At 42.5% G+C, this 72,089-nt stretch overlaps 4 protein-coding genes and 2 long non-coding RNA genes across 19 annotated transcripts in view; 2 read left to right on the plus strand and 4 right to left on the minus strand.

Annotated features, from left to right (window-relative positions):
• Positions 1-8,699: 8,699 nt before the first annotated feature.
• On the minus strand, positions 8,700-12,401 carry LOC149975543 (uncharacterized). Its single transcript, XM_090208689.1, has one exon. The coding sequence runs from the start codon at positions 10,148-10,150 to the stop codon at positions 8,969-8,971; it is 1,182 nt and encodes a 393-aa protein (XP_090064815.1). The 5' UTR covers positions 10,151-12,401; the 3' UTR covers positions 8,700-8,968.
• A 5,869-nt stretch (positions 12,402-18,270) lies between these two features.
• On the minus strand, positions 18,271-25,446 carry LOC110496274 (uncharacterized). Its single transcript, XR_005037483.2, has 3 exons — positions 24,708-25,446; positions 24,526-24,606; positions 18,271-20,378 (listed from the first exon to the last, which is right to left on the minus strand). It is a non-coding gene; the product is annotated as an uncharacterized LOC110496274 (long non-coding RNA).
• A 6,693-nt stretch (positions 25,447-32,139) lies between these two features.
• On the minus strand, positions 32,140-43,713 carry LOC110496275 (GA-binding protein subunit beta-1). Of its 14 annotated transcripts, none has more exons than XM_021572077.3 (8): positions 43,505-43,713; positions 41,214-41,321; positions 40,853-41,020; positions 40,397-40,591; positions 40,085-40,229; positions 35,961-36,131; positions 35,038-35,156; positions 32,140-34,747 (listed from the first exon to the last, which is right to left on the minus strand). In XM_021572077.3, exons 2-8 carry the CDS (start codon positions 41,319-41,321, stop codon positions 34,451-34,453), a joined length of 1,203 nt encoding a protein of 400 aa, XP_021427752.3. In that variant the 5' UTR covers positions 43,505-43,713; the 3' UTR covers positions 32,140-34,450. The 14 variants fall into 14 exon arrangements, with proteins under 14 accessions (XP_021427752.3, XP_021427749.3, XP_036808740.2 ...); XM_021572074.3 differs by having other exon boundaries at positions 35,961-36,134; positions 43,505-43,694; XM_036952845.2 differs by having other exon boundaries at positions 40,073-40,229; positions 43,505-43,694.
• A 959-nt stretch (positions 43,714-44,672) lies between these two features.
• Positions 44,673-48,552, plus strand: LOC149975544 (uncharacterized). The gene is made up of 2 exons (XR_016488514.1): positions 44,673-45,092; positions 45,372-48,552. It is a non-coding gene; the product is annotated as an uncharacterized LOC149975544 (long non-coding RNA).
• Positions 48,553-49,161: 609 nt separating this feature from the next.
• Positions 49,162-52,323, minus strand: LOC110496277 (protein AF1q). Its single transcript, XM_021572078.3, has 2 exons — positions 52,257-52,323; positions 49,162-50,535 (listed from the first exon to the last, which is right to left on the minus strand). Exon 2 carries the CDS (start codon positions 50,527-50,529, stop codon positions 50,269-50,271), a length of 261 nt encoding a protein of 86 aa, XP_021427753.2. The 5' UTR covers positions 50,530-50,535; positions 52,257-52,323; the 3' UTR covers positions 49,162-50,268.
• A 7,087-nt stretch (positions 52,324-59,410) lies between these two features.
• Positions 59,411-72,089, plus strand: part of LOC110496278 (CDC42 small effector protein 1) — an 18,761-nt gene continuing 6,082 nt past the window's right edge. The window contains exons 1-2 of the mRNA XM_021572079.3: positions 59,411-59,644; positions 69,065-69,375. Of these exons, the coding sequence (XP_021427754.2) occupies positions 69,193-69,375 (183 nt within the window). The 5' untranslated portion in view covers positions 59,411-59,644; positions 69,065-69,192. The remainder of the gene's footprint in view (positions 59,645-69,064; positions 69,376-72,089) is intronic.

Below are 72,089 nucleotides of genomic sequence, written 5' to 3' on the forward strand. Positions count from 1 at the left end.
ATGAAAAAAAACATATTGTTAATCTACTCATCGATTTCAAAAATGCTTTACAGCGAAAGCACATCATATGATTATGTTAGTTCATAGCCAAGTCACAGCCATTTTTCCAGCCAAAGATAGGAGTCAGGTCATATGTTATGTCATAGCACAGCCACTTTTCCAGCCAAAGATAGGAGTCACAAAAAGCAGAAATATAGATAAAATGAATCACTAACCTTTGATGATCTTCATTAGATGACACTCATAGGACATCATGTTACACAATACATGTATGTTTTGTTCGATAATGTGCACATTTATATCCAAAGATCTCAGTTTACATTGACACGTTACGTGCAGTAATGTTGTGATTCCAAAACATTGGGTGATTTTGCAGAAATACTCATAATAAACATTGATAAAAGATACAACTGTTATTCACAGAATTAAAGATAGACAGATTTCAAAAAACTTTATGGAAAAAGCATAATCTGAGAACGGCGCTCAGAGCCCAAAACAGCCAGAGAAATATCCGCCATTTTGGAGTCAACAGAAGCTAGAAATAACACCATAAATATTCACTAACCTTTGATAATCTTCATCAGAAGGCACTCCCAGGAATCCCAGTTCGACAATAAATGTATGATTTGTTCCATAAAGTGCCATAAAGTCCATAATTTATGTCCAAATAGCCACTTGTTGTTAGCGTGTTCAGCCCAGTAAATCCATCTTCATGAGGCGCAGGCTCTTCGTCCAGACAAAAACTTGAAAAGTTCCGTTACAGTCCTTTAGAAACATGTCAAACGATGTATTGAATCAATCTTTAGGATGTTTTTAACATAAAACATCAATAATGTTCCGACCGGAGAATTCCTATGTCTGAAGAAAAGCACTGGAACGAGAGGTAACTCTGTCGGGAACGCGCGTCATGAGACCAAAGCACTCTGCCAGACCACTGACTCAAACAGGTCTCATGAGCCCCTCCTTTATAGTAGAATCCTCATTCAGGTTTCTAAAGACGGTTGACATCTAGTGAAAGCCGTAGGAAGTGCAACTTGACTCCATAGACACTGTGTATTCGGTAGGCCAAGATTTGAAAAACTACAAAACTCAGATGTCCCACTGCCTGGTTGGATTTTTCTCAGGTTTTCGCCTGCCATATGAGTTCTGTTATACTCACAGACATCATTCAAACAGTTTTAGAAACTTTAGAGTGTTTTCTATCCAATACTACTAATAATATGCATATATTAGCATCTGGGACAGAGTAGGAGGCAGGTCACTCTGGGCACGCTATTCATCCAAAAGTGAAAATGCTGCCCCCTATCCCAAAAGAGTTTTAACAACATTTCTAAAACTCCAAACATGGTTATGCCTGATCATAGGCTTTTTGTTTTGTTTTGTATGTGCCAGTAATAGCCTATGTTAATTTTATCACCAGCACTTTTGGAACCATGGCACCACCGTAGCTATATAATCCAATCACCTTGATTCCTCAACCTGCTTTGATAATTTTTGGTCAGAGTAATGACTGTCAATGACTGTTTTAAGATTTCTAACTTTCACAGACTGACCAACCTTGTTAGAGTAAGATTGTTGGTCATGAAGATGTCCCTTTCCTAAAATTAGCGAGGACCACTACAATTCACGTCCCCATGCTTCGACCACTTTGACCAACAATATGCATCCTAAAGTTTTTTAGAGCGACAATAGATTTGTGGGAGTACTTCCTTATTAAAACCCTAACCAGCCATAAAATATGCATTTGATTTAAATTGGCTGCCATTTTCTGTATTTTAGCCTCTAAATAGTTTTCTCTAATTAGGATTTGTGTTGGTCTACTGGTTTTCCTGAACAACCACCCTCCTTGGATTTCTTATTGTTGCCGACTATACAGCCAGAGCTTGTGTGCTCGCCTAGGGCTTCTATTTTAGGATTAGTGTTTGATTATGAAACATGGGTTACTAGGCCTACATTATAAATATGACACAATCAGCATTTCACATTGGATATGAATCATCCAAATTATCAATCAACTGTAAAACAGGTTCAGATACTGTATAACCAGCGGAGCAGAATTAACAAGAGATGAGAAGAGTAGGTTATCTCAGCTGATTTATGTGTGTGTGTGTTGGGGTGTTGAACGCTATGACACCTTGAATGTGAAAGTGAGAGTGGTTCAGTGAGTGGGCTCGGCCTAGAACAGGGAGATGATAAACGCAGGAAAGAATGTTCCTTTTGCACTGTGCCGCAGCCCCGTTTTCTACTCCTAGTTAGAGCCATATGCATTTCCTAAACTGCTCTACTCCCACTGCTCTCTAAACCATGGTTCAAAGTTCACAATTTTATAAACTTATCCCCAAAATGCAATTTCATTGATGACAATGTGGAGTGTTTTTGAATCAGTTTGGTAAACGTGTTCATCCCATTGTGACATTGCCAACCACGGTGTATGGAATTATTTTACGTATGAATGGTTCCTTATAAAACTCCAAGAAAGTGTCAGATGGTCTTGAACTCTGTCAAAACACTGCAGTACGAAGGGCGATAATGAGTAGACCTACATTCAGTAGTATTTTGAAAGCGACCACGCTGAGATTGCTCCGCGAGCGGCCGCTTCTGTGTGCAGCTGGCCTGGTGAGAGAGAATGATTTATTCCATCTTTAATTTATTTCATCACATTTCCAGCGGGACAGACGTTTACATACAATCAATTCGTTTTTTGGTAGCATTGCCTTTAAATTGTTTCACTTGGGTCAAACGTTTAAGGTAGCCTTCCACAAGCTTCCCACAATAAGTTGGGTGAATTTTGGCCCATTCCTCCTGACAGAGCTGGTGTAACTGAGTCAGGTTTGTAAGGCCTCCTTGCTCGCACACGCTTTTTCAGTTCTGCCCACAAATTTTCTGTAGGATTGAGGTCAGGGCTTTGTGATGGCCACTCCAATAGCTTGACTTTGTTGTCCTTAAGCCATTTTGTCACAACTTTGGAAGTATGCTTGGGGTCATTGTCGATTTGAAAGACCATTTGCGACCAAGCTTTAACTTCCTGACTGATGTCTTGAGATGTTGCTTCAATATACCCACATAATTTTCCATCCTTTTGATGTCATCTATTTTGTGAAGTGCACCAGTCCCTCCTGCAGCAAAGTACCCCCCAACATGATGCTGCCACCCTGTGCTTCACGGTTGGGAGAGTGTTCTTTGGCTTGCAAGCCTCCCCTTTTTCCTCCAAACATAAAGATGGTCATTATGGCCAAACAGTTCTATTTTTGTTTCATCAGATCAGAGGACATTTCTCCAAAAGTGCAATCTTTGTCTCCATGTGCAGTTGCAAATCGTAGTCTGGCTTCTTCTTGCGGTTTTGGAGCAGTGGCTTCTTCCTTGCTGAGCGGCTTTTCAGCTTATGTCAACATAGGCGTCCTTTTACTGTGGATATAGATACCTTTCTACCTGTTTCCTCCAGCATCTTCACAAGGTCCTTTGCTGTTGTTCTGGGATTGATTTGCACTTTTCGCACCAATGTACGTTCAACTCAAGGAGACAGAACACGTCTCCTTCCTGAGCGGTATGACGGCTGCATGGTCCCATGGTGTTTATACTTGCGTACTCTTGTTTGCACAGATAAACGTGGTACCTTCAGGCGTTTGGGAATTGGCTGATTTCTCTTGAGTTTTCCATAATGTCAAGCAAAGAGGCACTGAGGTTGAAGGTAGGCCTTGAAATACATCCACAGGTACACCTCCAATTGACTCAAATGATGTCAATTATGCGAACAGAAGCTTCTAAAGCCATGAAATAATTTTCTGGAATTTTCCAAGCTGTTTCAAGGCACAGTCACTTAGTGTGTGTAAACTTTTGACCCACTGGAATTGTGATACAGTGAATTACAAGTGAAATAATCTGTGTAAACAATTGTTGGAAAAATGACTTGTGTCATGCACAAAGTAGATGTCCTAACCAACTTGCCAAAACTATAGTTTGTTAACAAGAAATTTGTGGAGTGGTTGAAAAGCGAGTTTTAATGACTCTAACCGAAGTGTATTTAAACTTCCGAATTCAACTGTACATACGTATACATACACACAAACACATGTATATATATATATACTGTATATATACACTGCTCAAAAAAATAAAGGGAACACTTAAACAACACAATGTAACTCCAAGTCAATCACACTTCTGTGAAATCAAACTGTCCACTTAGGAAGCAACACTGATTGACAATACATTTCACATGCTGTTGTGCAAATGGAATAGACAACAGGTGGAAATTATAGGCAATTAGCAAGACACCCCCAATAAAGGAGTGGTTCTGCAGGTGGTGACCACAGACCACTTCTCAGTTCCTATGCTTCCTGGCTGATGTTTTGGTCACTTTTGAATGCTGGCGGTGCTTTCACTCTAGTGGTAGCATGAGACGGAGTCTACAACCCACACAAATGGCTCAGGTAGTGCAGCTCATCCAGGATGGCACATCAATGCGAGCTGTGGCAAGAAGGTTTGCTGTGTCTGTCAGCGTAGTGTCCAGAGCATGGAGGCGCTACCAGGAGACAGGCCAGTACACCAGGAGACGTGCAGGAGGCCGTAGGAGGGCAACAACCCAGCAGCAGGACCGCTACCTCCGCCTTTGTGCAAGGAGGAGCACTGCCAGAGCCCTGCAAAATGACCTCCAGCAGGCCACAAATGTGCATGTGTCTGCTCAAACGGTCAGAAACAGACGCCATGAGGGTGGTATGAGGGCCCGACGTCCACAGGTGGGGGTTGTGCTTACAGCCCAACACCGTGCAGGAAGTTTGGCATTTGCCAGAGAACACCAAGATTGGCATATTCGCCACTGGCGCCCTGTGCTCTTCACAGATGAAAGCAGGTTCACACTGAGCACATGTGACAGACGTAACAGAGTCTGGAGACGCCGTGGAGAACATTCTGCTGCCTGCAACATCCTCCAGCATGACCGGTTTGGCGTTGGGTCAGTCATGGTGTGGAGTGGCATTTCTTTGGGGGGCCGCACAGCTCCATGTGCTCGCCAGAGGTAGCTTGACTGCCATTAGTTACCGAGATGAGATCCTCAGACCCTTTGTGAGACCATATGCTGGTGCGGTTGGCCTTGGGTTCCTCCTAATGCAAGACAATGCTAGACCTCATGTGGCTGGAGTGTGTCAGCAGTTCCTGCAAGAGGAAGGCATTGATGCTATGGACTGGCCCGCCCGTTCCCCAGACCTGAATCCAATTGAGCACATCTGGGACATCATGTCTCGCTCCATCCACCAACATGGACCACAGACTGTCCTGGAGTTGGCGGATGCTTTAGTCCAGGTCGGAGATGAGATCCCTCAGGAGACCATCCGCCATCTCATCAGGAGCATGCCCAGGCATTGTAGGGAGGTCATACTGGCACGTGGAGGCCACACACACTACTGAGCCTAATTTTCACTTGTTTTAAGGACATTACATCAAAGTTGGATCAGCCTGTAGTGTGGTTTTCCACTTTAATTTTGAGTGTGACTCCAAATCCAAACCTCCATGGGATAATAAATTTGATTTCTATTGATAATTTTTGTGTGATTTTGTTGTCAGCACATTCAACTATGTAAAGAAAAAAGTATTTAATAAGAATATTTCATTAATTCACATCTAGGATGTGTTATTTTAGTGTTCCCTTTATTTTTTTGAGCAGTGTATTTCATATATATTTTCCTTTATTAATTTCTAACCCTACCACCCATCCCTAATTGGAGTAAACTAGCGAACAATAACGCTTAGGCCTCTACTTCCAGGTTATACATACTATATACTACTTTACAATAGTTATATTTTGTTTGATTTTAGTCCTGTCCTTCCTTTACCCTCAACCTCTCTCATCTATGTCTGATGTCCATCCAGTTTGATTTCTATTTGCCATATATTTTTAACTGTGCTGTTTCACAGATGAACCAATTTAGGAGATAAGGTCAGAACCAGAAAAAGCTTTGCTATTGACTACAAAGATTCTATTTGCTATTTTATGAGTGTGTTAAGATCGCACGATGGGGTTGGGGGGATATCAGTGTACGAGTATGTGTAAACAACATCTTAGAATCAAGTTCGTAGTATTTCAGCAGTAGTACTTAGTGGATGTTGTGTAGTGGGAGAAGAATGAGGCAATAATTGACCATGAACCATATCACTTTCCACAGGAGAAACAGAATCACAAAGCAAGTAAACTCTAATGGTGTTCCCTACCCCTTTGTAAGCTATATGTCTCCTATAACTGTCTTAGATGTACACCATTTGAAAGTGAATATCTAAAATTAAAGGACTTACTGGCCAAAATATAGTCTATATCTATCAGTCTTGATGACTTATTATGAGTCATTATTATGAGGAGGCGAGCATGCATCACCTGCTTGCATTGTGAGACTAGACATTGTTCTTGACATTGATGAACTTGTCAATCCAGTTACAGTATATGCCATTATTGTAATAACTGTGAAAAATAAATCAATGCTGTCCTCTAATGGGCTAGAGGGCTTATTGCACCTGCAGTTGTTGTCTTGTTTGAATCAGAGCAGAGGCATATATCTAAACTCAGATGACCAATGATGATTTGAACCCCATATTTTTTTCAAAATCTGCATAAGGGTAATTTGAGCCAAAGGGGTAAGTTGAGCCACCTGTATTTTGAGGAAACCATACACAAAATTAATAATTTGACAAATATTTAGGAAGCAGTCATCCTTTCATGGAGTCTATGAAGAAAGAAACCACATGTAAAAAGAGATAAGCAAATAAGGTCCAAAAACAGATTTTCACCAAGTCAAATGAATTTAATGTGTTAGAGGTTTCATTATGCTTGTCTCTAAACCAAAGAAGATCACTTTAAGATTGTTCTATACATCGGTTGCAGTCTCTAGAAACTTTAATATGAGGTCCTAAACCTGTCATGAAAGTGCATCATTGTAGCTGTGTCAGCTAATAAAGTCTAAATGTTTTCCTTTGGGTAAGTTGAACCAATGGCTATGAGACAAGTTGAGCCAATGACTGAGCCAATTGAAAGTTGAGCAAACTGAAGAATTTTCTTCCCAGGCGTAATACAAGGCATTATTGCTTGGGTATGAGGTAACAGCAAGGACTGACCTATGTAAAAAGTGTTTAAAAAAAGTACAAAGTGGCCTCCCGAGAGGTGTAGCGGTCTAAGGTTCTGATCACTGCTAGAGGCGTCACTTCAGATCTGGGCTGTGTCGCAGACGGCCTTGACCGGAAGATCCATGAGGTGGCTCACAATTGGCCCAGCGTCGTCTTGGTTAGTCGAGAGTTTGGCCGGCTGGGATGTCCTTGTCCCATCGCGCTCTAGCGACTCCTTGTGGTGGCCTGGCGCATGCACGCTGGCTTCAGTCGCCAGCTGTACGGTGTTTCCTCCAACATATTGGTGCTGCTGGCTTCCGGTGAAGCGAGCAGTGTGTCAAGAAGCTAGGCGGATTCGTGTTTGAGAGGATGCATGGCTCTCGACCTTCACCTCTCCCGAGTCCGTAGGGGAGTAGCAGCAATGGGACAAGACTGGATATTGGATATCATGAAATTGGGGAGTAAAAGGGGTCACTTCATCTGACCTGACCTCTACCCCATAGTGCTTACTCCTCCCCAACTCAAGGGTGTCATGGTGATTGATACCAGACTGTGTCTTCTCCTCCCAGAGGATCCCTCCCATAAGATCCCTGATGGCTAACAATAACATATCCTGACATAATGTAAACATTATACATTACCCTCTCTCTGTCAGTGACATTGTTAGGTTCTAAGATCTCCACCCGTCTCCCCTACACATTCCAAAGCCATCTGGCTCCTACAGATAACCATTAACTTCTGATTATAACAATGTTCCAAGTTTAACCCAGAATCTAACAGGTTGAATGTTTGGGTTGAGTTGTTTGGGAAATAAATGTTTACATGGTTTTAAAAAAGTAGTGGTAATACAGTATTTCATTCAGTACAGAAATGTGTAGGAGGTTTAACCCCATGTCAGGTGTAAGTGCCAAGATACCTACTTTTTGGCTTTACATGAATTCCGAATTCTGAATTACTACTCGCCAATGTCCAGTCTCTTGACAACGAGGTAGACAAAATTTGAGCAAGGGATGCCTTCCCGGGAGACATCAGAGATGGTAACATTCTCTGTTTCACAGAAACATGGCTCACTCGGGGTAGTAATCATAGTCGGTACAGTCACCCGGTTTCTTCAAACATTGTGCCGACAGAAACAAACATCTCTCTGCTAAGAAGAAGGGAGGAGGTGTATGCCTTATGATTAACGAGTTGTGGTGTGTTCATAACAACATACAGGAACTCAAGTCCTTTTGTTCAGCTGACCTATAATTCCTTACAATCAAATGCCGATCGCATTATCAACTAAGAGAATTCTCTTCGATAATAATCACAGCAGACACCTCAATGACCCTGAAAGAACTTCATTGGAATCTATGTACCCTGGAAACCACATATCCTGAGGCTGTATTTATTGCAGCTGGGGATTTTAACAAAGCTAATCTGAAAACAATGCTCCATAAATGTTATCATCATATCGAATGCGTGACCCGTGCTGGCCGCATTCTGGATCATTTCTACTCTAAATTCTGCGACGCATACAAAGCCCTCCCTCGCCCTCCCTCACTCTGTAACGTTCTCCTCGTCATCTGAGGAAGAGTAGTCATGATGGGACAAATGCGCAGCGTGGTATTTGTCCATGTTAATATTTAATAAATCAACTGAACACTGAATAACAAAACAACAAAGTGAAAGTACGAAACGACAACGAAACAGTCCTGTCTAGTGAAGACACAAAACAGAAAACAATCACCCACAAAACATAGGTGGGAAAAGGCTACCTAAGTATGATTATCAATCAGAGACAACGAACGACACCTGCCTCTGATTGAGGACCATACTAGACTACCCACCCCAACTCACGCCCTGGCCAACCAAAAACAAAGACATAACAAAGGAACTAAGGTCAGAACGTGACAGTACAGTGTACAGTGAAGGGAGACTCTGGCAGCGGCGTAGTTAAGGGAGACTCCGGCAGCGCCAGAGTGAAGGGCGATTCCGGCAGCTCCTGACCGACGGGCGGCTCTGGCAGCTCCTGACTAACGGGCGGCTCTGACAGCTCCGGACTGACGGGCGGCTCTGGCAGCTTCTGACTGACTGGCGGCTCTGGCAGCTCCTGACTGACGGGCGGCTCTGGCAGCTCAAGACAGACGGGCGGACCTGGAGGGAGGAGACGGAGAGACAGCCAAGTGTGTGGGGCTGCCACAGGACCCACCAGGCTGGGGAGACCTACAGGAGGCCTGGTGCTTGGAGGAGGCACCGGATGGACTAGGCTGTGGGGGAGCACTGGAGCCCTGGTGCGCAGCCTTGGCACCACTCCTCCCGGCTGGATCACCATTTTAGCCCAGACCATCCAGAGTGCAGACACAGGTTGGACCAGGCTGTGGGTGAGCACTGGAGATCTGGTGCATACCACTCGCACCTCTCCCTTAGGCTCAATACCCACATTCGCCCGGCATGGGCGGAGCGTAGGCATAGGACGCACTGCACCCTCCCAGCGCCTCGGAGACACAGCAAGCAGAGCCGGCGCAGGATACCCTGGGCCGAAACGGCGTACTGGAGACCAAACACACTGGGCTGGCACAACACGACCTGGCTGGATGCCCACTCTCGCTTGGCACTTGCGGGGGGCTGGCATATAGCCCACCGGGCTATGAGCGCATACTGGTGACAACGTGCGCTTGACTGCATAACACGGTGCCTGACCAGTACTGCGCTTCTTACGGTAAGCACGAGGAGTGGGCTCAGGTCTCCAACCTGACTCTGCCACACTCCCCGTGTGCCACCCCGTGTGCCATTTTTGGGGCTGCCTCACGTGCTTGTCGCGCTGCCGTGCTAACTCCTCATATCGTCGCCACTCAGCTTTCGCTGCCTCCAGCTCTGCCTTGGGGTGGCGATATTCCCCAGCCTGTTTCCAGGGTCCTTTTGCGTCCAAAATCTCTTCCCATGTAAATGAGTCCGGAGATCGCTGCTGCCTGATACCACACTGCTTGGTCCTTGGTTGGTGGGTGATTCTGTAACGATTCTCCTCATCATCTGAGGAAGAGTAGTTAAGATCGGACCAGTGCGCAGCGTGGTATGTGTCCATGTTAACATTTAAAAATCAACTGAACACTGAATGACAAAACAACAAAGTGAAAGTACGAAACGACAACGAAACAGTCCTGTCTCGTGAAGATACAAAACAGAAAACAATCACCCACAAAACACAGGTGGGAAAAGGCTACCTAAGTATGATTCTCAATCAGAGACAGCGAACGACACCTGCCTCTGATTGAGAACCATACTAGGCCAAACACATAGAAAAAAGAACATAGACTACCAACCCCAACTCACGCCCTGACTAACCTAAAACAAAGACATAACAAAGGAACTAAGGTCAGAACGTGACACGCCCTCCTTTCGGCAAATCTGTCCACGACTCCATTTTGTTGCTCCCAGCCTATAGACAGAAACTAAAACAGGAAACGCCTGTGCTCAGGTCTGTTCAACGCTGGTCCGACCAATCTGATTCCACGCTTCAAGATTGCTTCAGTCACGTGGACTGGGATATGTTCCGGATAGACTCAGTCAACAGCGTTGATGTATACGCTGATTCGGTGAGCGAGTTTAATAGCAAGTGCATCTGTGATGTTGTACCCACGGTGACTATTTAAACCTTCCCCAACCAGAAACCATGGATTGATGGCAGCATTCACGCAAAACTGAATGCGTGAACCATTGCATTTAATCATGGCAAGGTGACCAGAAACATAAATGAATAGTGTAGCTATTCCCTCCGTAAGGAAATTAAACAAGCTAAGCTTCAGTATAGAGACAATGTAGAGTTGCAATTCAACGGCTCAGACACAAGTTGTATGTGGCAGGGTCTACAGTCAATCACGGATTACAAAAAGAAAACCATCCCCGTGGAGGACACAGATGTATTGCTTGCTCCCAGACAAACTAAAAAACTTCTTTCCTCACTTTGAGGACAATACAATGCCAAAACATGTGTGCTCTGCTTCACCGCAGCCAACATGAGTAAAACATTTAAATGTGTTAACCCTCGTAAGGCTGCCAGCCCAGACGGCATCCCTAGCCGCATCTTCAGAGCATGCGCAGACCAGCTGGCTTGTGTGTTTACGGACATATTCAATCAATCCCAGTCTGCTGTTCCCACATGCTTCAAGAGGGCCACCATTTTTCCTCTTCCCAAGAAAGCTAAGGTAACTGAGCTAATCGACTATCCCCCCGTAGCACTCACTTCCGTCATCGTGCTTCGAGAAACTAGTCAAGGATCATATCACCTCCACCCTACCTGACACCCTCGACCCACTCCAATTTGATTACCGCCCCAATAGGTCCACAGACGACGCAATCGCAATCACACCCATCTGGACAAGAGGAATACCTATGTAAGAACGTTGTTCATCAATGACAGCTCAGCATTTAACACCATAGTACCCCCTAAACTCGTAATTAAGCTCGAGACCCCGCCCTGTGCAACTGGGTCCTGGACTTTCTGACGGGCCACCCCCAGGTGGTGACAGTAGGAAACAACATCTCCACCCCGCTGATCCTCAACACTGGGGCCCCAAAAGGGTGCGTTCTCAGACCTCTCCTGTACTCCCTGTTCACCCATGAGTGCGTGGTCATGCACACCTCCAACTCAATCATCAAGTTTGCATATGACACTACAGTGGAAGGCTTGATTACCAACGAGATGGCCTACAGGGAGGAAGGAGGTGAGGGCCCTCGAAGAGTGGTGTCAGGACAATAACCTCACACTCAACTTCAACAAAACAAAGGAGATGATCGTGGACTTCAGAAAAAAGCAGAGGGAGCATCCCCCTATCCACATCAACGGGACAGTAGTGGAGAAGGTGGAAAGTTTTATGTTCCTTGGGGTACACATCACTGACAAACTGAAATGATCCACCCACATAGACAGCGTGGTGAAGAAGGCACAACAGCGCCTCTTCAACCTCAGGAGGTTGAAAACACTCAAAAACCTTTACAGATGCACAATCGAGAGCATCCTGTCGGGCTGTTTCACTGCCTGGTACGGTAACTGCTCCGCATACAACCGTCTGCATAACGCATCACCGGGGGCAAACTACCTGCCCTCCAGGACACCTACACCACCCGATGTCACAGGAAGGTCAAAAAGATCATCAAGGACAACAACCACCCGAGCCACTGCCTGTTCACCTTGCTGTCATCCAGAAGGCAAGGTCAGTACAGGTGTATCAATGCTGGGACCGAGAGTCTGAAAAACAGCTTCTGTCTCAAGGCCATCGGACTGTTAAGTAGGTCAGAGACTGTATGTGGGAAATCACTCTGGAAACATGCATTCGTATTCCTTCAAGTTTACACATCTAATGGTTACGCTTCTGGTTTTGCAAATAATGTCAATTTTCCACACCCATCAGTAACTGCCTGTTTTGCATGGCAAAGGTTAAAGACACCGCTTCGATTTATTTGCTCCTCTTCTGATTTGAATAGACCCTGATAAAATAAGTAGCGTGGATCTCAGGTGTGAGGCTTTGTCTAGTTCAGACACATTCCCAAAGCCAACACCTAATTTGGCCGCATTTCTTTCCAGTTCTCTGCTGCCAGTGACTGGAACGAATTGCAAAAATTGCTGAAGCTGGAGACTTTTATTTCCCTCACCAACTTTAAACATTAGCTATCTGAGCAGCTAACCGAACGCTGCAGCTGTACATAGTGTATCTGTAAATAGCACACCCAATCTACCTACCTCATCCCCATACTGTTTTTATTTACTTTTCTGCTCTTTTGCACACCAGTATCTCTACTTGCACAGAGTCTTACTTCCTGTGTGGAACAGCCATATGAAGGAGACATTATTCAAATGAAATAGAAGAAGTTGGCTACCAGTGCTCTGTATGCTGTAACTGTCTTCCCATGGCTCCAAATGGCTTGGCCTCAAACATTCAGATGACACACTCCTTCAAACAGTGAAGGTCACATTTCCTGGTGGGTCAATGTAAGCTAAAGCTGACAGAGCTAATAGTTAGCTGTCCGAGAAGCTCAAACACGAAGGCTGACCATTTCAATTTGCAACATGACCTTATGTGTTGGCATCCTTCTGGAGAAAAATGTTTCAAAGTGTTCGAAGTAGAAATCAAATCTTACACTAAATATATTTGACAATTAAATGTGAAGTAGTGCCAAAAACAACAAGCAGTCAATTATTCTTGGACTGTGCTAGACATGGACATGGGAGATGTTTGGCTGCCTTGATTGGCTGATGCCTAATAGTTTTCAACAAGTGACTGGATGAGGCATAGGTTTAACCAATAGCACATGGGTAGACCATACTTCAGGTCTCAAGAAGGAAACTTATTATGCTATACAAACTGTATCTATTACAGTATCTATTACAATTTGAATTATGTTTTAGTCCCACGCGTGGAAGTTGAATGCTTTGACACATTGAATGTGAAAGTGAGAGTGGTTCAGTGAGTGGGCTCGACCTTGAACAGGGAGATGATGAATGCAGGAAAGAGCGTTCCTTTTCAGAACCATGGAGAGCGCATTATGTATTGTGGCGCAGACCCTTTTTCTACTCCGTGTTAGAGCAATATGTATTTGCTAAACTGCTCTAATCCCACTGCTCTCTAAACCATGGTTCACAATTTTATAAACTCCCAAATCATCCCCAAAATGCAATTTAATTGATGTCACTGTTGAGTGTTTTTTAATCAGTTTGGTAAACATGTTCCTCCCATTGTGACATTGCCAACCATTCCGAATGGAATAATTTGACGTATTAATGGTTCCCTATAAAACCCTTTAATTCTAAGAAAGTGTCATATGGTCTTGAACTCGGTCAAATCACAGCAGTATGAAGGGCGATAATGAGTAGGCCTACGTTCAGTAGTTTTTTGAAAGCGACCACGCTGAGATGGCTCCGCGAGCGGCCGCTTCTGTGTGCAGCTGGCCTGGTGATCGGGACGGGTTCGGCAGTCTACTTTTATAACAGATATTACGGCGTCGGTGAGGATGAACCCGCCACCGTGGAGATCGTGGACCGTGTTGTCACGGTTGAGGAGGGTACATTTACATATTTTACAATTGTTAAATAGCAATAATGACTGTATATACGTGTAGAAAAAAAGGAGGAAGGGAAGCGCTGCTAAGGTACACAATAGTAGCTTTTGGTAGACAGAAGGTGCTCTTTGGTAAAAGGGGTAAATTGGCCGTCAAAAAGAAAGGAGGACCAAGGCACTCTACATAAAATGTATTAAAATGCCTTTATTTGTATGGAATGTTCAATGGAAAGTTTTTAAACATTGTTTCCATTGAACATGACATACAAATGAAGGCATTTTAATGAATGATATGAAGAGTTCCGTGGTGCTCCTTACTTTTTGACATGCTGTATATAGTCCGGACTGAAACTATATTCAGGCGTCGTCTAAAATGGCACCCTATACCCTATTCCCTATTTATTTATTTTACCTGGACCCATAGTTATATGGTCAAAAGGCTCTGGTTAATAGTAGTGCTATAAATAGGGAATAGGGTGCCATTTAGGACTGATTTGATGACATGATGATGGCTAGTAATTCCACTATTAACAACAACCAACGAACATGCTCCTCTGAAACCAAATCTTTTCTTTAGGTTTAATTGAAGATATTGGTACATTATGCAGACACATAAATACAATGTGATATCATACAATATAAACACAATTCAATTATAAGATCAGCCTAACTACATGGACAGATGTTTGGTGTCTTGTAGTATTTCTTCAACTTAGAGAAAATAATCCTTTATTGTTTATTCATTAAGATCATGATCCCACCCTGGACCAGGAGGACCCAGTCCTTGTTCAGGTAAGAATACTGTAGGCCTATCAATAGTCTGGGTACCGGTCGGTTTCTGCTCTCTTGCCAAATACATTGTGTAAAAATGATATTTGCATGACAATCCCATAAGGAGTTGTCAGAGAGCTGAAACCGCCTGGCACCCAGGCTATAACAATACTGCTTCATTATCAGGACTGGTTCAATAACAATCTGACACTCAAACTGTATTTTTACTGACTTGAAAATGGATCCTGATTTATTCCTTAGTTTGTGGATGAGGAGGTTGGGCAGCATCCCTGCCTGGCTTTAGTCCCTTGGTCTGGACCTCTGTGGGTTCCCAGCTCTGTAAGTCCAACAGTACTGATACTCTCTTGTCTTCACTCTGGTCTATAGACAAGTTTATGTAACTTAAACACAGACATGACGTTTTCTGAAGAACAATATGGGAATACATGTCTGTAAACATATTCCATATTTTTTACAACTACAGCTGACTTATTACCTTACCCTTGCTGGGAGGATGATAGTGAGAGAGCTGGCAGTGTTAAACACACAGGTAACCATGCAGATTATTGGACAAAGATCATCTTATCTAATAGGCATGATTACCTTCAGTATCCACTATGGTGGTAAAATACTTAGTTGTCCGTTCCCTCATTTTCTCACAGATTTTCATGATGGAGCAGCCTATTTCCATCTGTTTCACTCCTGTAGGGAGGTTGGTGTGGGAGGAACTGACTTCTCAAACTGAACAGGTAGCCATTCATATGCAGATACTTCAGAAGTTTCCTTAACATTTGAACACAGACCTGTGTAGTTCAACTGCCAAATCTTTTAGAATCTATAATCAGTGGCCACCACTTGCGATCCTCCCTATATGTCTGTCACTCCTTCAGGCTACCAGTCTATCATTCAAACGGACTCTTAAATTGATCCTGTCTTGTTCCTTAGTATGTGGATGAGGAGGTTCAGCAGCAGCCCGATCTGACTTTAATCTCTTGGTCTGGACCTCAGTGGGTTTCAAGTGCCGTGAGTCCATCCATGCTGATACTCTCTGGTCTTTAGGGGGGCTTAAACATAAACATAACGTTCTCTGAAGAAGAAAACAACGTATGGAAATGCATTTCTGTCAACATATTCCCTTTTGTTATAGCCTGTCAAACAGCAGCCAACGTATTACCTTACCCATGCTGGGAACACGCTGGTGAGAGAGCTGTCAGTATTAAATAGACAGGTAACCATGCTGAAAATTAACCAATGCTCATGTGATCTAATAGGGATAATTACCTTCAGTATCCACTATAGTAGATTCATACTTTGACGTCTTTAAAGCTGTTTCTTATTTTCTCACAGATTTTCATGATGGAGCAGCCTATTTCCATCTGTTTCACTCCTGTAGGGAGGTTGGTGTGGGAGGAACTGACTTCTCAAACTGAACAGGTAGCCATTCATATGCAGATACTTCAGATGTTTCCTTAACATTTGAACACAGACCTGTGTAGTTCAACTGCCAACCCTTTTAGAATCTATATTGCATTGGCCTCCTTTTGAGATCCTCCATATACCAGTCTGTCACTCCTATAGGCTACCAGTCTATCATTCAAACTGACTCTTAAATTGATCCTGTCTTGTTCCTTATTATGTGGATGAGGAGGTTGGGCAGCAGCCCTGTCTGGATTTAATCCCTTGGTCTGTTTATTAATAATCACAGAGAAAGCTATACAATTAGGGGATGTCTTTGTTTTGCAGCCAAATAGTGAAGACTCTGGTTTTCCCTTTGAGAAGATGCAGCTGGTTGGGAACTGGAGTTCGTTTCATTTCCATACCTGGATAATCCGTTATGGACGAGTGCAGGTACTTCAGACATATTCTTAACATTTATGAACACACCTGTGTGTTGTACTAACATCATGTGGGCTCTATATTACTGCCAGTGATGATCACCTGCCAAATGATATAGAAATCTACAGCTAAAATATACAGAGAGGTGTGCAGACTGAAGCCGTTTTTCCTTATAGCAAAACGAAGAGGACATGCATCACCTGTGCATTGTGAGGGGAGTGGAGAAACAGCTGTGGTGGAGCAGAGTCATTCAGGAAAAAATCCTGGACCCATGGGTGAGAGATTCTCAACTGATCTTTCATCTCAAATGCACCTGATTTGTGTCAAATGATGCACCAAATATAGGGCTACTAATATTTCCTGAATGAAATGTAATTTTTCCATGTGTCTCTTTGAAAGGGTAATGTCCAGGTGGTCCTCACCAACAAGGAGATGACTGGTATTAAGGTACAGTCAAACACTCATGGAAGAAAATGGAAAGTGGCAAATGTCCATTTACCTATTTAAATAAATGTTGACAAAATGAAATGATACATTTACATTTCTATCCTCATTTTTAGTACCTTGGTAGAAGGATCTATGGACTCGGGTCTTGCCTCGTCAAGATGAGGTCAGAGTTCACCTATTATGAGGACGCCCAGGTATGCATTGTTGTTTCTCTGTGGTAGGATTTATTTCAGTTTTTGGTTGAGGGGTTTTCAACATTGTGGTTGGGCTGACGGTGTTGTTTGTTAAACAGCAGGAAGATATCTCCACCACAGTGGAGGGGTTCCAGGAGAGGGGGGATGACATGATGACGTATCAGTTCTCTACCTCTGACATTATCACCACCCCTCATGAGCCGTCCTCTGGCTCCTCTCAGCAGTTCCCCCAGGATTCTCCACCTCCCCCTCCGCCTCCCACGTTCCCTTCCCCTCCACCTTACCACTTCACCCAGGACCAGACCCCTGACAGCACTCCTCAGGTAAAACTCGTTCTACAGTCAATAACCCTTTTTATTTGTTTTCCTGACATTTGTACTTGTGTGTACAGGTGTGTGTCTCAGTGTCATTGTGTTCCAAGCACAGTGTTTTGGTTTCAACAGGTTTGTCAAGTTTTTAGGTCAGGATGAAAGTATTGTTATGATGTCACTGAATGTTTTGTGCTCTTCAGTTGCAGGTGAAATGCAGTTTAGTATTTATTTTATTTACTTATCTCGGTAAGTTAGTTAAGAACATATTCTTAACTGACTTACCTTGGGAGCCCAGAGTTGATGTTCATGTGATGTCTGTTTTAGGAGTTTGTGGAGGAGCAACATAATGTTGCAGATGTGCCCCAGCTGTGGTGAGTTTGCTTTCATGTGTTCATCTATAGTAAAAACATTTGCTTTGAAATAATCTGCCCCTATATTGTAGTTATACAGATGTAGGACCTTAATAACCTTTTACTACAGTGGGCTAAATCAGGGTCACACACAGTGTTTCTTTGTAGTCTTAAATAAATCTACTTTGAAACAAAAGTATACACCTCACACACATGGATATGGTCTTAAAAAAGAAGACACTTTTAGCATTTCAGATACAGAGTTGATACACTTTATATACACTACCGGTCAAAAGTTTTTCAAACACCTACTCATTCAAGGGTTTTTCTATATATTTACTCTTTTCTACGTTGTAGAATAATAGTGAAGACATCAAAACTATGAAAGAACACATGGAATCATGTAGTAACCAAAGAAGTGTGAAACAAATCAAAATAAATGTATTGTTTAAGATTCTTCATATAGCCACTGTTTGCCTTGATAACAGCTTTGCACACTTTTGGGACACTCTTGGGAAGTATTAGTTACTATGTGGATTATAATTTACATTTTTGTAGGGGTTGATAGATTTTTCGTTAGGGCAAATCAAGTCTGACATTTCCAAGTGGAAATTACAAACTTTAAAAGCCTTTTTAAAACTAAAATACACTACAAGTGTCTCAGCAACAAACGAGTGATCAAATTAAGATCCTACATTGGTATGGTTTTTCTGAATCCTGCAGTTGTAACATAGACTAACATAAAATGATATCTTAATCTCATGGCATTAATGTATGCTTTAGCTTCATATGTTGCACATTTGTTACTAAACATTTCTATTTACAGGAGTTACTTTGGAAACCAAGGGACAAGCAACTTCTCTCTGAGGCTGGCCGGTATCCGACGTGCTATGGAGGTGAGAAAGTGTGAATTTACCACCTTTTGTATTTCATTTGATGTACATTTGTGTACTATTTCTAAATGTACTGTCTTGTTCTCACAGGCTCTGACATCCTCAGACAGTACCTCCCTTAATTACCTCACCCACGCTGGGAGGATGGTGTTGAGTGGACTGTCTGAGCTCAACCAGCAGGTAACTGTTCACATAATTGTACAGCATTCATCAGACCAGATATATAGTTCCCACTGGGCACAGACGTCATTTCAGCGTGTCGTGTTTAGTTACATTTGGTTGAGTTGTCAACAAATTTGAATTCAATGTGAAATCAATACAACAAATCTAACATGTCATTGGACTTAGGTTAAAAGTTTGGTGAAAAAAATATGTTGATGACTTTTTTCAATTCCAATCAGTTTTCCATGTTTGTTCACCATCATCACATTACATTTTTGTTGTTGAAATGACAAGGAAACAACGTTGATTCAACCAGTCTTTACCCAGTGGCTTACATTTAGGCAATAGTGATTCATAAGGTTTAGTTGAAAAGATCCAATCTCTTACAAGCCAAACAATCAGAGGCCCTCTGAATTACAGACCTGAATCTTTGAGTTTATGATCCAAGTTCTAAGGAATTTTATGATTGTTTTGTTTTGAGGATGTGAGGAAGTTTCAGCAGGCCTACGACATCCTGGTGAACTTCATTAATGAGCCAGCAAACAGGGAGCAACTAGAGCTGGAGATGGCTCTTGTAGGAGTAGGTTTACATGCAAGCTTGAGCGTTAGCTGCAGGCACCGTCTGCTCATCCAACATCTACTCAATGAGACTTTCTAAAGTGCTTGTCAATGAAAAATATGTAATTATCTTATTTGTTTGACTTCAGATCAACCACATCAATTTCACAGATGTATTTTATGAATTCGTTCTACTGAGCCTTCTTGAAGGAAAAAAATCTATTCCAACATCTGTAAGTGGCCCTAATAATGTAAACATCCTGTTGTTTATCTACCCTATCCACACTGTAGCCATACCAGGTCTGTAGACACTCACTCATGTCCCCTGTTCCTACTCCAGAGGCCTGGTACTTTCTTTTATCTGCTCATGGAAGTGATGATGAGGATTCACCCTCCTGGAGGAGCCTGGACAGAGTCTGCTGGGAACTTCTACCTCCTCATTAAGGTGCATATTTATTTATTTATTCTCCCTCCCTCTCTCTCTCTCTCTCTCTCTCTCTCTCTCGAACTGTGTGTGATGGTTTGTCATCCTTATCTTTGTAGCTGGTCATTAACTATTTGTTGATGATGTGTCTGTTGTCGTCAGGATCAGATGAAGGCGTGGTTGGACTCCATCTTCAACCTCGATGAGTCCATCTATGAAAGCCCACAGAGGCTCTCGTGGCAGGTGATGGAGAATCTAGAAATGCCGGTTGACTTCCTCCTGTCCAGCCTGGATTAAGGGTCCCAAACTGAGCTGAGAATCCCAAACACAAAATAAAGTATTTTGCATTTAAACAATATCTGTCAATCTCAAACTAATTTTACATCATGTCAAATCAAATCAAAGCACATTTTATTGGTCACAAAAGCATGGTTAGCAGATGTTAATGCGAGTGTAGCAAAATGCTTGTGCTTCTAGTTCCGACCGTGCAGTAATTTTTTAAAAGTAATCTAACAATTTCAAAACAACTACCTTATACACACACAAGTGTAAAGGAATAAATAAGAATATGTACATGTAAATATATGGATGAGCGATGGCCGTGCGGCATTGGCAAGATGCAGTAGATGGTATAGTCAGTATATACATATGAGATGAGTAATGTAGGGTATGTAAACATTATATAAAGTGGCATTGTTTAAAGTGACCAGTGATACATTTATTACATCCAATTTTTTATTATTAAAGTGGCTAGAGATTTGAGTCAATATGTTGGTAGCGGCCACTCAATGTTAGTGATGGCTGCTTAACAGTCTGATGGCCTTGAGATTGAAAAACAGCTTCTGTCTCTCAGTCCCAGCTTTGATGCACCTGTACTGACCTCACCTTCTGGATGATCTTTTTGGCCTTCCTGTGACATCGGGTGGTGTAGGTGTCCTGGAGGGCAGGTATTTTGCCCCCCGGTGATGCATTGAGCAGACCTCACTACCCTCAGGTGAGCATTACGGTTGTGTGCGGAGCAGTTGCCGTACCAGGCGGTGATGCAGCCCAACAGGATGCTCTTGATTGTGCATCTGTAAAAGTTTGTGAGTGTTTTTGGTGACATGCCAAATTTCTTCAGCCTCCTGAGGTTGAAGAGGCGCTGTTGCGCCTTCTTCACCACACTGTCTGTGTGGACCCTTTCAGTTTGTCCATGATGTATACGCCAAAGAACATAGAATTTTCCATCTCCACTAGTGTCCCGTCGATGTGGATAGGGGGGTGCTCCCTCTGCTGTTTCCTGAAGTCCACGATCATCTCCTTTGTTTGTTTGATGTTGAGTGTGAGGATATTTTCCTGACACCACTTTCCGAAGGCCCTCACCTCCTCCCTGTAGGCCGTCTCGACGTTGTTGGTAATCAAGCCTACCACTGTAGTGTCGTCTGCAAACTTGATGATTGAGTTGGAGGCGTGCATGGCCACCCAGTCATGGGTGAACAGGGAGTACAGGAGAGGGCTGAGAACGCACCCTTGTGGCAGTGGTGAGGATTAGCAGGGTGGATATGTTGCTTCCTACTCTCACCACCAGGACCCAGTTGCACAGGGCGGGGTCGAGACCCAGGGTCTCGAGCTTGTTTTTCCATATGAAGTTGTACAAAAGCCTATCTAAGGTACAGCAAGTGGATTTGGGAATGTCAATAGATGAAAAAAGATAGGATGCATAAGATAGCTTTGGATAAAAGCACCCTTCGTTGAAGACTTAAATCCAACCCTAACCATGAGGATCACTTTTATTGACAGATTCAGTTACAGGGTTCAAATTAAGATCATTCACAGCCTTAAGATTTTTGGTGATCTTTACACCGAGGTAGGTTACACTATCTTTTTCAGAGATGTTACAATCTGCTGGATTGACAGCTCCTTTCAAAACAAACATCTCACATTTGGAAAGATTTAATGCCGAACCTGAGATTTTGGAGAACTGCTTCATGATATCCAATGCTAATCTAGCTTGTGAAACATTTTTCAAAAAAGGTGAGGTGTCATCCGCCAGTTGGGATATCTTGATCTCTCTGGCCTGGAATGTAATGCCTTCAAATGGACTTTTATGAACTAATGAGCATAAAATTTGAGATACTAACATTTAAAAAAAAAGGTGAAATTGGACAACCTTGTCGTATTCCTTTGTAAATGTTAAACCTTGAGGATGTTCCATGACAGAGTTTGATACAGCAATTGCCACCATTATACAGAGTTCTAATAGCATCAACAAAAAAACAACCAAATTTCAAATGCTTAAGACAATCAAAGATTAAATTGTGACTTACTGTATCAAATGTTTTCTGAAATTTCCAAAAATAGGATAACAGGGAAGTCATCCAACAGATCACAACACTCAACCAAGTCTAACACCAGCCTCAGATTATTAGATACATGGCGCCCTTTCATAAACCCTGATTGATGAATGTCAATGAGATCATTCAAGCAAGACTTGAACCTTTTTGCAAAGATTAAGTCTATAATTTTGTAGTCGTTATTTAGGAGTGTGATTGGACGCCAATTATCCATATTTAAGAGATCCTTGCGTGGTTTAGGTATAAGAGTAATAACCCCTTGCTTCAGAGAGGCAGGTAGTTCTCCCTTCTTTATACCCTCATTATAGGTTTCAATTTAAAATGGTGCTATTTCTTCAGAGAAGGTTTTGTAAAATTCCGAGGTTAATCCATCACAACCTGGAGATTTGTTATTTTTTAACTGAGCAACCCCATAATGGATGTCCATAATGGATAAATCTTAACAAGACCGATTGAATTCTTCACAAACCGAATTAACATTCTCTATAGAATCAAGGTGTTCCTTAGAGTCACTCAAATTATCTAAGGAGTAACGATTCTCATAAAACTTAGTGGTAAAGTCTGATAACAATTCTCTATCCTCAGTGGTAACCCCATTACTCTTACATTTTACAGTGTGTTGAGTTCCCCTCTCCTATTTTCCAAATAAAAAAAAGTATCTACTGTTCTTTTCGCATTTTCAGGCCATTGTTTTCTGGATCTTATGAAAGCTCCTCTAGCCTTTTCCTCACGCAATGAATCTAGTTGATTCTGTAAATCATTCAATTTAGCTTTCTCATTAAGATCAAGATCCTCAATCTCTGTGATATCCGCAATTGTCTTAAGAGATTTCAGCTACCTCACATCTCCTTAAAGCAAGCCGTTTTCCATAATTAATACAGGCTGAGCGGATTTTAAATTTCAGCACTTCCCAATATTTCCCATATTCTGCATTAGATGTAGCTACCATCATTACTGCACAATCTTACAGTCAACCATATGACTTTGATCTGTCAGGACTGCAGGCAGTATTTATACCTCTACAGTGTTGGGCTCAAGAATAGAGGTTATCACCCACAAATCAATTCTTCATTGTAAAGAATGATCTCTTTTACTCCATGTGTATTGTTTCTCTCCAAGGTTTTTAACTCTCCATTTGTCAATTGAGTCCAGGCTTTGGCAGAAATTCACCAACTTGTTCACACCAATTTTAGGCCTATGGGGGAATATATCAGTCTTATTAGAATAAACCATATTAAAATCTCCACAAACTATAATCTGACTGGATGGATATTTTCTCACAAGACTTTCAAGAATTTCTTCAATTTTCTCTAGAAGTAAGTTATTTGGAGGACTAAGAACAGTATCCATATACATTACACAACACAAATAATTTGTCCATGTGGTTGATGACCGCTACTAGCCAATGTCCATTGGAGTCCATTTGAGAAAACAAAAATGTCCCTTTGAAATTGTGTGCTAAAATTGCAACCCCAGCTGAATGATTAGTCCCGTGGGCCAAAAAAATGACCTTGCCCCACTGATTTTTCCAATAATTATAGTCCTCTTTGCATGAATGTGTTCCTTGAACGAATACAAGATCTGCGTTGCAGTCCTCACAAAAAAAAAAAGCTTTTCTCTTCAACAGGTTTCGTATCCCCCTGGCATTGGCATCCTTTTATTGATGGATTATAATGTAGCCAGGGGAAGTCGCCAAACCATCTCTCTTGAATTGTCAACACTCTGTTGGCAAGAGTTTGCGGTTCTATAAATTGTGGGTGTGGCTGATATGGTTTTGTGCCATCACTGAGGTAACTGGACAATGCTGTGCCACTGTACCCTATACTGTTGCTGCTGGCAACTGTGACACTGTCCTCTGAAGTATCTCTCCCTGGCTCTTTCACCACCCTCACAGTCTGTCTCCTAGAAAATAAATAAGGTGTTTCCCATACTCCTAACTACCGGTACCCAGAACTACACAATTAATCACAACAGCAACACCATTGCCTTAAACAAATCTTAGTTCAGTCACCAGTTTCAGTTGAGAGTGGGGGTATCCATGGCATTTTCCAATTATGTCCCTATTTTACAAGTCTAAAAAAAGAGAGAACCTTTCATAATGTTGCCAAACAAAGACTCAATCTTACCTGAGATTCCCTGTCTCTGCCAGTCTGTCCCTGCCCATCTGTCCCCAGCTCCGTCTGTGTGCCATATGTGGCCTGCTCTGCCTAATGACAGCATTGTGAAACATTTCCATTAGCATTTCACTTCTTTCTTATTAACATTTTATCAACTAGTCTTTGAGATATTAGGCTACCAGGGTTCTTACTTTGCATTTTGGTGTACTGAAAAAAATACTCTGATGTCTGTCTTTTTTCTGCCTGACTGGCTACACACACACACACACACACACACACACACACACACACAGTGTGCAGGTTATTTACAGTAGCTGGGCTTCTATCATTCTAGATGGACTTTGATCTAAAAGGTAGCTAGCTAGTCGGCTAGCAAATGTGAAACGGGTTACAGTGACAGAAGGGTTGACAGCTGTATGACTTCACCATTTACACAACGTAAGTTGCAACCTTTTGTAATTTGAATATTGTTTGTTTTTTTATTGGCTGGCTTCCAACAATAGCTGAATTTGCATATAATCTTTGCTATCGTCAGTTTACTCCAAGATCGGCACACAGGTGCATCAAAGTCCCCTATCGACAATTTAGCTTTTGCAACGAGACCATTAAAGATATAAGACAATGGTAGAAGAGAGTGTAGTTCTGTTCAGTTTGTCACTAACCTTATCACAGGGACTTCGAAGCACTACAGCTGCATGCTGATCTTGGAATAAACTGACAATAGCAAAGATTCCATCTCTGACGACGCCACATAAATGGAATAGGTACAATCTAGCTTGATAGTTAATGTTAGCTTTGGTTTGCTCGCTAGCTCTGCAAATTCAGCTATTGTGTGTGTGTGAACTGTAATAACATATTAACACATGTAATAACGCATTCACTGACTGTTGTCTGCCTGTGGCCTAACCATGCAATTTTGGCTTGCACTCTGTGTTATACCTTCCCCCTCTCTCTGTTTTCTGTATATACTAACTGCACTGGAATCCCCCCGCACTGGTGGCTGACTAAGATAACGTACACACTGAAACCCATAAATACACGCACACACTCAAAACCCTTCGGGAGGGGCTCCAAAGACAAACAACTCTGTCGAGAACCAATGGGATACTGACACCAGGCTGGAGAGGACTGTCTATCACCTACAAGAAACCTACCAGAAGCCAGGACTACCAGAATCTACCTACGTCATTTCAATGCATAAAATGAACTGCACAATATGTTTTTAGCTCTCTTCTTCCGAAAGCTCCCTAAGAGCTGGACGAATGGGGGCCGTGCAGCACGCTTTACCAAATATCATTACGCTTGAATAAATGGCCTTTACTATACCGTATCCGCCTTGTCAAGAGTCTCAACTTGGTCTCGTTTCTCATGTAACTATTCATCAACAGAACCCTGCCAACATAAAACAATATCGCTATGGTGCGATTGACTGGATTACGTGCATTGAGTGCCTTTCAGACGGTAGAAACGAACACTCTGTCACCTTGCCAGCTAAGGAACACTACATTGCATTGCTAGCTTCTCTCATTGACTTAAATTCAAATAGCTGCAAACACTGGTTGACGTTACTGTAGACAGCTAGCAAACATCAGTTAACCGCTAGCTAACATAGTGTCATTTAATGCAGCAAAAAAATGAAGACTGGTGACGGTTATAAATGTGTTTTCTTGTATTGAGTGGTAGAAGTAAAGAAATGTCTAACATATCCTTTGTTTGAACAACTTACTTATTTTTCCCAGGATGGGGGGGATCGTGTGTGTCCCCGTCCCCCCTGGGAATCCCGCCTTGTATGTTCCCTAATTAGTGCACTGGGCTAAAGTAGTGTAGTAGGAAATATGGTGTCCTTTGGGCCGAATCATCAACATAGTATTAGTATTAATGTCAATATTCCCTGTCCATTGCTGTTCTGGTTAGTGATTATTGTCTTATTTCACTGTAGAGCCTCTAGCCTTGCTCAATATACCTTATCCAACCCTTTAGTTCCACCTCCCACACATGCGATGACATCACCTGGTTTAAATGATGTTTCTAGAGACAATATCTCTCATCATCACTCAATGCCTAGGTTTGCCTCCACTGTATCCACATCCTACCATACCTTTGTCTGTACATTATGCCTTGAATCTATTCTATCGCACCCAGAAACCTGCTCCTTTTACTCTCTGTTCCGGACGTACTCAACGACCAGTTCTTATAGCTTTTAGCCGTACCCTTATCCTCCTCCTCCTCTGTTCCTCTGGTGATGTAGAGGTTAATCCAGGCCCTGCAGTGCCCAGCTCCACTCCTATTCCCCAGGTGCTCTCATTTGTTGACTTCTGTAACCGTAAAAGCCTTGGTTTCATGCATGTTAACATTAGAAGCCTCCTCCCTAAGTTTGTTTTATTCACTGCTTTAGCACACTCTGCCAACCCGGATGTCCTAGCCGTGTATGAATCCTGGCTTAGGAATCCAGGTCTGTACCCAAACAATTCGAGCTTCTACTTTTAAAAATCCACCTTTCCAGAAACAAGTCTCTCACCGTTGCCACTTGCTATAGACCCCCCTCAGTCCCCAGCTGTGCTCTGGACACCATATGTGAACTGATTGCCCCCCATCTATCTTCAGAGCTCATGCTGCTAGGTGACCTAAACTGGGACATGCTTAACACCCCAGCCATCCTACAATCTAAGCTTGATGCCCTCAATCTCACACAAATGATCAATGAACCTACCAGGTACAACCCCAAAGCTGTAAACACGGGCACCCTCATAGATATCATCCTAACCAACTTGTCCTCCAAATACACCTCTGCTGTTTTCAACCAAGATCTCAACGATCACTGCCTCATTGCCTGCATCCGTAATGGGTCTGCGGTCAAACAACCACCCCTCATCAATGTCAAACGGATCCCTAAAACACTTGAGCGAGCAGGCCTTTCTAATCGACCTGGCCCGGTTATCCTGGAAGGACACTGACCTCATCCCGTCAGTAGAGGATGTCTAGTTATTCTTTAAAAGTGCCTTCCTCACAATGTTAAATAAGCATGCCCCATTCAAAAAAATTGAATCTTACAATCTAAAAATTGGTTCTCTCCAGACCTGACTGCCCTTGACCATTAGCATCAAATAGCCCCTGTGATATGCAACTTTTCAGGAAAGTTAGGAACCATTATGCACAGGCAGTTAGGAAAACTAAGGCTAGATTTTTCAAGCAGAAATTTGCATCCTGTAGCACAAACTCAAAGTTATGGGACACTGTAAAGTCCATGGTGAATAAGAGCACCTCCTCCCAGCTGTCCACTGCACTGAGGCTACGAAATGCTGTTACCACCAATAAATCCACAATAATTGAGAATTTCAATAAGCATTTTTCTACGACTGGACATGCTTTCCACCTGGCTACCCCTACCTCGGTCAACAGCCCTGCACCCCCCACAGCAACTTGCCCAAGCCTCCCCCATTTCTCCTTCACCCAAATCCAGATAGTTGATGTCCTGAAGGAGCTGCAAAATCGGGACCCCTGCAAATCAGCCGGGCTAGACAATCTGGACCCTCTCTTTCTAAAAATGATCTGCCGAAATTGATGCAACCCCTATTACTAGCCTGTTCAACCTCTCTTTCGTATCGTCTGAGATTCCCAACGATTGGAAAGCAGCCGAGGTCATCCCCCTCTTCAAAGGGGGAGACACTCTAGACCCTAACTGCTACAGACCTATATCTATCATACCCTGCCTTTCTAAGGTCTTCGAAAGCCAAGTTAACAGATTACCGACCATTTAGAATCCCACAGTACCTTCTCCGCTATGCAATCTGGTTTCAGAGCTGGTCATGGGTGCACGTCAGCCACGCTCAAGGTCCTAAACGATATCATAACCTCCATCGATAAGAGACAATACTGTGCAGCCGTGCTCATCGACCTGGCCAAGGCTTTCGACTCTGGCAATCACCACATTCTTATCGGCAGACTCAATAGCCTTGGTTTCTCAAATGATTGCCTCGCCTGGTTCACCAACTACTTCTCTGATAGAGTTCAATATGTCAAATCGGAGGGGCTGTTGTCCGGACCTCTGCCAGTCTCTATGGGGGTGCGACAGGGTTAAATTCTAGGGCTGACTCTCTTCTCTGTATACATCAATGATGTCGCTCTTGCTGCTGGTGATTCTCTGATCTACCTCTACGCAGACGACACCATTCTGTATACTTCTGGCCCTTCTTTGGACACTGTGTTAACTAACCTCCAGACGAGCTTCAATGCCATACAACTCTCCTTCCGTGGCCAACTGCTCTTAAATGCAAGTATAACTAAATGCATGCTCTTCAACCGATCGCTGCCCACACCTGCCCGCCCGTCCAGCATCACTACTCTGGACGGCTCTGACTTAGAATATGTGGACAACTACAAATACCTACTGTAGGTGTCTGGTTAGACTGTAAACTCTCCTTCCAGACCCACATTAAGCATCTCCAATCCAAAATTAAATTTAGAATTGGCTTCATATTTCACAACAAAGCATCCTTCACTCATGCTGCCAAACATACCCTCGTAAAACTGACCATACTACTGATCCTCGACTAAGGCGATGTCATTCATAAAATAGCCTCCAACACTCTACTCAACAAATTGGATGCAGTCTATCACAGTGCCATCCATTTTGTCACCAAAGCCCCATATACTACCCACTACTGCGACCTGTACGCTCTCGTTGGCTGGCCCTCGAAAAAAAAAAATTTTGCACGCCCAATTTTTCAGTTTTTGATTTGTTAAAAAAGTTTGAAATATCCAATAAATGTCGTTCCACTTCATGATTGTGTCCCACTTGTTGTTGATTCTTCACAAAAAATACAGTTTTATATCTTTATGTTTGAAGCCTGAAATGTGGCAAAAGGTTGCAAAGTTCAAGGGGGGCGAATACTTTCGCAAGGCACTGTACATTTGATGTTTTGGTGCCTTTTGACTTCAGAAAGCTGATTGAGGACCTTATTACTGACTAATGTGTCTGTTTATGACTGCAACATTGAGTCACATTAAATCTCTCATGTAGTCTCCTTGTGTACGATACGAAGATGTTCAAATCAATTTACACTTCATGTGCAGACAAAAGGGGAATGGGCAATGCACAAGAGGAACACAATTATTTTCTCTTCCTCGTTATCAAATGATGCTATTTTCTGTGCTGAAGCCCCTTTGGGAGAACATTTACATGCAGCCTAAGAGCCATGGAGGGAATTAAGCATTTAACTCCTTCACAGGGGATTAGTTTAATTAAGATTTTGAAATGAGGGTGAAATAGGGAAAACAATAATGTGGAGTTCTGTAGAGTTATGGAAGAGCTCTGCAAACCAACATTCAATGGAGGTCCTGAAGAAAGCATCCTTTCTTGCTAATGTGGTCCGTGACATGGTCACATTAGCCATCACTTGTTATGTAACTATTTAATCCTAGTAAAAATTCCCTGTCTTAGGTTAGGATCACCACTTGATTTTAAGAATGTGAAATGGCAGAATAATAGTAGAGAGAATGATTTACTTCAGCTTGTATTTCTTTCATCACATTCCCAGTGGGTCAGAAGTTTACATACACTCAATTAGTATTTGGTAGCATTGCCTTTAAATGGTTTAACTTGGGTCAAATGTTTTGGGTAGCCTTCCACAAGCTTCCCACAATTTTGGCCCGTTCCTCCTGACAGAGCTGGTGTAACTGAGTCAGGTTGTCACGTTCGTTATAATGATTGGACCAAGGCGCAGCGTGCGTAGAGTTCCACATAATTTTAATAAATCGAAACTCACCAAACAAAAACAATAACGCACAACCGAACCGTGAAGGTACTGGTGTGGGATTGAGGTCAGGGTTTTGTGATGGCCACTCCAATAGCTTGACTTTGTTGTCCTTAAGCCATTTTGCCACACCTTTGGAAGTATGCTTGGGGTCATTGTTCATTTGGAAGACCCATTTGCGACCAAGCTTTAACTTCCTGACTGAGGTCTTGAGATGTCATGATGCCATCTATTTTGTGAAGTGCACCAGTCCCTCCTGCAGCAAAGCACACGCACAACATGATGCTGTCACCCCTTTGCTTCACGGCTGTAATGGTGTTATTCTGCTTGTAAGCCTCCCACTTTTACCTCAAAACATAAAGATGGTCATTATGGCCAAAAAGTTCTATTTCTGTTTCATCAGACCAGAGGACATTTCTCCAAAACGTACGATCTGTGTCCCCCTTTTCAGTTGCAAACCGTAGTCTGGCTTTTGTTATGGCGGTTTTGGAGCAGCGGCTTCTTCCTTGCCGAGCGGCCTTTCAGGTTATGTCGACATAGGACTTGTTTTACTGTGGATATAGATACTTTTGTATCCGTTTCCGTCAGCATCTTCACAAGGTCCTTTGCTGTTGTTCTGGGATTGATTTGCACTTTTCGCACCAAAGTACATTCATCTCTAGGAGACAGAACGCATCTCCTTCCTGAGTGGTATGACGGCCGCGTGGTCCCATGGTGTTTATGCTTGCATACTATTGTTTGTACAGATGAACGTGGTACCTACAGGCGTTTGGAAATTGCTCCCAAGGATGAACCAGACTTGTGGTCTATAATAGTTTTTCTGAGGTCTTGGCTGATTTCTTTTGATTTTCCCATGATGTCAAGCAAAGAGGCACTGAGTTTGAAGGTAGGCCTTGAAATACAGCCACAGGTACACCTCCAATTGACTCAAATTATGTCAATTAGCCTATCAGAAGCTTCTAAAGCCATTACATAATTTTCTAGAATTTCCCAAGCTGTTTAAAAGCACAGTCAACTTAGTGTATGTAAACTTCTGACCCACTGGAATTGTGATACAGTGAATAGTAAGTAAGTGAAGTAATGTCTGTAAACAATTACTTGTCATGCACAAAGTAGATGTCCTAACCGACTTGACAAAACTATAGTTTGTTAACAAGAAATTTGTGGAGTGGTTGAAAAACTAGTTTTAATGACTCCAACCGTACGCAAACAGGGGTTACAGCAGCAGGCAGAAATAACATACTAGAAGCATCTATTACACAGGTTGTCAGGTAACCCGAATATTGCTACAAAAAAAAAGCAGTTCTCCCTCGTATAAGAGTTTGCATTTATTTGATTCTTAAAAATAGTCAATAAACTTCTTGAAAAAAACTATACAAAACTATCCTACATTATTTGTCACATTCATTCTCGTTCCTTATCTTCTCAAAACTGTCAAGAGGAAAGTCCCTGATAGTGTTCTGTCTCCTGTATCCCATTAGAGATAGAATTATAATTCTGGATCTGGTCTATTCCATTATAGTCTTTGTAGCAGAACGTTTTCAGATGCTTTATGTTAAAAGTCCGATCAGACAATCCAAAGCTTCACAACACATGTAACTTCACTGCAGTGCCAGGAATAGCTGTGTGACAATGCAAATCCCAAACAGTTGGCCTGCATGCATCAAATGAGGGAAGTTAAAAGAAAAACTCTAGCCAAAACAAATATTGGTATTTGTTTCATCAGTCCATTGTTGATGGAAATACCAGAAATAGTTTTGGGGTGTAGTTTTCCTTTCAAATGTGCCTGAGGGACACTAGTGAGTGAAGGATCTTGACTACAGTGAGGATCTAGAATTAAAAACGGTCTTTGAACCCAAGATCCACATCATTTGCAGGTACGAGCTTGTATTTTATTTTCAATTATGTTATCCTGGTAGGCAGTACAAGTGAAATATCACCTTACATAAATGAGTTAGAAAATGGAATGCATTAATAAAGCTTCAACGTTACCGTGCGATACTCTAGTCGTTTCACTTTCTGTATTAGCAGCAAATCGACTCATTTGAGGGTAAGAAATATAGATAAGATCCCCGCTCAATTTCATTTCACAAACCAGATCAGTCCGTTAAAGTGTAGTGCCACCTGCTGGCCAATATGGAACAATGTCTAAAACAAAACGGAGGAAATGGTCCAGCGCCACCGGTTCTCAATCTCTGAGAAGACCGAAGTTATTGAGCAAACACTTCAAAGCATGTTCAAGATACCAGTTGTAACATTTTAAAAAGGGCGTTTCATACTTTTTAATCAAAGCAAGCAAAGTCCACACAAAGTCATTCGTGGCTCGGTCAAGTGCCCTTAATTAACTGTGAGAGCAGTAGCGAAACAGGTAGACCTATAAACCCGTCAAATCATGGTAAATGGAATTATTTAATCATTTGGTGCATACATGTTCGCCTGTACAATCTGGAAAAGAGATGCTAAACTAAGAAAGGGACGATGTGCTTAGAAATCATATATAAGCAGTCTACATTCCAAAACATTCAGATACACTTAAAAATACAATTTTATATGTACATAATAAAAAGGATTGCTGAGAGCTTATAAAAAAATATCATACTCGTGGAGAACGTCGACTTCTCAAAGGAAGAGAGCGGTCTAAGTTTACAATGGGTGAGTGGAGGAACGGTAGTCCAGCAAAACAGCAGACCTCTTCCGCCAAGTAAAGAGGTCGTCTGGGAGGGGGGGGGTTCAATTCTGAAACTCAAAAACTGTGGTGTATTTCATCCACCCAATTAGCCATGGTGGGAAATTAATTATACAAGATGTACTCCTCTCAAACTGACCAAGGATCAGTGTACAGAAACATTATTTTAAATATTCAAATTGGTGTGTGTGTGTATTTATATATGTCGCTCAACATGGTTCAACTCAAATTGCAGTTAGACCCACTAAAGTCATTTTAAACCTGGGCAAGAGCATCCGATAAATCTGAACTCTAATTTCAGTGGAAATCCCCCATTGACGTCAATGCAAAATGTAGGCACAACTTAAACCAGCTTTGGCATCTCAAGTTTAGATTGGGCCCTTACTGAACAGCAGGCAGAGATGACGTTCCTTTAACACCCTTCAACCCTGAGAGATGAATGTTAACCCAGACGTTGTTCACGTTCTCATTCAGGGTGGGAGATGACAAAACGGCACAGTAACTGTAGCAGAAACAAGTGACGGGACATAGTCATTGTCAGAAGGACACAGCAATCTGAAAGCCTTATTCCTGTCCGTCTCCGGCTTTGGGGAGTGGGACTACTAGTGATTAAACAGGAGGACGTTATTCTTTGTATTGACATCAGCAGGGAGATGGTGGGGGGAGGTGGGGTTTGCAACAGTAAACCTATAATCACCGCTGCACTCGAAGTGGCACGGACCATAACACCCACAGAGGACAAAGCTAACGTGGTGCCATGAAAGTCAAAACAATTCCTGACTTTGAAACAATTCATTACTACATTGTGAATGCGGAGTCCAATAAATGCCGGGAATGACTGTTGCCAACTGCATGCCCTGTCATTTGTCCTGTAAGACAGTTATTTTCAAATAGGTATTCTTAAATACAATTCCCATTGCAGTGGAGCCCATGATGGTGGGGGTGGTAGGAGTGAGGAGTGAGGGAGAGGGAGACTTGAGATCTGAAAGAACTGAACAAAAACAAACAAAAGTGTTCTCTCCACAGACTGGTCCTCTGGCACCACGGATGGACTCGTCTTGGACATCTTGTGATATGTAGTTGGCAACGTGAAAATGTATTTCCCACACCACTGACATGTCTCAGACGCCACAGACAGAGACCGAGTGACCCGTCTCTCAGATAGCATACACGTTTTTCAGGCAGGAAACTTTATCCACAGGCTGAGCAGGTCCCATTCCGGCTCCTCAACCAACCTGTGACGCACCTCCTGCTATTCAGCTCCTCAATTCGCTACTTGTTAAAAAAAAAAAAAAAACATGATTTGAGGGAGAGAAAAAAAACTACTGAAACGGCAGAAAGAGTAAGTAAATATAGTACAAACAAAACAAAACATTAAAAAAAACTCAGATGGGGGGAAAAACTTAAAAGAGCTATGGAAAAAGCTGATAGCCTGCCCCGTCGCCTGAGTTCATGTCCATTTCTCCTTCCATCAGTGACATCAGTCTGTCTGGTGTTATGAGATGACCACGGTGTGGGAGGGCACCGACTCCACCAGCGTCACCTGCTCCTCAGCCGAGTCCAGCTCCTCCGTCTTAATGATGATGTCTCCCTCCTGGAGCACCACCACCTCCTCCTCCTCCTCCTCCTCCTCAACCACTTCCTCCTGCTCAGAGGTGCCGTTGGTATGGCTGTGTGACATGGCCTCCAGCTTCATACGGTACTGTTCTGCTTCCTGCTCTTTGCACATCAGCTGCTGCCGGTACTCCTGGGCCTTCCGGTTGGCCTCCTGCAGCTGCCTCTGTAACTGCTCCTGGACAGATGGATGGAGAAGAGGAGAAAGGGACAGAAAGGTCAGACCAAAGTTCACACACTTGCACTTCACTTGTGCCAAGTGCACAGTATCAAAGTACCAAAATAATCTAAAGAGTTTGTTTTCCTAACTTAAGCCCCCAAAACATTTCACAGCAGAATCTAGAATCTCGAGAAATATGCAATATAAAATAAATTAACAAAACATTTTGCTTGAGTCAGAAACCAGTTAAATGGCAGAAGCATATCAGTTCAATGTGTTGCACAAGAGAAAATGTGCCCCCCGCCGACCGTGTCTCCAGAATCCATGTGGTTGGCAGAGGCCTCTAGTTTCCTCTTGCGGGCAGGCGGGGGCTGGGGTTCCTCCTCAACCACCTCCTCTGTCACCTGATTGGCTGGCATCGCCAACACTGCAAATCAACAGACAACAGCTCAGAGCCTGAAGGAACATAGTATCGAACGGGACCATTAGGTTAATTAATAAACTAAATTAATGACGAAGTAGTACACAATGTCCGACAAAGGAACTAGAACAAAACAATCTGCCAGAAAGCTAGAAACTGTTGTCTACAAATACAAGGTCCACACTGTCACAACAATAAGGTTGCTTGTAGGTTAAGTGGACATTCCACTGTCTGGCTAAAGTTACCTACCGCTTTAATGCTGCGTTCATAGTGAGAAGGTGGTAATTACCAGTTGTGAAGTCACAAATACCGGTTGGATGCATTCGCGTTCTTTGAAGTCATTGAGAAAGGCCAAGAATGTGCCAACCATATTAACAGATTTATAAAAAAATGTTTTGTTGTTGCATTTAATTGATGAAAATGCTGTTAGAGGTAATTTCCTTATTAGATGACGTCAGAGGTAAGCATGTGGGAGAGGTCAGAGCTGAGAGATGACAGACGAGTTTCCTACTAGTAATTACCAGTTGGAGGGGCGATAGTGGATTTTCCCAGTCGTACAGTATGTGGTAAGACCACCTTCCCACTTGGTTATGAATGCAGCATTAGAACACCAAGTGCTGGTTTCCCAGACCCAGATAAAGTCTATTCCGAGACTCAAAACAGCTATCAATTGAGATTCTCCACTGAGCATGCCTTTTCAGTCCGAGAGTAGGGTCCAAGAAACTGTTCCCAAATGGATAGAGGCTATGGGATGTGGCTACAGGCTGAAATGAGCACCGTTATGTGACCAAAAGTGAGACGTTCTCTTACTCTGTTGTCCATGCTGCATGGTGACAAAGAATGGCTGACCAAGCCCTCCAGTCTGTAGGTTACCGTGTTGGTCGGTCACTATGGTGATAACCCTTTGACCTTGCTCGTTCACCATGTGCTGGATGCTGCCGGGGTCCAAAGAATTGGCTGCTATGGCTTCCTCAGAGTCACCTGCTGTCAGACAAGGGGTAAAACAGAGGGAGAGCGGGGGAAAAGGTTCACTTTTAGTGTCGACCGTCATTCTTGTATTAGGAAATAGTTCATGTTTAACCCTATATACAGTACCAGTCAAAAGTTTGGACACCTACCTACCTATTCAAGTGTTTTTCCTGTATTTGTACTATTTTTATGTAGAATAATAGTGTAGACATCAAAAATATGAAATAACCCATATCAAATAATGTAGTAACCAAAAAAAAAAAAAAATGTTTAAACAAATTAAAATATATTTTAGATTCTTCAAAGTAGCCACCATTTGCCTTGACAGCTTTGCACACTCTTGGCATTCTCTAAACCAGCTTCAATTGGAATGCTTTCCCAACAGTCTTGAAAGAGTTCCCACATATGCTGAGCACTTGTTGGTTGCTTTTCCTTCACTCTGCGGTGAAACTCATCCCAAACCATCTCAATTGGGTTGAGGTCAGGTGATTGTGGAGGCCAGGTAATCTGATGCAGTACTCCATCACTCTCCTTCTTGGTCAAATAGCCCGTACACAGCCTGGAGGTGTGTTGGGTCATTGTCCTGTTGAAAAACAAATAATCCCACTAAGCGCAAACCAGATCAGATGGCGTATCACTGCAGAATGCTGTGGTAGTAATGCTGCTTAAGTGTGCCTTGATTTCTAAATAAATCACTGACAGTGTCACCAGCAAAGCACCCCCACACCTCCTCCATTCTTCCCAGTAAGAACCACACATGTGTAAATCATGCGTTCACCTACACTGCGTCTCACAAAGACACAACGGTTGGAACCAAAAATCTCACATTTGGACTCGGACCAAAAGGACAGATTTCCATCACTCTAATGTCCATTGCTCGTGTTTCTTGGCCCAAGCAAGTCTTTTCTTCTTATTGGTGTCCTTTAGTAGTGGTTTCTTTGCAGCAATTTGATCATAAAGGCTTGATTCACAGTCTCCTCTGAACAGTTGATGTTGATATGTGTCTTGTTACTTGTCTGTTACTGTAAAGCATTTATTTGGGCTGTAATCTGAGGCTAGTAACTCTAATGAACTTATCCTCTGAAGCAGAGGTAACTCAGGGTCTTCCTTTCCTATGGCAGTCATCATGAGAGCCAGTTTCATCATAGCGCTTGATGTTTTTGCGACTGCACTTGAAGTTCATTAAATTTTCCGGATTGACTTGACCTTCATGTCTAAGTAATGGACTGTAGTATTTCTTTGCTTATTTGAGCCGTTCGTGCCATAATATGGAATTGGTCTTTTGCTAAATAGGGCCATCTTCTGTATACCTCCCTCCCCTACTTTGTCACATCGCAAGGAAAGAAATTCCACAAATTAACTTTTAACAAGGCACAACTGTTCATTGAATTCCAGGTGACTACCTCATGAAGGTGGTTGAGAGAATGCCAAGTGTGTAAAGCTGTCATCAAGGCAAAGGGTGACTACTTTAAAGAATCTCAAATATATTTTGATTTGTTTACTACATTTGGTTACTACATGATGCCATGTGTTATTTCATAGTTTTGATGTCTTTACTATTATTCTACAATGTAGAAAATAGTACAAAAATTTAAACTCTGGAATATGAGGATTGCCAACCCTTCTCTATTGGCACAGCGATTTTGTCCCCAGTGAATTTGGAGAGGTCACTTTATAGTAACAATCCTATTATACATAGCACAGTCTGCATCTGGAAGCAAAGAAAGGTCCATTTTGACCTTAAACCAATATCATTCCTGCTTCCTATTGTCAGGAATCCCTCCTTTGCCCCCTCTAACCTTGACAACCCCTTTAAGCGATGGGGAGAGCTCGGGATCAATACCATAGGGGATCTATATATAGAAGGGAACGTTGCCTCCTTTGATTTGCTGAGGGAAACCTATAATCTTCCTAGTAACTTTTTTTCCAGATACTTACAGATTAGAGACTGTTAGAAAACATCTTCCGACATTTGGAAACGCTAAACCTTCCATGTTTGACGGATGCATACAAATGTGTCTCACCTCAGGCAAACTGATCTCTCGTCTATATGATGCTTTTCAATCTGTTAGCGCACCTTCTACAGATGCCATTAAGGCAAAATGGGAGGAAGAGCTATGGACTGACATTTCTGTGGCAGACTGGGAAGATCGCTTGGAGTATATACACTAGAGGTCGACCGATTAATCGGAATGGCCGATTAATTAGGGCCGATTTCAAGTTTTCGTAATCGGAAATCAGTATTTTTGGACACCGATTAAAAAATATAGATTTTTTTTTAACACCTTTATTTAATCTTTATTTAACTAGGCAAGTCAGTTAAGAACGCATTCTTATTTTCAATGGCGGCCTAGGAACAGTGGGTTAACTGCCTTGTTCAGGGGCAGAATGACAGATTTTTACCTTGTCAGCTCAGGGATTCAATCTTGCAACCTTACAGTTAACTAGTCCAACGCTCTAACCACCTGATTACATTGCACTCCACGAGGAGCCTGCCTGTTACGCGAATGCAGTAAGCCAAGGTAAGTTGCTAGCTAGCATTAAACTTAACAATCAATCAAAATCACTAGTTAACTACACATGGTTGATGATATTACTAGTTTATCTAGCGTGTCCTGCGTTGCATATAATCGATGCGGTGCGTATCGTTGCGCCAATGTGTACCTAACCATAAACATCAATGCCTTTCTTAAAATAAATACACAGAAGTATATATTTTTAAACCTGCATAGTTAGCTAAAAGAAATCCAGGTTAGCAGGCAATATTAACCAGGTGAATTTGTGTAATTTCTCTTGCGTTCATTGCACGCAGAGTCAGTGTATATGCAACAGTTTGGGCCACCTAATTTGCCAGAATTTGACATAATTATGGATGGAAGTTCCCTCTACCAAATTATGGCTCAGCGATTTGGCAAACACTACACTACAGATATTCGGAGCAATAAATTAACATTTGATCAAATCTGGCAGTCTCTCGTCTCTTATTTGGACCATTTGGCACTGTGAATGTGTACATTTTAATGCACTCTCACTTGTGATGTTTTAATCTACCCTTGGGCAGCATGTGCTTGCCCGGGGTGGGGGGGGGGGGGGTATCCTCTTTCTGTATGTTTTATTTTGTATTATTTAGTTTGTACCTATAACTCTGGGTCTTTTCCAATCCATCTGCTCTTATGTTTATATAAGAATTGCATACTTGTCTTTTCTATAAAATACCTATACACCATTTGTGTGTGTGTAAAAGAAAACCAAGGAATGAGTAGGTGTGTTCAAACTTTTGACTGGTACTGTACATATTCTGGACTGTACTTTGTGGCAGTCAACGTGTGGGCTCAATCTTCTCATTTAAATAAGCATTACATACAGAAGTAACAAGGTAAAGCACAAAGGAATTCAAGCTGTGAGAAAGTATTTCCATCTGATCGGTGAGAATCAATGTTTCTTTTCTGCATGACCTTTTGATTCCCACATATCTCACATTGTGGTCACTACCTCATTGTGTGGGACCACAAAGCATCAACAGACCCTATCAGTTTATGAGATCAGAGTGATAAAGGCCAGGGACTAGGCACTAGACTAGAGGAAACAACAAAGAGTGGGGCACTTCTCTCTGAGGCGGGGGGATCCTTGAAAAGATATAGCCGTTAACTGGAGAAAGCAGGTCATTTTTACCTGACTGGCTGGCCTTTTCTTTCCATAACCAGCGGAGGCTACTGAGGGTAGGACGGCTCATAATAATGGCTGGAGCAAATGGAATGGTATTAAACACGGATTTATTTGATACCATTCCACGCCAGTCATTACCGCGAGCCTGTCCTGCACAATTAAGTGCCACCAACCTCCTGTGTTTTTAACATCCACAAACCCTTCGTCAGAAGACCAGTCATTTCAAATAGTATGAACCCTAGCCTAACTGAAGGAGGTTTGGTGTCTGTGTGTGTAGAAGTAGCTACCCGAGTAGCTACCCGAGTTGATGTTGTTGAGGAGGTCTGCCAGGTTGACCACACCCCCCGGGAGCCCTGGGATGCCCTGGATGATAAACTGAGGCTGGGCCGAGCTCCCCGTCATGCCAGCCTCTGCGTTCATGTTCACCTGGTTCTGCATTCCCTCCTATAGACAAACATTGTCAACAACACTATCAGAGAGACAGACCGATAGATACACACACACGGGAGACTGCCAGGAGCAAGTCCTTAGGTTCATTTGTCTTTTTTGGTCTAGAATAGTGCACGGAAACCTTCTCTCAACTAGACTCCACATGCAACTTAAGGTCTCACCTGTAGTAGGAGCATAAGGTCTGCATTCTGGATGTCTCCTGCGATGTCAAACGGCGTCTTATCAAATTTACTGAGAGCGTGAACATCGGCGCCATGTTTCACGAGCGTCTCCGCTACCCTTTGGTGGCCATTCTGGGCGGCCCAGTGGAGAGCAGTCATCTTCAGCATGTCCTTGGCATTAATGTCTGCGCCACTCTGTAGAGTGTGACCCAGGAGAAATGACAGGGACAGGATAAGACAGCTGGCAGACTTGGCAGTTTTACTGCTTTCTTCACACATGTATCCACTTTTTCTAGTGTAGTTAAATTTAAGGAATGTTGGTCAGAGAAAGAGCAGGACTCTGCATCTGAAAATGGCCTCTGGTCAAAAGCAGTGCACTATATTAGGAATTGGCCAGGTCAGACCCTAAACAGACACAAACAGCTAAAACCTTAGAAAATAAAGAGACACGTGTACCCTGACTAATAGATCCACGATGACATTGTGGCCCTCTGAAGCAGCCATGTGCAGAGGGGTCCTGTCCACTTTGGTTCGGGCATCCCTGCTGACGCCTGCCCTGAGCAGCACCTCGGCAGTGGAATAGTGCCCGTGTTGGGCGGCCAGGTGCAACGGAGATGTGCCCAGCTGCTCAGAGTGCCAAAGAGAAAGAGAGATAAAGAGTCAAAACACCATACAGTTGAACCGGACTGACACTTCAGACAATGTTTTACATTTAGACCACACAAACCAGCTAAAACCCTGGGGTGGGTAAAACTAGTTAAACTGAAGCAGATAATGAAAATTGCCCAGACAGAGAAGGTAAGACAGGAATCATTACCCAGTCTGTGGTGAAGGGAGCCCCATTGGCCATGAGTGTCCTGACTTCATCATCCTGGCCTTTCCGTGCAGCCTCAAGGAGCCGCTTCCCCAAATCCACCAGCGACATCTGAGACAACACAATTACAAAGGTTGCAGTATTTGGCCCTGTGACTGTACATGTATGCAACTGTTGCAGTATGTTTTCACTGAGGTGGTAGCCTGACTTATGTCTGCTGTTAAACAGTATTAGGCGGTTGTGAAGTTACCCGTTCACACAATGTAGGCCTGCCTACCTGTTACAGCTCATGTAGTGTACACATAAATAGGTTCCTGTATTTTGGTTAATCGTGTCACATTAACTTGATTTGAACCTTTTCTCATAAAACTGTCCCCGTTTATTTTTATGTCAGATGGTCCAGCACCATTCTCAGAGAATTGCTTTCATTTTTTGTCCAAATCTCATTTCTGAAAAAAGACTTCAAATAAAAGGTTAAAATCCAGGTCATATGACATGATTTACCAAAACACAGGGCCCCACTTAAGAAAGTATGTACTTTTAAGCCAACTTTTGAAACTCAATAATGGGTTAGGGTACTCGTGCATTTTTGGCTAACTTAATCAAATGAGAGGACTCTGCCCTGAGCATATATTTACAACTTAACATAGCTATAAGTGTGTTAATCCCATTTCAGATATTACATACATAAAGTTGTGTTATTAGCTATGCTAGATCAATTTTGTTAAACAGAAATCACCATGGAAGTATTATAGTCGTAATGGAACTTACAACTTTGACTCATCACATATGCTGCGGCTACTGTTTAGCATCTATCCGGTTTCCTAGTCACTTTACCCCTACCTATATGTACATGGTACCACATGTATATAGCCAAGTGATGTCGTTACTCATTGTGCATTTATTAATCGTGTTGCTATTTTTCTCTCTGCGTTGTTGGGAAGGGCCCTAATCATCTCACTGTTTGTCTACACCTGTTGTTAACAAAGCATGTGACAAATAAAATGTGGTTTGATTAACAACTTGGCGTTAGTAATGCAAGTAATGCAAGATATCGATCGTGAAATAGACCAACAACAAAAAACACGGCAGCTGAGGGGCGCGCTTTCGTTCTGTAGAGTGTCTAGGCTACACATCTCTGGAGAAGAAACGGGCTTTTGTTGTTGCTGCAGACTCGTGCTATTTAGGCGAATGAGTCGAGCCAATCCCGGATATATGCTTATCAGATGTCCCATTTGAGCACAACACAATTAATGTTGTAAAGTAACGAAGTTAGTGGTTATGCTACAGATCTAACGTACATCACTCGAAACCCTTTGGTATCGCTCAATGCTGGTATGAGTGATGGTAGTTTTTCATAACAGGGAAGAATAGGCTAGTTATACTGTTGAAAATCGCGTTGATCGGAGGTATGCATCCGTAAACAATCACGCAGTGTGTTGTTGGACACAAAGTAAAATGTGAATAGCTTGATGTGCACTTTTTTGGTTGTCGTTACATTGTAGCTAGCTGGTTGGTTTACTATTACTACATCGTGAAAGCCCACTATAACAGGAGGCTCTCTTCATAGCAAAAGCGTGGAGATGGAGACGATGAGTAGCCATCTTATACGCCTTGGTGGTGAAAACGAACAAGAGGCGGCCATGTGTTACATTCTCCGTTAAATCATTCACCTACATTATTTAACAACCACGAACAACGACATTTAAATACATGACAGGAAACTCTTTGATATTAAGTTGTTGGTTTTCCGGGGGAAGTCAAGAGAAATTCCTATTTTACACGAAGAGAAAAAAACTACTTCCACATCCGGTTAACAGCATTCTTTCTCGCACGCTTCATCAAATGGTTTCGCGCAATTTTTCTGATTTTAAACGATCGATTAATTCATAATTGCTTTTTGTCAAAGAGATGCCATCACCTTTACCGTGCGAGTAATTATACAATATCATATGAGCCTGATGGCGCCAGGTTTGTTATCTAACCAACCATGTAGCTAGTTAGCTAAGGTTCGCAAGCAATAACTTCACATACTAGCTACGTTAACGACACTTAAAGTATGAACACACTTAAGAAATGGGAAAGTTCCACACACTGTTTAGTGCGCGTGATTAATGTGGACTTTCGCACAATGTCCCAGCTTCGAAACTACCACCTTGCCGTGTTACTCGGTCTCGTAACTAGCCAGATCTAAGATAGTTAGCTAATGCCTGGCTAACTTTAATAACAGCTAACGCTAGCTAGCTGGAGGCGGAATCCCGAATGGACGCAAGCTAACGTTGTGTAGTTCTTACCTCAATACGGCTTCGAATGAATGCTCTTAGGCTGCAGACATAAGTTCCTTGACTTTACCCAATTATTTTGAATGTTCTCCTCACCTTAGATAATGAAAATAAATTATATTTTTGTATTAAAACGGATACAAAGATGGCGGCAACTCGACACCGGAGGTGGAAATCGAGCTTTTTGAACCCTCTTGTGGGCGGGCGAATGAAAAAGAAGCAAGCCCTTCAATGGCCAATTAACCCATTACGGTAAAAAGGCGATATTGAATTTACGCTGTAAAAAAATATGAACGCAACTTGTGAAGTGTTTGTCCCATGTTTCATGAGCTGAAATAAAAGATCCCAGACATTTTCCATGTGCACAAACAGCTTATTTCTCTCAAATGTTGTGCACAAATTTGTTTAGATCCTTGTTAGTGAGCCTTTCTCCTTTGCCATGATAATCCATCCATCTGACAAGTGTGGTATATCAACAAGCTGATTAAACAGCATGATCATTACATATGTGCACCTTGTGCTGGGGACAATAAAAGGCCACTCTAAAATGTTCCGTTTTGTCACACAAAACAATACCACAATGTCTCAAATTTTGAGGGAGTGTGCAATTGGCATGCTGACTGCAGAAATGTCAGCCAGAACTGTTGCCAGATCATTTAATGTTAATTTCTCTACCATAAGCCGCCTCCGTCGTTTCAGAGAATTTGTCAGTATGTCCAACCGTTCTCACAACTGCGGACCACGTGTTTTTTGATGTCAACCTTGTGAACAGAGTGCCCCATGCTGGCGGTGGGGTTATTTATTATTATTTTTTATTTCACCTTTATTTAACCAGGTAGGCTAGTTGAGAACAAATTCTCGTTTACAACTGCGACCTGGCCAAGATAAAGCAAAGCAGTGCAATACAAACAACAATACAGAGTTATACATGGAATAAACAAACATACAGTCAATAATACAATAGAAAAAGTATATATACAGTGTGTGCAAATGAGGTAGGATAAGGGAGGTAAGACAATAAATAAGCCATAGTGACAAAATAATTACAAAATAGCAATTAAACACTGGAGTGATAGATTTGCAGAAGATGAGTGTGCAAGTAGAGATACTGTGACGCTACGGTCACAAGACGCAGGCCTCCTAATTGTCCCTAGAATTTCTAAGCAAACAGCTGGAGGCAGGGCTTTCTCCTATAGAGATCCATTTTTATGGAATGGTCTGCCTACCCATGTGAGAGACGCAAACTCGGTCTCAACCTTTAAGTCTTTACTGAAGACTCATCTCTTCAGTGGGTCATATGATTGAGTGTAGTCTGGCCCAGGAGTGTGAAGGTGAACAGAAAGGCTCTGGAGCAACGAACCGCCCTTGCTGTCTCTGCCTGGCCGGTTCCCCTCTTTCCACTAGGATTCTCTGCCTCTAACCCTATTACAGGGGCTGAGTCACTGGCTTACTAGGGCTCTTTCATACCGTCCCTAGGAGGGGTGCGTCACTTGAGTGGGTTGAGTCACTGATGTGATCTTCCTGTCTGGGTTTGCGTCCCCCATTGGGTTGTGCCGTGGCGGAGATCTTTGTGGGCTATACTCGGCCTTGTCTCAGGATGGTAAGTTGGTGGTTGAAGATATCCCTCTAGTGGTGTGGGGGCTGTGCTTTGGCAAAGTGGGTGGGGTTATATCCTTCCTGTTAGGCCCTGTCCGGGGGTATCATCGGATGGGGCCAGAGTGTCTCCTGACCCCTTCTGTCTCAGCCTCCAGTATTTATGCTGCAGTAGTTTATGTGTTGGGGGGCTAGGGTCAGTTTGTTATATTTGGAGTACTTCTCCTGTCTTATCTGGTGTCCTGTGTGAATTTAAGTATGCTCTCTCTAATTCTTTCTCTCTCAGAGGACCTGAGCCCTAGGACCATGCCTCAGGAATACCTGGCATGATGACTCCTTGCTGTCCCCAGTCCACCTGGCCGTGCTGCTGCTCCAGTTTCAACTGTTCTGCCTGTGATTATTATTATTTGACCATGCTGGTCATTTATGAACATTTGAACATCTTGGCCATGTTCTGTTATAATCTTCACCCGGCACAGCCAGAAGAGGACTGGCCACCCCTCATAGCCTGGTTCCTCTCTAGGTTTCTTCCTAAGTTTTGGCCTTTCTAGAGAGTTTTTCCTAGCCACCGTGCTTCTACACCTGCATTGCTTGCTGTTTGGGGTTTTAGGCAGGGTTTCTGTACAGCACTTTGAGATATCAGCTGATGTACTGATTGTCGGGGAGGCAGGGTAGCCTAGTGGTTAGAGAGTTGGACTAGTAACCGGAAGGTTGCAAGTTCAAACCCCCGAGCTGACAAGGTACAAATCTGTCGTTCTGCCCCTGAACAGGCAGTTAACCCACTAGGCCGTCATTGAAAATAAGAATTTGTTCTTAACTGACTTGCCTAGTTAAATAAAGGTAAAATAAATAAATAAAAAAATGTACGAAGGGCTATATAAATACATTTGATTTGATTTGATACTGGGGTGCAAAGGAGCAAAATAACAGTATGGGGATGAGGTAGTTGGATGGGCTATGTACAGGTGCAGTGATATGTGAGCTGCTCTGACAGCTGGTGCTTAAAGCTATTGAGGGAGATGTGTCTCCAGCTTCAGTGATTTTTACAGTTCGTTCCAGTCATAGGAAGCAGAGAACTGTAAGGAAAAGCAGCCAAAAGAAGAATTGGCATTGGGGGTGACCAGCGAGATATACCTGCTGGAGCGCGTGCTACGGGTGGGTGCTGCTATGGTGACCATTAAGCTGAGATAAGGCGGGGCTTTACCTAGCAAAAACAAATAGATGACCTGGAGCCAGTGGGTTTGAAGCGAGGCCCAGCCAACGAGAGCATACAGGTCGCAGTGGTGGGTAGTATAAGGGGCTTTGGTGACAAAATAGATGGCACTGTGATAGACTGCATCCAATTTGCTGAGTAGAGTGTTGGAGACTATTTTGTAAATTACATCGCAGAAGTCAAGGATCGATAGGATAGTAAGTTTTGCGAGGGTATGTTTGGCAGCATGAGTGAAGGATGCTTTGTTGCGAAATAGGAAGCCGATTCTAGATTTAATTTTGGATTGGAGATGCTTAATGTGAGTCTGGAAGGAGAGTTTACAGTCTAACCAGACACCTAGGTATTTGTAGTTGTCCACATATTCTAAGTCAGAACCGTCCAGAGTTGCTGGACGGGCGGGCAGGTGAGGGCAGCGATCGGTTGAAGAGCATGCATTTAGTTTTTCTTGCATTTAAGAGCTGTTGAAAGAGAGTTGTTTGGAATTGAAGCTCGTCTGGAGGTTAGTTAACACAGTGTCCAAAGAAGGGCCAGAAGTATACAGAATGGTGTCGTCTGCGTAGAGGTGGATCAGAGAATCACCAGCAGCAAGAGCAACATCATTGATGTATACAGAGAAAAGAATCGTCCCGAGGATTAAACCCTGTGGCACCCCCATAGAGACTGCCAGAGGTCTGGACAACAGGCCCTCCGATTTGACACATTGAACTCTGTCATTTGAGAAACCAAGACTGTTGAGTCTGCCGATAAGAATGTGGTGATTGACAGAGTCGAAAGCCTTGGCCAGGTCGATGAATACAGCTGCACAGTATTGTCTCTTATCGATGGCAGTTATGATATCATTTAGGAACTTGAGCGTGGCTGAGGTGCACCCATGACCAGCTCTGAAACCAGATTGCATAGCGGAGAAGGTACGGTGGGATTCAAAATGGTCGGTGATCTGTTTGTTAACTTAGCTTTCGAAGACCTTAGAAAGGCAGGGTAGGATAGATATAGGTCTGTACCAGTTTGGGTTATGGTATGGGCAGGCATAAGCTATGGACAATGAACACAATTGCATTTGGTCTATTCCAAGTTGAATGCACAGAAATAACCAGAATGAGATCCTGAGGCCCATTTTTTTTAAAAAGGTATCTGTGACCAACTGATGCGTATCTCTATTCCCAATCGTGAAATCCATAGATTAGGGCCTTATTTTTATTTTTTTCAATTGACTGATTTCCTCATATGAACTGTAACTCTGTAAAATCTTTGAAATTGTTGCATGTTGCGTTTATGTTTGTTCAGTATATATCAGCGCTCATGATGAGACCTGTATCCCTTCACCAAGCTATAATACATAGTGTTTTAAAGTATGTTTGCGAGGGAAAATTCGGTCCTGTGCACTTTGAGCAGCTCTCTTTATTCGCAGGCAGCTAGGCCTATTTCTAACGGATTTCTGTTTTATTTGCCAGGATACTTACTCAGATGTTTGGCATAGTTTCTGTCTGATTAATATCCCAATTTTGTGATCTAATAGGCTGTTTTTTATACTAGCTGCTAGTAGCCTAGGTCAGTGGTCCCCAAACTGTGGGGTGTGCCCCCCTAGGGGTCAGCCCCCCCCCCCCCATGGCGATGTTGGCTAGCAATGCGTAGAAACACGTCATCAGGTCGAATGGTCGTCTCGCGCTGAACTGTGCAGGCCGTGTGCAGGCCGTCAAATCAAAGGCACTCCTTTGATATAAAGTTGTTTAAAAAAATAAGTGTCACCTTCACGAGGTTGGAGTAATAACATGTTCAACTACTTAAGACATTGGCTTGAATCTAGGTTCTGCCTTTAGATTTTGAGAAGGAATACTTTTCCACTTCTCTCATTGACTTCTCAAACCAGGGTCTGGTCTGTTTCGCAAGCGTTCCCAGAAGTCTCTAGATGTTGTGCATCTGGGTTTGGAAACTCTGTGGTGTAATGACACTTGCCTAGGTAGGCCTTTTAACATCCCCCAAAATGGTTAACCCTTATTGGAGCAGTGGTTAGCAGGTCTGGTCTGTCTACTGGCTGGGAAACCTGGACTCGAGACATGCAAGTGATGTTCCAATGTCACTGTTCGCAATAATTGCTACTGTGAAATAGCTGTCGGCTATTCCTTTATGATTCATTGTACAAATGCAGTAAACCAATGCAATTAACTAAATACTGGTATGTTAATATCTACGCTTATACAGTAACTACTGTGAAACTGAACAATGTAAATCCAATTAATAAAAACCTTAAATATTTGACCAATTTCTGTCCGATGTGTCAGTGTAAGTAAATAGGCTACAATGAATACTAATGTGCAATGCACCTAGGTATTTTAATCAAAGTGTAATGGTCCCAGAGTAATGTACTGTCATAGGCAGATCTTTTCATTCACAGAGGCTACTATTGTATGAAACCTGTAGCATTGTTGTATACCAAATCCCCCAAAGGAAGCTGTTGGAAGGATTAGTCCAATAAGAATCCTGGAAAAGCTATTCGTTTTGGATAAGTAAACTATATATTTTATTGGGTGTCGAAGGACAAAACAGGAGTCCATAGCCTACTCTGGCTGTTGGTGTTTATAAGAAGCTTCTAGAAGATTGACCTCACTTTATTTTTTAACAACACCTCCCATTCACATAAACTGTACATTTTATGCCTACAGGGTGCATGGCCGTTTCTACACTGAAGCCGGTTTGACGAGACATCTCGAACCTACGACATGTTTTGTAAGTGAAATGTGACGTTCATTTCTCCATTTATTTCAAAAGAAGCTAATAGTGATTCATGGTGAGATATCGCTTCAAACAAATGCTGCATGTTTAAGCCCTTCAGTTTGAGATTATTTCTCACAGTAAACAAAGTGGATTGAATGCACAGGATATCTTCCTTTATTTCAGAAAAGTCAAGACAAAGTATGATGAGTCACATTTGGGAATTTACTGCTCATTGTACAATCTCACAAAAAGTTAGCTTTATGATTACAAGTGTCCAGTTAGAGCTTCCGTACTTTCAGGAACACTTTGCAACATCAGTCTTGACAATTAAAAACACGTATTTTCCCTATTTTCATTAAACATTTCCATTCTTTCCTTGACATTCAAACTAAACATCGGACAGTGCAGTAGTCTATGCAGAAAATAAAGAAAACAGTTGGCCAGCTCTGCATTTGCACAACTTGCATTGTGGAATCTAACATTTACCCTCAGCCATTGCACTCAGTTGAGGCCTACTCAGGGTAGCCTGAAAGCAGCATACTTAATAAATAAAATTCAGTCAGTCAGTTCAGTGTCTGAAACAAATCACAAGGCAACCAATACAAAGCGCAAAAGACAGTCATGTTTGTGGCTCCCTAAGTGCTTGTACAATATCTGTTCTGTGTGGAGGTGCTTTGCTTTACATTCTCCTACTTATACATACTACACGCAAACACTCCCAAGGCTCAGGTTGGCACTACCCTTCGAGGTTGTATTAGGTCGAGGGAAAGAATTTTCACTAAGTTCAAATGAGGCAGCACTTTGCATTTGTTAGTGTTCAAAAATATGATGTAGCATACTCAAGTTACCTCACAAATTATGAATGTGTAAGTCCTTAATGTGAGACAGAAGCCTTGCAGTCAGTATGCAATGGAACTATTTATATTTATTTAAAGGCTGACCTTGTTGCCATTTCTACCTAGTTATGTTCGTTGACATTAGCCAAACGAGTCATGTAGCCCGCGTGTGGAGTAAACCTAAGCAGAAGTGGCTATACTGTCATTCACAGTGCCAGTCACCTGCAAGTTAAAACATCTACCCCTAATCCTGTCAGTATTATTAAGAGGTTATACACAAAAAAAACACAGTACAGACTAATACAGATTCAGTACTTCTTTTTGGGTGGACCAGAAACTTGACAAAAGCCATGGTTATTCAGATAAGGTGAGTGTGAGGAGAGGGAGGTTCTTATGACTGGGAGGCTGAGATGGGATGGTCCTCACAGAAGCAGGTTGAAGTCGAGGAGGTCGATGCTGGGGATAGGCTCTCTCCAGTAGTTGAAGGTGGTGTACAATTCGGCCTCTTGCTGCTTCCTTTGCTTGGCTAGGGCGGCATTCTGTTTCTTGGTGGCCTTCTTGCTCTTCTTGGTTGGCTTGCTTTTGGTCACACCCAGGTCTTCCAGCTCGGACAGGTCCGGGGCGGAGATGGGCTGTCTCCAGTAGAGGAAGGAGTCATACTCGCTGTTTGATTTCACCAGCATTTTTATCTGAATGTAAAAGAGGAATGAGGCCAAATGAAAATGTGATTTTGGGTCATAGCTTGAAATAGATTAGACATACATAAGGCTCTCATCTTAGTCTCTACACATATTTCAACTCCACTTAGTAACCCAGTACTATGTCCCTATAATTTTGAATGGCTCCCTGATATTTTTTCATTAATCCCAAAGGGACCCTATACTGTAGACGCCATGGGTAGGAGATAACCTGAACGTTTTGGCTTGACTGGCTAAGATAAGTCTATGCCATTACATAAGAACAAATGGGCACAGGATTTAAGTAGCTTTTTCTTGAGATGCAGATTTAGGTCAATCCTTGTTGCTCATTTGGACCTAAGTGTTGGCAAACTGAAGCAAACTACGTTACATAAGTTTTCTGGTGATTGTGTTCTTTGTTCTAAAACCTGACATGGAAATGCTAGGCCTAGAGTGCAATACCGTGGAGTCGCATATTTGTGAACATAACCTGATTCGGGATTCCTCGTAATTGGATCTAATCTTGAAATGTGTGTGTGATATATGCGTAATACTTTTTTGAACATTACTAAGTTAATTGTGACCACATAATTATAGGTTCCCCATGTGTGAATGTGAATTTCCTAAACCAAATGATAATAACACGGCCACACACTTCTCTCACAAGTCTGGCTGTGGTAAAAAAAAAAAATGGAACACTCAAAATGATGTAAATTGCACATAGTGAAAATGGACAAGATTCTGTTGTTAAAATGCAATTACTGTAGCATGAAATCAACATTTAGGGTACAAATGACCCCACCCTGTCAGTAGGTTATGACATATTAAATGGGGTAAGAATGATTGTCTATCCGTGGATAAAGGTCACAGTATCAAGATGCTCTACAAAACTGATTTAAAAATTCCCTTTGAACCAATCGTTCTTATCCATTAGGTCATGCTTTTGTGTAGATCTGTCGAATACTGATTAAGAGCATCAACGGTCTTCAGTGGATAAAGGTCACAGTATCAATATGCTCTACAAAACTGATTTAAAAATTCCCTTTGAACCAATCGTTCTTATCCATTAGGTCATGCTTTTGTGTAGATCTGTCGAATACTGATTAAGAGCATCAACGGTCTTCAATACCACACCCATTCGGCTACAGAGAAAATTCACCATACGACGTAGACCTATAAAAGCATCATTGATGCCTATGATGGTGCAGTGGTTGACGCCCATTGGGGCTTGAGAAATGACTGGCGATTTCGATTCGGACATCTATCTATTCTTTAATCGTGTAAATATAGACTCTAATGACATCCCCTTTTTTGGACGGCATGTCATCTGTGCGAACGATGGAGACTATTCCAGAAACTGGGTCATGCAGTCCTAAATATATCTGAGATGATGTGCCAAGGATTTACATACAATAAAACATGGCAAAACATTATATAGACAGCATTGACATTCAATTCGGAAGTTACCCGTTTTTTAATTGTGTGCATTTATATATTTTTATGTAAACAAGCTATCTGGCCTTGCCAGCGTAATGGACAAAATTAGGTGATAGGCTATTGTATGTTGTTTCTTTCTTATTCCTATTGGGAAATTGTTAAAAGGGTTAATACTAACATTACTTTTACAGGCTATAAAAAAAATACATCAACGTTAAGTATTGTTAGTTTAAGCTACATGTAATTCTGGATCCACTATCCAGCAAAGGTGCTCCGAAAATAAAATATTATCTTACGTCTTGAGAAATAGTTCTTGGCTGACACGGTCCTCTGTTTGTCGCAGGATCGGCTCCACTGAGGTATAATAACAATGGCACGCTCTTGCTATGTGGCGATGCTGTAAAATCCTCCCGCACATGCCAGTTTTTTCAGCACCAGGGACAACCACTCCCACACTCTGTGACGAAATTCTGCGCCTGCGTTGGGTTTTTGTCATGTAAAATCAAATAGGCCTATTGTTTTATTAACTAATTATTGTGCATTAAAAAATGTAGTTTCTATTCAATTATGGGAAAGGTCTGTACATTTTGCAATAATCTACCAATACAGATCAAGACTATAACGACAATTGTACTAATAAAATTGTGATGTGATATAATGATAGGCTAATAAAGTTCGACAATCGACTGAACACGTTGGGCTATATCATCATCTGTTAATATGAATAGCCCAAATAGCCACAACTTGGATCCATGTTCAGTCCAATACATATGGCTGTTTCATTAGAAAATGCATCGGTGACGTTTTACCCACGGTGAGGTTTCTCTGCTTCCCCAATCAAAAACCCTGGATTAACACCGAGGTTGGCGCTAAACTAAAGAGCAGGGCTACCGCACACAAAGCTATCATAGACAACCTTGATGCTACGGTCGAAGACAGGAATAAGTACAAGAATGCCAGCTATGACCTCCGCAGAGTCAAACGAGCAAAAGGACAATATAGGAATAAAGTGGAATCATTTTAAACAGGCTCCGACGCCCACCGCATGTGATGTGGCAGAGGCTACAGTCCATGACGGATTACAAATTAAGACCAGTGGCGACCCGTTATTCAGGGCAGGTGGGGCCAGCTAAATATATATATATACAGTACCAGTCAAACATTTGGACACACCTACTCATTCCTGGGTTTTTATTTATTTATACTATTTTCTACATCGTAGAAAATCACCTGAACTATGAAATAACACATATGGAATCATGTAGTAACCAAAAAAGTGTTAATCAAATCAAAATATATTTTATATTTGAGATTCTTCAAAGTAGCAACACTTTGTCTTGATGACAGCTTTGCACACTCTTGGCATTAGAAACCAGCTTCATGAGGTAGTCACCTGGAATGCATTTCAGTTAACAGGTATGCCTTGTTAAAAGTACATTTGTGGAATTTCTTTCCTTCTTAATGCCTTTGAGCCAATCAGTTGTGTTGTGACAAGGTATGGGTGGCATACAGAATATAGCCCTATTTGGTAAAAGACCAAATCCATGTTATGGCAAGAACAGTTCAAATAAGCAAAGAGAAATGACAGTCTATCATTACTTTAAGATATGAAGGTCAGTTGATCCGTAAAATTTCAAGAACTTTTAAAGTTTCTTCAAGTGCAGTCGCCAAAACCATCAAGCGCTATGATGAAACTGGCTTGAGGACCGCCACAGAAAAGTAAGATTCAGAGTTACTTCTGCTGCAGATGATCATTAGAGTTACCAGCTTCAGAAATTGCAGCCCAAATAGTTCAAGTAACAGACACATCTCAACATCAACTGTTCAGAGGAGACTGCGGGAATCAGGCCTTCAGGGTCGAATTGCTGCAAAGAAACAAATACTAAAGGACATCAATAAGAAGAAGAGACTTGCTTGGGCCAAGAAACATGAGCAATGGACATTAGACCAGTGGAAATCTGTCTTTTGGTCTGATTAGTCCAAATGTGAGATTTTTGGTTCCGACCACCGTGTCTTTGTGAGACGCAGAGTAGGTGAACGGATGATCTCCACAGGTGTGGTTCCAACTGTGAAGCATGGAGGAAGAGGTGTGATGTGTGGGGGTGCTTTGTTAGTGACACTGTCAGTGGTTAATTTAGAATTCAAGGCACACTTAAGCAGCATGGCTAGCACAGCATTCTGCGCTTAGTGGAACTATAATTTGTTTTTCAACAGGACAATGACCCAACACACCACCAGGCTGTGTAAGGAATATTTGACCAAGAAGGAGAGTGGTGGAGTGCTGCATCAGATGACTTGTCCTCCACAATTACCCAACCTCAACCCAATTGAGATGGTTTGGGATGAGTTGGACTGCAGAGTGAAGGAAAAGCAGCCAACAAGTGCTCCGCATACAGTGCCTTGCGAAAGTATTCGGCCCCCTTGAACTTTGCGACCTTTTGCCACATTTCAGGCTTCAAACAAAGATATAAAACTGTATTTTTTTGTGAAGAATCAACAACAAGTGGGACACAATCATGAAGTGTAACAACATTTATTAGACATTTCAAACTTTTTTAACAAATCAAAAACTGAAAAATTGGGCGTGCAAAATTATTCAGCCCCCTTAAGTTAATACTTTGTAGCGCCACCTTTTGCTGCGATTACAGCTGTAAGTCGCTTGGGGTATGTCTCTATCAGTTTTGCACATCGAGAGACTGACATTTTTTCCCATTCCTCCTTGCAAAACAGCTCGAGCTCAGTGAGGTTGGATGGAGAGCATTTGTGAACAGCAGTTTTCAGTTCTTTCCACAGATTCTCGATTGGATTCAGGTCTGGACTTTGACTTGGCCATTCTAACACCTGGATATGTTTATTTTTGAACCATTCCATTGTAGATTTTGCTTTATGTTTTGGATCATTGTCTTGTTGGAAGACAAATCTCCGTCCCAGTCTCAGGTCTTTTGCAGACTCCATCAGGTTTTCTTCCAGAATGGTCCTGTATTTGGCTCCATCCATCTTCCCATCAATTTTAACCATCTTCCCTGTCCCTGCTGAAGAAAAGCAGGCCCAAACCATGATGCTGCCACCACCATGTTTGACAGTGGGGATGGTGTGTTCAACTGTGTTGCTTTTACGCCAAACATAACGTTTTGCATTGTTGCCAAAAAGTTACATTTTGGTTTCATCTGACCAGAGCACCTTCTTCCACATGTTTGGTGTGTCTCCCAGGTGGCTTGTGGCAAACTTTAAACAACACTCCATGGATATCTTTAAGAAATGGCTTTCTTCTTGCCACTCTTCCATAAAGGCCAGATTTGTGCAATATACGACTGATTGTTGTCCTATGGACAGAGTCTCCCACCTCAGCTGTAGATCTCTGCAGTTCATCCAGAGTGATCATGGGCCTCTTGGCTGCATCTCTGATCAGTCTTCTCCTTGTATGAGCTGAAAGTTTAGAGGGACGGCCAGGTCTTGGTAGATTTGCAGTGGTCTGATACTCCTTCCATTTCAATATTATCGCTTGCACAGTGCTCCTTGGGATGTTTAAAGCTTGGGAAATCTTTTTGTATCCAAATCCGGCTTTAAACTTCTTCACAACAGTATCTCGGACCTGCCTGGTGTGTTCCTTGTTCTTCATGATGCTCTCTGCGCTTTTAACGGACCTCTGAGACTATCACAGTGCAGGTGCATTTATACGGAGACTTGATTACACACAGGTGGATTGTATTTATCATCATTAGTCATTTAGGTCGACACTGGATCATTCAGAGATCCTCACTGAACTTCTGGAGAGAGTTTGCTGCACTGAAAGTAAAGGGGCTGAATAATTTTGCACGCCCAATTTTTCAGTTTTTGATTTATTAAAAAAGTTTGAAATATCCAATAAATGTCGTTCCACTTCATGATTGTGTCCCACTTGTTGTTGATTCTTCACAAAAAAATACAGTTTTATATCTTTATGTTTGAAGCCTGAAATGTGGCAAAAGGTCGCAAAGTTCAAGGGGGGCGAATACTTTCGCAAGGCAATGTATGTGGGAACTCCTTTACCTGGAAAAGCATTTCAGGTAAAGCTGGTTGAGAGAATGCCAAGAATGTGCGAAGCTGTCATCAAAGTAAAGGGTGGCTACTTTGAAAAATCTAAAGTAGATGTTGATTAGTTTAACACTTTTTTTGTTACTACGTGATTCCATGTGTTATTTTATAGTTCATGTCTTCACTATTATTGTACAATGTAGAAAATAGTAAAAAATAAATAAAAACTAGGTGTAGGTGTGTACAGAATTTTAACTGGTACCGCATATATTTATTTTTTGCCTGTTTTGCATGTTCTTTTGGTATTAAAATGTGTCACATATCAGTTTGCAAACAATGTTTTATATATATCTTTGCTTTTTTTCTTGCTTTTTTGAGTAAGACGGCTCCAAAATACAGGTGTTTAAGCCTAGCTCAGTGCTTTCTGTGGTGGTGGGGCAGCCAGTGGAAAATACAGAGCATAGGTGTTGGTAATATTCTCTAGATGCACCGTGATTGGCTAAGTGTTCTGTTACTCATGGGGACACTATGTCACCGCAAAATCTACAAGGAGTTTGTCGATCAAGTTGTTTTTTAAAATGTATACATTTTTCAAGCCCCCTGGGTAAAACATTTCTCCCCAATTTCGTGGTATCCAATTGGTAGTTACAGTCTTGTCTCATCGCAGCCAGCTGCACCAATGTGTCGGAGGAAACACCGTACACCTGGCGACCGTGTCAGCGTGCACTGCGCCCGGCCTGACACAGGAGTCACTAGTGAGCGATGGGACAAGGACATCCCTGCCGGCCAAACCCTCCCCTAACCCAGACGATGCTGGGCCAATTGTGTGCCGCCCTGTGGGTCTCCCGGTCGCGGCCGGCTACGAGACAGAGCCTGGACTCGAACCCAGAGTCTCTAGTGGCACAGCTAGCACTGTGATGCAGTGCCTTAGACCACTGCGTCACTCGGGAGGCCTTGTTGACAAAGTTTGATGACAAAATGTGCCCATGAAGGACCGCCGCGCCTCCTTCCTGTTCAAGTGAGCCCAGCACAACAAGGTGGGTCCAAAAATGTTTTTTATGCTGCTGCATAAATGATGTCATATGCCTAGTAGATATGTATAATGTAGCTAAGAAAATAATACTAAGTGTATGTTGTATACTAAGTGTATACCTCTCCTTGTCCCAGCTGTTAGTAGTAGCCCATGTGCCTCACCCTAATAATTTGGTCCCTTTTCCCCTAATAATTTAGCCTACTGTTCTGACTTGGTGGTGCACATGTAGCCTATAGCCAGTTTTAGAAAAATATCATCATCAAATATTGTAAGAGCTTTCATTGTCTGCTTATATGCCCCCTTTATTTATCTTACTGTTCTGACTTGATGTACAGGGAGAATACTGTAAGAACGGCCCATGTTCTGAAGCATGTCGCTGTACATTTCATAAGTGCTGAACAAATAGTTATATTGACTACGTCCGTCCTAGCTCGCTCATTAATGTCTTAATCGAAATTACGGATTAGCTCTTATCCGCTCGTCGTCCCCTTATGTCATAGTTTGCACATCTCAATTGTCAGTAGAAACCACATTTGTTTCAGCAAGTTAGCCATATCAGCTATGTTTTTTTAAAGGCAGTAAATGAGGCTGAATTAACTGTTTCTCTACCAGACAAGGTTCTGTTGATAGCCAGGTGTAGCGGTGGTAAAGTTTTGGGACTGTTGTTGGTACTCTGCTATTGGGACAGCTTTATGTAGCCTCTTAACAGTTTGTGGGCACCGTTTGTCACCGTTATAGTCCAATTAATGTATTGTTTAGTGTTGTGTTGTGTAGTGGCTTGCTGGCATGGATAAAACTTTTTGGGGGGAGTTTGCCCCACCGCAGAACGGCTGACAGGCATATTCACAGTAATGTTCAACCTCTCCTTGTCCCAGTCTGTAATCCCCACATGTTTTAAGATGACCACAATCATTCCTGTTCCTAAGAACTTCAAGGTTTCTTGCCACAATGACTACCGCCCTGTAGCATTCACTTCTGTAATCATGAAGTGCTTTGAGAGGCTGGTTATGGCACACATGAACTCCACCATCCCAGCCACCCTAGACCCACTCTAATGTGCATACTTCCCCAAGAGATCCATAGACGATGCAATCTCAATTTTTCTCCACACTGCCCTTGCAAACCTAGATAGGAGGAATACCTATTGTGAGAATGCTGTTTATTGACTACAGCTCAGCATTCAACACCATTATCCCCTCCAAGCTCGTCACCAAGCTTAGGACTCTGGTTCCTGACAGGCCAACCCCAGGTGGTGAGGGTAGGCAACATCACCTCCAGCACGCTGACGCTTAACAGAGGGGCCACACAGGGGTGTGTGCTTAGTCCCCTCATGTACTCCCTATTCATCCACGACTGTGTGGCCATGTACGACTCCAACACCATTATCAAGCTCGCAGTGGACCAGGTAGACAGCTTCAAGTTCCTCTGTGTCCAAATCACAAAATACTTAAAATTGTCCAAATACACATGCAAAGTCGTGAAGAAGGTGCAACAGTGCTTCATCCCACTCTGTAGGTTGAAAAGGTTTGGCATGGACCCTCAAATCCTGAAAAGGTTCTACAGCTGTACCATTGAGAGCGTATTGACTGGCTGCATTACTGCTTGGTATGGCAATAGCACCGCCTTTGATCGCATTGCGCTACAGAGGGTTGTGTGGACAGCCCAGTGCATCACTGGGGCCGAGCTCCCTGCCATCCAGGACCTCTATATGAGGCGGTATGAAAAGAAGGCCCGGAAAATCGTCTCCCAACCACCCAAACCATAGACAATGTTCTCTGCTACCACACAACAAAAGGTACCAGTGCATCAAGTCTGACACCAAGAGGCTCTTGAACAGCTTCCAACCCCAAGCAATACGGTTGATAAAGAGCTACATGGACTGTGTTTACCTTGTATCCTTATTGACATTTTATTTCAATGTTTGCACTGTCTATGCACACTCACAGGGCCCTAGACACACATATACTCACTCCATTTGCTTATTCACACATAATATGCACATACATTTATACTGACTCTACACACCCACTCACATGCAAGCTGCTGCTACTCTGTTTATCTTATATCCAGTTGCCTAGTCCCCTTACCTCTATATATATCTACATCCATCACTCCAGTATCCCTGTACATGGCAATATGGTATTGGAACTTTTTAAAATATTTCCTGTATATAGTATTCTTACTTATGTAATTGTGTATTTCATATTTCATGTTCTTATTTCTCGTGTTTTTATTCTTCTAGTAATACACTGCTATTGCATTGTTGGGTTTTGAGTTTGCAAGAAAGGCATTTCACTGTGCATGTGACATTTACATTTGAAACTTGGATTGTGTACTAAGATTATGTTTACATCTGCAATTTCCCTGTAGGTGGCAGTGTTGACTTTATGATGACGCGAAGTCAAATGGTGTCTATGTCCATAAGGGGTGCTGTTTGACTTTACCGGCAAAAATAAGCTTTTGAAAAAAACATTTTAAACATTTCAATTTCCTGATTGAACAACTTAGAACCACACCTCAAAAAACCGAGAATCAGCATAAGTGTGGTTGGTGTTATACGTTGGTGTTTGAAAGGGCATTCAGCGAATACTTTTGCTACTGGATATCGACATTGTTTGGGTACATTTAAGAACGGAGGTAAGTCAGCGCCGCTATTGAGACTTTGTTCTTCATGTAGGCTAGCCTACTAGCTAATTCTAGAAATGAAAGGGGGTACGTGGTCATTGTTACAATGTTTCTCTTACTGAGAAGGCTTAGAGTTGGCCAAACCCAGAGACAATTGTGTTACGTTGCCTAGAATCTAAATATCCTTGCACTTTGACACTTTCAACATTGATTCATTTGAACGTTTTATGCTTTTAAAGGAAACGACCAGATTCGATCAAACTCGAAGTCATTACTATTTGGTTAAATAATGCTTAGCCCATCGAGCTACATAAAGGTTGGCTATGTAGTGTATTTTGTGGCTATTCCCTTGGAAATGGCTTGGCTGGAGTGTGATCTGTCAGGTGTAAATCAAACACTTGTTTGAGTAGTTCTAGCCCAAGATTAGCGGACTAAACTCCGTGTTGAAGTCCAGACACTTCATAAACCGGAGTTTAGTCCGCTAGCCCAAGTGTCTACCGTTACTCCTTAAGGTCGAAAGGATATGTATTTATTTTGAGGTAGACCGGCTCTAGCAGCCAAACTCAATCTAAAGTGAATCTATTTTAAACTGTGATACGGTTCTAGAAACATGAAGCCCTTTACTTTCATATAACGTCAAGATAATTTCACAAATGCAACATATACAGTGTTTTTAACCGGCTTTAATACAGTTTCAACAAGCAGTATTTGTCAAGAGTTACACCAGCGAATCGCAAACTCGGTGCACGTTTTGGTTTTTGCTGTAACACCACACAGCTGACTCAAAAGCTTGTTGATATTTGAATCAGCTGTATAGTCCTAGGGCAAAAACCAAAACGTGCACTATGGGGGCCCCCCAGGGACCAAGTTTGGGGAAAAACCCGGCGTTACAAACAGGTGTTCAGAGCATGCTAGATAGTTAGCACAGGTGGTCCCTCTATCTGTCTTCTGTAAACACGCGCATGGGCATGTGGGAACGCAAACCCTGTAAAATGTTCTCAATTGAACATGTCGTTTTTTTTATTTTTTACAAATGATTTATAGCCGATATGGAAGATGAAGTCATTATCCTTCCAAAATAGTAACGCAAGGGATGCGTGATACTGTTCATACCCAGCGTCAGGACTCTTAACAAAACTCCCCCATACAGAAGATGTCGTCATCCAATGACTGGAATAATTCAAGCCCTCTCTTTATCAGTTTTCATTGAAATGTTATGTTGTGTATACTGAACAAAAATATAAACGCAACATGCAACAATTTAAAAGATTTGACTGAGTTACAGTTCATATAAGGATTTCGGTCACTTGACATAAACTCATTAGGCCCAAATCTATGGATTTTACATGACTGGGAATGCAGATCGGCGTCTGTTGGTTACAGATGCCAAAATTTAAAAAAAGTAGGCGAGTAGAACCAGTCAGTATCTGGTGAAACCACCTCATGCGGCACCACATAGACTTGATCAGGCTGTTGATTGTGGCCTGTGGAAGGTTGTCCCACTCATCTACAAACATGCTTAATGGGTGACATGTCTGGTGTGTATGCAGGCCATGGAAGAACTGGGACTTTTTCAGCTTCCAGGAGTTGTGTACAGATGCTTGCAACATGGGGCTGTGCATTATCATGCTGAAACATTAGGGGATGGTGGCGGATGAATGGCACGACAATGGGCCTCAGGATCTCATCGGGGTATCGCTGTGCATTCAAATTGCCATCAATAAAATGCCATTGTGTTCATTTTCCGTATCTTATGCCTGCACATACCATAACCCCACCGCCACCTGGGGCACACTGTTCACAACGTTGACATCAGCAAACCGCTCTGGTGAACATTCCTGCAGTCAGCATGCCAATTGCATGCTCCCTCAACATCTGTGCCGTTGTGTGACAAAACTGCACATTTTAGTGGCCTTTTATTGTCCCCTGCACAAGGTGCACCTGTGTAATGATCATTCTGTTTAATCAACTTCTTGATATGCCACACCTATTAGGTGGATTGATTATCTTGGCATAGGAGAAATACTTTTTTTTTTTTTTTGTGCACAACATTTTAGAGAAATACAATTTTTGTTCGTATGGTACATTTCTGAGATCTTTTATTTCCGTTCAAGAAACATGGGCCAAACACTTCACGTGTACTTTTTTTTTTTTTTTACATTAAGGTAGTAACAATATGTTCCCTCAAGACACTGAGTATTCATTTCTTCTAAGAGATGAGAGAGCTAGACAAATTACATAGCCTGTTTATGACAAGATTTCTTATTTTTTTGTCAGTTCCAAATTAGAGGTCTAAAACATTCAGGGAAGTCAGGCTGGCGACAGTGGCTCAGTCAGTTGACTGCATTGGGTAAAGTAAGCCATTGTGGTCTATTTTCAGGAGGGCATAGTTTTGGGATGAGACTGTAAATGGTCTCGTACTCCCTCACTGTTGCTTCTCCTCTATGGGAAAGCCCATTGGTCAGGGATGGGTTTGGCTCCTCTTCAATACTGTGTGCTCCAACCTCACTGTTGAGGTCTTCAGCTTGATAATATTGTAGCCAACCCTGGTCTCTGGCATGAAAACAAAACCCCATACACCACGGCCGGCCCACTCATTACCTATGTTGGCAGATTGATAAGGGTGGCATTTTCTGAGCTAAACTGACCAAGGCGCACCACCAACAACAACACATAACTTCACATAATTCTGCCCTGAAACAGTGGCAATTTCCCTCAACCAGTGGCATAAGAGCTTTTTAGGTGAGCGTTGATGCCGCCATGTGATAAGCAGTGCCCACTTTGTCAAAGGCAAGGGCACAAAATATTTTGCTTGTCCATTCCCAGCGTGCCTCTCCAGGGTGCTGTTTTAGAGACTCATCCCTGTGGCGTTCCACCAATGTCCCGTCCAAAAAATGTATTTGTCATAAATCATGTAGCAGAATTAGGATATGTCATAAATCTAAATATATCTGTGCTGTATAGAAACCCTGTATTCAGTACTGGAATAGCTAAATTGATTAGTCACAGGAATCAGGACTAATAAAGCCAATGCAACGGCCTGTTTCACAAATGGTGGACCTACCACATGGATGGGCATTCATAAAATTCCATTGCCAGCGACATGGTAGGCTACACCCCAGTAAGCACGAGCCGACATTTTGGATGGCTATTCTTGGTTCTGTCCAGACCGCAAGTCTTTTTGTGTATTGCATATGTTAGGCTTAACACAGATGGGCATTCATAAAATTTCAGGCAACACTGTAGGCTACTACCCCCCCCCCCCCCCCCCCCGTGCTTCAAATTCTCACAAGTCTGGGCCGTGCGTTCTGATGGCCTCACAGCCGCCATCCCATTTCTGACACCAATGTAATGTAGCAACGCCTGGGCAAGGAAGCCAACCTAGGTTGCTGGAGTGAAAGGTAAACACCCTACGCATCGTGCCAATATGAGAAACCCATCCCATCCTGTAAAATCTCTTCATCAAGCAATGTATATTCTCCCCGTTTAACTATTTCTCAGATCTCTAGTTTACCTTAGGGTTGGGTGGTAAATTAGATTAATTTGAGTTCTGCAGTGGCGCAAGCATTGTAGGCCAAGGGTTAAACAAAAAATAAATTAATAATAATTAAATTGAGGCAGCAGGGACTTTGATACAGGAGGGGGTTGAATATCAAATCAAATTTTATCGGTCGCATACACATATTTAGCACATGTTATCGCGGGGTGAAGCAAAATGCTTGTGTTCCTAGCTTCAACAGTGAAGTTATCTCACTATATATATGAACTGAAAACGCTAACAAACTAAAAGATAGAATTCCCCTGGCCCTGCACACATACAGTACCAGTCAAAAGTTTGGACACACTCACTCATTCAAGGGTTTTTCTTTAAAACTATGAAATAACATTTATGGAATCATGTAGCAACCCAAAGAATTTTTCAAATTTGTGTGTGTGTATATATATATAAAATGGTTCTCGTGTGTGTGTGTATGTATGTGTGTGTATATATATATATATATATATATATATATATATATATATATATATATATATATATATATATATATATATATATATATATATATATATATATATATATATATACACAAATTTGAAAAATTATTTGGGTTGCTACATGATTCCATAAATGTTATTTCATAGTTTTAAAGAAAAACCCTTGAATGAGTGGTTGTGTCCAAACTTTTGACTGGTACTGTATGTGTGCAGGGCCAGGGGAATTCTATCTTTTAGTTTGTTAGCGTTTTCAGTTCATGTCTGAGGTGGTTAGAACAGCAGCTGAGCCTGGCATGTAGGGAGTGTACTTTACCCCCTGCTAGTGTGGAACTCTGTGGAGTAACCTATGACCCGTGACACGCAGGGGGGGGTTGATAATTCCGATAAAGATAGCAGGAAATGTCAAACTAGCTGTATTGAGTCATGGAAGTGTCGAATCCCATTGTGACATTAACTGCGTCCTTTCCTCTACGTTTGACTTTGTACTTGTTGCAGATAGGAGCAACTTTAATCTTTATTCATTCCTTTCTTTAAAAGGACACCCCAGTGTACACTGCCACATTAGTGACCTAAGTAGTGGGGGTAAAGGGAGGTTCCTATACTGTAAGCAATAGGTCTATGTATACATTGACCATACTTAATCTTTCATGAGAAGAGTCACTTTGGAGACCTATTTCATTAAGCCTACCATTAAGTCATTCTGGGAGGACAGGACTTTATGTATACTCCTGTTATGGGCTAATGGTTCTCTTCCCCATTTTAATTTGGGATTGATGTGTAGTTGCACACAGCAGATGATGTGGAAAATGGACACTAGACCTCTTTCAGACCTGAATAACTTGATTTTGAAGAGACCTATCTTCACCAACTATATTAATGTAGCTGCTACCTGCTTTTCATCTAGTGCCAGGCAGGAATCACTACACTGATGCTTTTCATCTAGTGCCAGGCAGGAATCACTACACTGATGCTTTTCATCTAGTGCCAGGCAGGAATCACTACACTGATGCTTTTCATCTAGTGCCAGGCAGGAATCACTACACTGATGCTTTTCTCGATTTAAAGCAACCGTTCTAAAGACCTCAGTTCCAATACAATTCTAAACACCTGAACCAGTCATCAAATCGTGGATGGCAGTGCACTGGATTCCGTGAAAGATCCATGTTGTGCTCAAGCTGTTGCTTGAAAACTGATGTCTGCTATTTTTAAATGTACCATTAACCAGTTGTAAAGTATCTCTTTTTTAAAAAAACAGATCCCATGAAAAGGCCTCATTTGTAATTCCTCCGTTAGAAACCACTGCCCTCCTTTTTCCTCTCGCCTTTTGACAGTGAGCCACTGACCCACATCCAAGATTCGACCCAGTTGGTTGGTAGGTAGGTAGGTAGCTTGCAGGTCTCTATTGCATTTGCAAAATAACTGGGACCATTGAGGGGGCATTCTGCAGTTGCTACATACATTTATGGATATGTACCCATTTCATTCTCGAGGAATATAACTTCTAAATATCTCATGAGCTTAGTTCAACTATTGTACCGCATTAGAACCCAAAATTGAAGCTTTTTTTACTCCAATGTTTGTAAACTAAGTAAATGTAAACAAATGCTGTATAGCGTTTTTAAACACAGCTAAAACTATAATGTTGACGTCATGGATGCTCCGCGTATGAATTTGAGTGGTTCCACTTCTTCAGCCCCATCCCTCCGCCTTTTGCAGAAACCGTGGCGGTCAAACGCTTTGTTTTATTGTTTCGACTGCAGATTGCCTCGTTAAAACATCCAACAAGGGTATCAGAACATCTTCATCTCAACATTGTTGTTGCTGAAAGATCTCATTGATTGATTTTTGAGTTGTGAGGATCACAACCAGTGTACGAATCCTAAGGTTCCAATTGTATCTTTTCCAGCTCACATCTGTTAGATCTGGCTCTATTAATTGGTCATCACGCTAGGTTACTCCCTACTCGTCTAGGCCAGAGGCGTTGTCTTAATGTCTATAGTGTGACCCGGCACCTTATCCTTTTTGAGGGAACAGAGCTTGGCATTATGAGCCCATGTCAACAGGGGGACTTCTATGTAAAGGTTTTTTTTTTGTGTGTTTTTTTTTGTTGTTGCCTTTGGTGTGTTGTATGAGCATCTGTGAGCTTGTCTTTAGTCCGGGTCGAATGTCATTTTCATCAATATCTCTGCTCACATTACCTCTTGTCTGTGTTGCTTCTCAATTCATAAATCCCAGTAAGTTGTAGCCATTATCTCTTTCAAATACAAGCTCTTTGATCGTAGCCGTTGATGTTTTTATACACACGTGCTGTTCATTCTGCCTATTTGGAAAAGAGAGCTGCAATGAAATGTGTTTTGCCTTACAGGGATGTCTGTTAGCATGTCTATGGAATTTTTTAACCACGTCAGTGTTTGGTGAGTTAGCAGGAAGTATCGTCACTGTCAGCCTACCCACGGGGATATGAAATGAACAAACCCACGTTGAGACAATAGGTCTTGTTAACTGCTTTAGACTGGTCAAGTTGATGCCTTGTATTCATTTTTTTTTTTTAATTGAAGATACATTTTAATAAGCCCCCCTCCCCAAGACAAAAAATCTGGGTTAGGTGACATACTCAACAATTGGACTCATGCATCACATGCTGTCTGCTACTGTAGCTACATTGTGGTGTTTGCCGTGTCATTTTAATAAGGTTAGTCTCACATTGCTTCTTTGTCAACCTTCTTGTTTTGGCTTTTCTGCCCGTTCAGCACAGAAAACAGGGAGCACTCAGCAGCACTGAGGATCATGTGAAATCTGGACTGACACAGGAGTCCAGTGAGTGAGGGCAGGAGGATTCCATTATTTGTGTTGGCAATATAAACACTTCTGAGTTCTCACTCTGTCGATGCAAAGATACACATGCATCCATAGAAGGTTGCTGGATGGTTTTGGCACAAAGACGTGATGTTGTCTCAAGGGATCCTGACAGGGTGAAGAACTATTAAACTGTCAACCATTTTTGTACCGTCTGAGGAACCACCTTGCCCATTTAATGATGAGACAAAGTTGGGTGGGGGAAAAATCCCTGTTGGGGAACCAGAACGATTCTTCCCTGTTCCCACAGGGTAGCCTGTAGTAGTTGAACAAATAAACAGCTGTGGCCTAAGAAGATATGCAAAATGTAGCACCATCTTATCAAGGTCTCTCCAGCACTTCAACAGATGAGTCTCCAGTAGTAATTCAACAGAACTGGACTGTCACTCTTCTGAAGAGGGTTCGTTTTTGCTCATCGTTCGTTGCTCTTCAGGGGAAACCTCAAATTAGAGAGAGACTGCCCCAGGTTTCTGGAAAGCCGGTTTATTTATACAAGATGATGAGCATGCCGTCAGAGACCAGATGAGCCCAAAGCGAGAGTTTCCGTTAATCCTTACCTCACCAGACAAGTATTTCAACTGCCCCAAGTCTGTCCCTACCCCCACCCTCTGTTCTTTTCGTGCTATGAATCATGGGAAACTTGGTCATGAGGTTACTCTCCTCTAAATAGTGTACCATAGGAGATATTCCGAGCCCCAGTGGTGTCCTATAGACAGTTCAGTTCTATCCCTCTTTCCGAGTACTGTGTTCTCACCATGCTGTGTGTCCTCACTATAATCCCTTTTTTTAAGTGTACCTGCTCTGGGGTGAAACCGTAAGAGGTCAACGAGGAGAGAAATTAGACCCAGACTTTGCCCGTGCAAGGCTGGCTCGGCCAGTGGCTCAACTCTACAGACGCCTGTGTCCTATTTGACTTGTGCCAGCCTGCCTGCCTTGCCGTCCATCCACACCCTTTATGTCGTCATAAGTCTGTGTACAGACTTCACACTTCATCCCAATAAGCCATGGGGCCTGAGAACCGTCTCTACACCCACTGACCAGCCCGTCTTACAACCCTGATGCCTTTACCGTGCACCAGTCGACTAGCTCTCTGACTGCCCCGATGAATGTTAACCAAAAAGCCTATAAGCGAACTATACAGTGAGTGTGTCAGGCTAGTAGCTTACCTGTTAAAACCGCTGTGATGCCCAAATGGCAGCAATGTGCTTGTGCTATCAAGTGACCCACTCTTAGGTTTACTCTTGCTTAGTTCTGGAAAACAACAGCTTTGTGCACATTTTTCCAGAACTGTGCTAATTCTAATGTCTTAAGGAGGTTATTTCTGCACTATTTTTGTATCGGGTTTGAGAGAGCACAGGCTTGACCTTGTTCTTGTGAAAAGGTGTGTGAGAGAGACTCTCCACCACACACACACACACATTCCTAAACAGTTTCCTCACGCAGCCTCTGGGCACGATAAAGCGGAGCTGGAGGAGAGCCATGTCATTATGAAAAGTTTAATCAAACGATCGGCAGCGGCCCAAAGTAAACTAAAGTCCAAGCACAGTAGTGGAAAACAACCTGTAGAAGCAGAGTCCTTGGCGCAGGCGGTAACCATGGCGCCGCTACTCTCTCCTATTTGACCCAGATTTTTTTTTCTATGTGTTGATGTAGGCTGTGTGCTGTTTTTTATTTTTTTATTTTATGTTTTATTTGTAGTTCTGTTCTAGTCTATTAATGTTCTGTATTATGTTTTGTGTGGACCTTTTAGGAAGAGTAGCTGCTGCTTTCGCAACAGATAATGGGGATCCCAATAAAAATGCCAGAAAGCCGCAGCTCTAATTTGCCTTAACGGCTCATCAGTGACCACCTTAAGCATGGCGATAAACCAAAGACGACACTAAGTAGTATAAACCAAACTTTTATGAAGGCAATAATGGTCTTGGCAGAACTTTCTTTCACACTACAAAAGAGGTCATATAAATGGCTTCGGAGATGGTGCTCCACAGTGTTTATCATTTAGGCGTCCTCATGTGACTTAGCAAGGCTGGAACTGGGACGAGATGGGAACAACCTAGAGGCGAAAGGCGGATGCTTAGGTCCTTACAAGGACAACTGGTCCTTACTGTTTGCAGATGGGGTTTTTTCACCCTTGGTATGTCTTTCTCATGTCTAATGTTCTGTGGTCAGACCACAAACCCTTGAGTCTTAGAACTGGGGGACGGGGCAATGTGAGTCAATGTGTCGTCATCGGCACAGTTCGGCACTCATGAAGCAGACTTAATCAAAGGTTTGCATCATTTTAAAATGGTGCGAGCTAAACACTGTTCTAGACCAGATGCTGGTTTGGGTAGAATCCAGTAAGAAGTACGCTCCTACACCTGCATTGCTTGCTGTTTGGGGTTTTAGGCTGGGTTTCTGTACAGCACTTTGTGACATCAGCTGATGTAAGAAGGGCTTTATAAATACATTTGATTTGCTACCACCTTAGGAGGTTAGGCTTGCAGTGAGTGATATGTTGGCTAAAAATAAAATGAACTAGTAGGACCATGTTCACATTACATTGGCTGTTATTTTTTTAATAAGCTCCTGTCTCAACAGATTAAACCCTGCGGACTTTAATCTGACTGGATACCCGAAGAAGGATCAAGACACCGGGAGGCTTGAGCGAATCAGGACCTGACCTTTGGGGGCGGTGGGTTTGGGGATTGACCAACTTTGGCTATCTGATGCAAGGGATCTGGATGCATCAGGACTATCCCAAGATTGAGGGTCACAGAGGCTACCTGTCTTCACCAGCCTGCAGGGCGGTGACAGAGAGCAGGGCGCTGAACCGACAGAACCGGCGGAGCCCAGGAATGAGCGAGTTCTGGCACAAGATGGGCTGCTGCGTGGTGGCCAAACCCCCACCGGTGAGTCTGGGCCAGCTGCCCTTTTATTTACTCATGTAGAGGTATAAAATGCCCACTACTCCAACGTTCTTTGTCAGGTTTCACAAAATTCCTCATCTAATAGATGTATTTGACTATGAAGTTTACTCCCCAAGCTTGCGCTATATTAGATCCTGGCCAATTCTATTCAGCCCTCTCTTGCCAAGTTCCACAGAGGTTGTTAGAGGTCCCTGGCTAATCTTGTAGCCAAAGGCAAAGTTTGGGCATCCCAGGCAGCCAAGCATGCTTACTCTGACCACACACAAGAACTTAGTGTTTTTGGCTGTTGCATTCAACACAAAGTTATCAGATTTGTATTGGTATGTACAGAGGCCCAATCAAGGGATTTAGGACAAATGCATGCTTAGAACAGCCAAAAGTGAAACACTCCCCAACGATCTATCTACCCATTCTTTTTTTTTTACGCCAAGATGTTACTTACGGGGGACCCTTTTTTAAAATGCATCCAATAAATCTGTTGGCAAAGGCAGACGTATTTATGGTGTTTTTCAGACTCCATCTGCATTCACTTACAGGCTGATATCTTTAAACGGGGGTTTTATAGCTTGCCGTTTAGAGGCAACCACATCATGAGCGATATCTTGAGTGCCATCTTTTGATTTATTTCACTCGCACTGTACTTAGGGTGAATGCCAGTCATTAATATTCACTGACCATGTGACCCATATTTATAACTTTGACCGTGCATAGTTGTGTCCATCGGTAATGTAGGCATCACAATATTGGGACGGAATGTATTGAAGACATGTCCTTACTATCTTTACATTCTAGTCTGATTTTGATTTAATGACGCTACGATTGAATCGATCTGTCCAGGGAACTATAAAGCCTGGACCTAGAGTAGCTTAGCGTCATCAGGTGTTTCAAAGCAAAGCATTTCATGGAATCCTGGCCAGCATTACAGGGGGGAATAGAGGTCCTTTTTGATGACCGAACATATCAGTGTGTCGCCGGAGAGGGGAAGGACTTCCCTTTAGCTCTCCAGAAGCGACCGCTGACCCTTGACCTCGGGGCGGCACCCTTTCCTGGCCCGGGTTTTGCAGGGAGAGTTGCGTAACGGCGGGTTGTGTTCATCCGTTCCCACTCATCAACAATGAACCCGGGGGCCCAGGAGAGAGGAAGGGGACTGGGCCCAGGAGAGAGGAAGGGGACTAGGCCCAGGAGAGAGGAAGGGGACTGGGGCACTGTCCCGTGGGATGGCTTTTTCCCTTCCTCTTTTCTTATTTATTTTTAGGGCCTGTGTTTGTTCTATTGTTGAGGGAGGACTGTACAGTTACGCCACTTTATATAAATACATGCAGGGGTTTACATGGTGGAACTGTTTAGAGAGGAAAGGGGCTTGTGTTTTTCTTTTTTAAATATATTACTGCATTGAGACTCTTCTTACTGATGCTCTCATGAGATGTTGGTAGTTTGGGTCTGCCTAACTTCCTGTATGTCAGTCATGTAATTGCTACCCACTTCTCTAAGCACAGGCTATGCCAAAGGGCTTCTGACACCAAATGGTTGCTATTACACACACTGAAGGCCTCTCCTGAAATAAGTTGCTAAGCGACGGTTTCTCTTTTGCAGCACACGCAGCTGACCAATTAGCTAGACCTTCCATCAATCAGCCACTGGATAGCCTACCTCCCGTTATGCAACGTTGTAGTGTGGGCTTATTTCTGAGTTTGGTATGACTCATGGCTGCCACTTGAGTGGATGCCAACCAGCTGTGCATTTGGTTAGGTTTGGTATGCCTTTTTTAATGTTTTCAAGGGCTGTTTGGACTAAAGTACCAAACGGCAAAGTGTTTTTTAAGTTTTAATCCATTGCCGTATTGATACTCGGAAGTTGGTCTACACAGAGAGGCTCCTACTTGATCGTCGAAGAATATCAATAGAGCCAAGAAAAGTATAGGGTTGCCTTATTTGGTCGCATGTGGTGTTTGATTTCAATTCCTGGCATCTTACGTTGCTAGGTGTTCACTGATTCAATATGCCTGCTGAAATGGTCATGAGGTTGTCTTTCCGAGTCTGTGGGAATGACTGCTTTCCTCTGTCATGCCAATGTAGCAACAAGAATGGTCGGTAAGATGCCTGATTCATTGGGTATGTAGGCATGCTCCAACAGATCCTCCGAATTCAAGATGACGTCAAGAAGAAAAGACACACGCACACAGCGGTCTACCTTGTTTTTGTTACATGACTAGCTCATAGGATACAGGGTTCAACGTTTGGTCAGCAGCACGTTTGTAAACATCGGTCAAGGTTGCTTATGTAACACTTAAAATGGCTAAAGGTCTATATCCTGGTCAAATCAAAATGGATTTATATAGCCCTTTGTACATCAGCTGATATCGCAATGTGCTGTACAGCAACCCAGCCTAAAACCCCAAACGGCAAGCAATGCAGGTGTAGAAACACGGTGGCTAGGAAAAACTCCCTAGAAAGGCCAAAACCTAGGAAGAAACCTAGAGAGGAACCAGGCTATGAGCGGTGGCCAGTCCTCCTCTGGCTGTGCCAGGTGGAGATTATAACAGAACATGGCCAAGATGTTCAAATGTTCATAAATGACCAGCATGGTCAAATAATAATAATCACAGTAGTTGTCGAGGGTGCAGCATGTCAGCACCTCAGGAGTAAATGTCAGTTGGCTTTTCATAGCTGATCATTAAGAGTATCTCTACCACTCCT

The sequence above is a fragment of the Oncorhynchus mykiss genome, chromosome 18 (genome assembly GCF_057628025.1).
Source record: "Oncorhynchus mykiss isolate SJ-2025 chromosome 18, ASM5762802v1, whole genome shotgun sequence".
Taxonomy (NCBI): domain Eukaryota; kingdom Metazoa; phylum Chordata; class Actinopteri; order Salmoniformes; family Salmonidae; genus Oncorhynchus; species Oncorhynchus mykiss.

Bases quoted from the DNA above. Each gene is read 5' to 3' on its own strand.
- LOC149975543 (XM_090208689.1), bottom strand. From the start codon at position 10,150: ATGGACACATACCACGCTGCGCACTGGTCCGATCTTAACTACTCTTCC.
- LOC110496275 (XM_036952842.2), bottom strand. From the start codon at position 41,321: ATGTCGCTGGTGGATTTGGGGAAGCGGCTCCTTGAGGCTGCACGGAAA. The intron at 36,135-40,072 runs GTAGCTACTTCT...CTTGTCTGACAG, and splicing joins CAACTCGGGTAGCTACTCGG to CAGGTGACTCTGAGGAAGCC. The intron at 34,748-35,037 runs GTCGGCGGGGGG...CCATCTGTCCAG, and splicing joins ACATGGATTCTGGAGACACG to GAGCAGTTACAGAGGCAGCT.
- LOC110496277 (XM_021572078.3), bottom strand. From the start codon at position 50,529: ATGCTGGTGAAATCAAACAGCGAGTATGACTCCTTCCTCTACTGGAGA.